At 42.1% G+C, this 67704-nt stretch overlaps 3 protein-coding genes and 1 long non-coding RNA gene across 8 annotated transcripts; 1 reads left to right on the top strand and 3 right to left on the bottom strand.

Annotated features, from left to right (window-relative positions):
* Positions 1 to 9678: 9678 nt before the first annotated feature.
* LOC149322873 (lysozyme C-like) lies at positions 9679 to 13403 on the top strand. Its single transcript, XM_089483974.1, has 4 exons — positions 9679 to 9859; positions 11738 to 11896; positions 12093 to 12171; positions 13091 to 13403. The coding sequence occupies exons 1-4, from the start codon at positions 9712 to 9714 to the stop codon at positions 13152 to 13154; spliced, it is 450 nt and encodes a 149-aa protein (XP_089340100.1). The 5' UTR covers positions 9679 to 9711; the 3' UTR covers positions 13155 to 13403.
* Positions 13404 to 20074: 6671 nt separating this feature from the next.
* Positions 20075 to 27713, bottom strand: LOC149322872 (uncharacterized). The gene is made up of 2 exons (XR_016272212.1): positions 25560 to 27713; positions 20075 to 21722 (listed from the first exon to the last, which is right to left on the bottom strand). It is a non-coding gene; the product is annotated as an uncharacterized LOC149322872 (long non-coding RNA).
* Positions 27714 to 32440: 4727 nt separating this feature from the next.
* On the bottom strand, positions 32441 to 41942 carry LOC149322871 (cold-inducible RNA-binding protein-like). The gene is made up of 7 exons (XM_089483987.1): positions 41835 to 41942; positions 38592 to 38706; positions 38067 to 38173; positions 35714 to 35807; positions 35182 to 35260; positions 33716 to 33779; positions 32441 to 33120 (listed from the first exon to the last, which is right to left on the bottom strand). Exons 2-6 carry the CDS (start codon positions 38692 to 38694, stop codon positions 33716 to 33718), a joined length of 447 nt encoding a protein of 148 aa, XP_089340113.1. The 5' UTR covers positions 38695 to 38706; positions 41835 to 41942; the 3' UTR covers positions 32441 to 33120.
* A 2543-nt stretch (positions 41943 to 44485) lies between these two features.
* LOC149322870 (RNA-binding protein 3-like) lies at positions 44486 to 52308 on the bottom strand. 5 transcript variants are annotated; one of them, XR_016272202.1, is made up of 9 exons: positions 52222 to 52308; positions 50265 to 50383; positions 50068 to 50174; positions 48918 to 49026; positions 48762 to 48837; positions 48535 to 48602; positions 45666 to 45783; positions 45085 to 45176; positions 44486 to 44913 (listed from the first exon to the last, which is right to left on the bottom strand). XR_016272202.1 is itself a non-coding variant. In XM_089483926.1 (7 exons), exons 2-6 carry the CDS (start codon positions 50365 to 50367, stop codon positions 48536 to 48538), a joined length of 462 nt encoding a protein of 153 aa, XP_089340052.1. In that variant the 5' UTR covers positions 50368 to 50383; positions 52222 to 52308; the 3' UTR covers positions 47521 to 48153; position 48535. The 5 variants fall into 5 exon arrangements, 3 of the variants coding, with proteins under 3 accessions (XP_089340052.1, XP_089340066.1, XP_089340076.1); XR_016272206.1 differs by having other exon boundaries at positions 48535 to 48599; XM_089483926.1 differs by lacking the exons at positions 44486 to 44913; positions 45085 to 45176; positions 45666 to 45783 and adding an exon at positions 47521 to 48153.
* Between the last annotated feature and the right edge of the window lie 15396 nt (positions 52309 to 67704).

Genomic DNA, 67704 nt, shown 5'->3' with positions numbered 1-67704 from the left:
CAAAGAAGGGGAGTATGGGAAAGAGAGGAAAAGTGGTGTTTATTAATTGCAACAAATAGGATTTAAACCCACTTGAAATGTGAAATTGAGTGTATTTTGATTAGGCATTTCTAGCACTTGCTGGTCAGTTCCAGGGTGACCAGATGTCATACCTGCAAAGGAGGACAAGGCACCAGAAAATTTAGGCCATTCAAGAAAAATGTAGGACATCACAAAATTAAAGCTAAACAACATTAATATGAATATAAATCCATACTTTTTAGTCATGTTCAAAATGGAGGACATTTTGGAATTCCCCTTGAGCAGAAGACTGAAATGCAAGACATGTTCTGGTCAGTTCTGACAATGAACATCACTAGGCTGGCTCTACAGTTTCTTAATAAAGATTTTCTGAGTTCTGCAAACTGAGGCTTGATTCTCTGAACTTGATATCCTGCTGGACATGACATTCCAAACTCACAACCTAATAGATTCTGCCTGGTTTCCCTGGCAGGTCGGCAGGTCGATACCCAAGACAGAATGAGCTCCCGTCACTAGTCCCAGCTTCTGCCAACCTAGCAGTTTGAAAGCACGTAAAAGAGCAAGTAGATAAACAGGTATCATTTCCATGGGAAGGTAACAGAGTTCCATGCAGTCATGTTGGCCATATGACCCCTGGAATCGTCTTTGACAACACTGGCTTCCTCAGCTTAGTAATGGAGATGAGCACCAACCCCTACAGTTGGACATGACTAGACAATCTCGTCCAGGGAAAATCTTTACCTTTTTAAGGTATCAAACCTAGTACGACATATATAAATTGTTCAAAGGGCCATTTATTATTATTATTATTATTATTATTATTATTATTATTATTAACCTTTATTTATAAAGCACTGTAAATTTACACAGCGCATACTTCCAGGACAAATGCAAAACTGTTTTGAGTCCCAAATTGGGGGGGGGGGAGTGGGGGAGTGGGATATTAACAATAATGTTGATGCTTTTGATGTGGAGTGATTCCTTCTAAACATTGTTTTTTAATTGTCATTGTTTCAATATACTTTTCAAAACTGAAGAGTCAGATCAAGCATCTGCTTCAAAACGCATCTTCTCATCTTACTTTCCCCCAGAATCTCCTATCTCCTTTTCTTGTGATGCATCCAGACATGTCATGTTCAGTGTTCCTCTGAAAAATTCTACTCCAAAGGTGAGGAATAGAGATGGAGGCAGTACATGTTGTAACCATGGCATCTGCCAGCAGGCCACATTGCATTGTGGACCAGGGTGGAGAAAGGATCGGCCATCCATCAATGCTGTCCAAAAGCGATACTCATCTTCTGGGAGGGGGAAACCCTACTTCCTCAGCAGGTTTGCATAAATATGTAAATTGGTGTGTGTGCTTCAAGTTCAGCCCTACCCCCAGGAAAGGGGGCGGAGTGAGGATGATGGTTGGCCCTCCATCACAGTTTTTTCTGTGGAGATTCACAGACAACACACAGCACCCTTCAATCTAAGGTCAACAGTTACTTGCTGAACTATAAAAGAACAAACTATACAACCTTGGCTGGTCTGGTCCAAAAGACCAACAAGTCACCCACATTTGACTTGGGTTTGGTAACATTTCTGTTCCCAGTTTCCTTCTCCATTTCCTTCTTAGGTCCTCTAAGCAAGTTACATGTGCCATGACATGATTTACATACTGATTCACCTAATCCAAGTCAACTTTCCACCTCTTTACCTACAGGCCATCCTCCTTCCAACTCCTTATTTTATAGCAGTTGACTTCTTCCCTACATCACCTTCCATTGCTTATTCTTCTTAACTTCCCTCCCTTTGTTGATTTGACCAAATAATTGCCATTCCAATTTGAATGCCATCTTGAAACATCACTTTTCTATTTCCCCAATTATTCATTTACTCCAAAACCTGATTTCTTGCTTTCTTGCTACTTGTATTGGCTTTACATTTTTGACCCTGCTGTTCAGTCAAAGAGAGTCAGCGTGGCATAGTGGCTTGAGTGCTGGTTTACAACTCTGGAGACCAGGGTTCAATTCTCAGCTCAGCCATGACACCCACTGGGGGGACCTTGGGTAAGCTACACTCTCTCAGCCTCAGGGGAAAGCAATGGCAAACCTCCTCTGAATTAATCTTGCCAAGAAAACCCCATGGTAGGTTTGCCTTAGGTTTGCCATAAGTCGGAAATGACGTGAGGCAGTCCCTGATTCAAGAAGAAAAAGAAGGGTGGGGAGATGATGAGGGAGAAGATTCTTAAAAGTAAACTCAACCACCATTTTCTAAAGTTAAATACTAGTTCTTATTAGCTAGAAACACTGCAGGAGCAGGAAGACCTGAAATGAACTCATTGACACTATGCAACTACTGTATAGTGCTATGCTTTCACTTTAGAGTGTCCATGAATCTTATCCCCTTCTTCTAAAACTTGATGGAATGGCAAGAGTCAAGGGCCCATGTTCACAGCATACACTGATCACAGCTGCACTAATGGGGATGGAGGAGGGAAGAGTGAACAGACAGGCCGGTATCCCTTGGCACATTTGTGTGTCACAAAAGGTCCACAGGTGTGCCTTATCAGTGAGCCACAAATAAATGACTAGAAGTGCTGTGCAGGTGGAAAGCCACTGTGATAGGCTGAGTATTCCTTGTCTAAGAAAACCTTATGGAATTCATGGGGTCACCATAAGTCAAAAGGCGACTTGAAGGCACACACATACAAAACACACATTTTTCCCTGCAGTAGTTTCAGAAGTGTCAGGATGTGCAGAAAAAGAGGATTGCATGTAAATACTGTGGGTTCTTGTTATCCACAGGTTTGCCATCCACAGATTTGAACTTCTGTGGACAACAAGCCCTGTTATTATTAATGAAGGCGTGTGCATACAGCCGCATGGCCATAGAGAACAATGAGACTCAAGGTCTCACATTTTTTCTTATCCATGGAGGGGTAGAAAAAGGATCTCCTGTGGATATAAGGAGACGATTATATTGTCTACAATGAGGAAAATGCATTTGTTGCTGTTGTGTGCTTCCAAATCAACTTGACTTATGGTGACTCTTAGGCAAACTTATCATAGTATTTTCACAGCAAGTTTCTTCAGAGGGGTTTGCCATTGCCATCCACTGAGAGTATGACTTGCCCAGGGGAGCATGAAAAACACAGTCTATTATGTCAAGCTATTCATCTAAATATACAGAGTAATAGATTTTATTAACAATTCTTAGTTGTCCTGTGCCTTCAAGATGTTTCTGACTAATGGCGACCTTAAGGTTATCACAGGATTTTCTTTTGCCTCACTCAGAGACTGAGAGTGTGTGTGACTTGCCCATGTTCACCCAGTGGGTTTCCATGGCTAAGCAGGCATTCAGACCCTGGTCCCCCGCAGTAGGGTCACTAAGGCTGGTGTCACCTGGTGCAGTAACTCATGGTGTCACCCTCCCTCCTCCCATTCCACACCATACATAATCCCTAGTAATATTTTTTGTACTAATGTTACCCATAAATTGTAATTGCCATATATTACTAAATGCAATGATAATAGTTGTGACATAAACAGGAAACAAAATTAAAAGGATACCTTTAAATTACAATATCATATGCACAGAATAAATGTATTTACATATACATCGTTTCGTGAGGTTAAAGTGCAAATTTGAGAAAACGTGTTGTTTTCAAATAAAAATGTAAAACAATTAAATTTTATTTTTTTTAAAATTAAGAATTTTGAAATTTGAATTTACAAACAACAACAACTGGGGCCTCTCCTTTCTCCCCCTACTGTACCTCCCCCCTCTTGTCCAACCTTTTCAGCACTTTTAAAGAGACACAGGTGATTGCCACAACCTGATGCTATCAAAATGCAGATGTTTGAGGAGCAGTGGTGTCACCTGGTGTCGTCTTCACCCCCCGCACCTCCTTAGTGATGCCACTGGTCTCCAGAGTCCTAGTCCAGTGGTGGTGAACCTTTTAGAGGCCGAGTGCCCAAACTGCAACCCAAAACCCACTTATTTATTGCAAAGTGCCGTGTTCCTCTGGCTTTCTAGTAACCAAGTCTGGCAAACTCTGTGCTGGGGCGACAGCACATGTGCCCACGCATGTCATAGGTTCGCCATCATTGTCCTAGTCCAACACTCAAACCAGTACACCATGCTGGCTCTCCTGGCAGATTCTACTTCAAGCTATTGTTGGTACTATTGCAATAGCAAGGTATTACCAGAAGAGGGAGGCAAAGCCTACAGCAGATCCCCAATTGATCAATCTTTCTGACAAAATTGGATCTCCCATTTTGTACAATCAATCAGTTAAGGTATAACACAGGGTTAGGAAGCAGTTCTAACCGTTTGTTGTTGTTGATATAAGTCAGTCTCTTCTGACTTATATCAACTCTGCCACAGGGTTTTCTTGGCAAAGTTTATTCAGAGGAGCTTTGCCATTTCCTTCTTCTGAGTCTGAGAGAGCGTGACTTGTTCAAGGTCACATCATGGTGTTGCAGAGTCCTAGTGCAAGCCACTCTTGTAAAAGCTTCCATCTTAAATATCACCTGCTCACTCCTCCAAGAAATAAATAAAAAAATAAAAAAAATCAGTGGGGTAAAAAATAAGTATTTTCATTCCTTGAAGGCCAAGAAACAATTTGGCCTTGGAATATGGTGCAGGTGACTAGTTTCTTTTTTCTCCTCTTTCACCTCCATAATACCAAACCAGGGTTTGCACTAAACTACATGTGGATTTCTAGCCCCTTCCATGCTTTTTTTCCCCTGTGGGTTTTTGAAATGGTCTGCAGTAGGGGTAGGAGGAATCCCCAAATCCAGAAGTTGCCTTTGTTGTGTTCTTATATGTTGTTAGCTTATGGAAACCCTGCCAATGATCAACCTTCAAGAGTCCCGGTCATCTAAAGCCTGTTCAAGCCTTCCACACTCAGGTCCATGGCGTCCTTGAGTGAGCCAATCCACCCCTAGCATGGTCTCCCTCTTGGCCTACCTTCTGCCTGTATAAGAACAATAACCTCAGCTGCATTTGGTGGAAACTTATGTAGGCAAAACAGCACCATCCACACTTGATGGGGTGGCATTCTCAGGGTTTGGAAACCCCAACGTTTGCAGAATAACAAAAGATTTCAGAAAAATAAAACCCTGAAGAAGTAGTGGTGATTAAGGGGTCCAAGAATCAACCCAATGAGGACTGGTCATGTTTGGTGGTGGACAAGGAATGGTGACTGGTACTTAGGCAGAAAAGGGGGGAAGAAACAGGGGTGGGTGGACAGGGAGAGGGAATGGAGTATGCTGAAAGAGGCCGTGGCTGACTGGGACTCTGAAACAGGAACAGCGCTCCATATGGCACTTGTGTGCCTTGAATAGAAAGGGAAAGGGAAACATCTTTTCCAAGTGATGTCAAAAGGCTAACCATGTCTGGCATGATAGTAAGAGGAAAGAGTAACTCAGAGGGGAAGGAAAGACACCAGTGCTAGTGAAGAAGACCCAAGAGAGGGAGGGAGTGAGGGACTGAGAGGCCATAATAATAATAATAATAATAATAATAATAATAATAATAATAATAATAATTAGTTATATTTCCCTGCCTCAGGGATATTGACCTGATGGTTTCTATAGTTCCATTCAATGCACAGACCAGCTGTAAGCATTAAAGTCATACAATCAGGTCCCTTGTGTTCAGCATTGTCCCTGTTTCCAAAGCAACATCCATTATGGACAGACCATAAAGACTGCCATGTGAGAGATGATGGGATTTGTGGTGCAGCAACATCTGGAGGGCCATGTTTCTTTGCTTCTTCATTTTAACAGTATTGGCTGACATGATGATAGAGCAAGGATTGTGGGAGGAGGCACTCTAATGTCTCCATTACCACTTCAACCAGAGGACACCTCCCTACCTCTCGGTTGTTCTTGTCATTACTGATATTTTTTCTGGTATTCCTTTTCTATTGACACGCATCTCATTTTCTTTGTGCTTTTGCATTTTGTGCCACCCCAGAAGCTACCTGGATTAAGAATGGTTTAGAGATATTTTGAATACCCAAACCAAAAGGGTGATCAATATCGATCGATCGATTGATGCAACTCCAGAAGGTACCCTCATGAACGGCAGTAGATAGACAGATACTTCCAAATTCATTATAAGGTTTGGAAAAGTTACTGTTTGTGCTACATCTCCTATATTGGCCATAGTGTTGTAGTCAAAAACAGCAGATTTTCCAAGCTTAAGCTGGAGTCTCTTCTACTGGCTTGGGATGGAAAGTGTGAGTGCCCCCTTGGCCTATGTTCTGGGCTTCCTAGAAGGATCTGGGTGGCTGCTTGGAGAACAGGGTGTTAGACACAAAGATTCTTTGCCAGATCTGTCAAGGCTGGGCCCTTCTTACATTCTAAAGAACTTTCCTCTTTCTAAAAATTAGTCTATTAGTCTAATTAGTCTATTATTAATTATCATTACCATCACCCTCATTTCCACTCATTGCTACTTCAGAAGATGCATCACTTTCCCCCCTCCTCTATGTTAGGTGTGATTAGTCCATTCAGCCACTTTTGAGGTAGAGATGTAGGAAGTACACCCTCCTGGGAGGAGCTTATGGCTGCATCTAAACATGCTTCCCCACATTTAAATTCCAATGAACTCTACATTGTACCAGATCAACACCTTGACCTCCCTATATAAAAAGCAGGATATAAATGTAATCAACCATCATGTTGGCAATAACAGATGACCACCTGAGCAATATGCTGGCCATAAGTGCGAGGTGTGGTTGCCATGGACCATGTGTGACTTTGCTCTTCTCCAAATGTAGCCTGCAGAAGCCACTCTTGAAGTTATATAGGAGTTCTTCCCCCAGCAATACTAAGCAACAAGCCAACTTCCATTCTGCGACATACTGTCTATGACCTACCTGTATGACCTACTTGCATTTTACTTGAGTCAAGATGTTAATTTGATTCAGACCAACAACTTTACCTTCTTCTACAAACATCCACTCCATATCAGAAACCAACCACTGGTCTGCATGTCTATCTTACTCTTTCTTTACTTTTCTTTTTACTTTACTTTCCTTCCTAACAGTCACCTGATACAAAAAGAGACAACGTACCAAAACTTTCTGAGTTGCCTAACTTCAATTCTGGACCAGATCAGAAGGAAGAAACATTTGGGAGTCAAATACTGGAGCACTGAGACTTGGTGCTTGGGAAATGGGTGTGCCAATGCTTGCCTGAGACACTTCTCACAAGTCTTGATTGGTGCAACAGTACTAGGAAATGCCAGTCCCATGGAGTCCATTTCAAAGGTCCCTATTAGAGAGGGGCGAGCTTGATGTAACTCTGATTCCCAGCAGGTGTAGGAAGGGGTTGCCTAAAGATCCTGGTGGTGCTGCTAAGGCAGGACTATGTCTAGGTTCAGGACTTCACACAGCAGATTGAGAAGGGGCTCTTCTCCAAACAGAGCTGGTCCTCAACTAGGATGTCTTAGCTGGTGTCAATGGATGGGTAGCAGGTGGCTCATGAACTGGGCACAAAATGATATTTTTCTTCAATTAATTTCCTCCCTGTAACTTTGAACATTGTTTTTATGAACAAAAATATTTTTATGCTATCCTATGTAGAAATTTTTCATACCACATAGATTCTGAGACCAGTTTAGCTACCATAGATACATCCTGTGGGGTCCCGAACTTATAGTTTTGATTAGACAGTAGAGCTCACTGGCAGAGAATTCTAAATACTATACGAAACTGCCAATCCCACAGTTTTGTAGGATGGAGCCGTGACAGTGAAAGTGGTATCTAATGGCTATAATTATCTAAACAGAATATGCTTGTTTGCTTGAGGTGAAAATGTTGGAAGTGTACCTGCATAAGTATTATCTAGTATGGATAAGAGAGGGAGAGAGGTGATTCACAATATATGCTGTTTGTGTGTACATTTGGCATTCCATACTCCTATGATTACATTTTTGAAAGAGAGAGAGAGAGAGAGAGAGAGAGAGACATGTACACAGGGACAAATCCAAAGCAAACAACGTCAAAACTTCTGTTAAAGAAGTACTCTCAAGGAAAACATCTATGATACTTCTAAATAGTTCTAACTTGTAAATAGTTTTGAAAGTAGAAAGCTAGGAAGGGTATGAGGCTTCCTAGAATTTAGTGAAGCCATGAACCAAGTGTAGACCACAGCTGCAGGTCAACCTGTTTTTGTGCCTCTTCCATGGTCTTCATGTTCCCAAATATCAAGATGGATGTTTTTATGGCCCCAGAATGACCATTTCCACCACTTCTTCCCCACCTGACCTATGAAAGGCCTATAGAGGTTTTCCTCCCCCTTCAAAATAGAAAACCATACTGGAAAGGCCTATCACAAGGTTTGAAAAAAAAAAAAAAGACCCATACAGGCTTGAGAATGGGAGGAGGAGGACAACTGATAATCTGGGAGGAGGATGGACAGACGCTAGCACTCACTTCTTCCATAACACCAAACTTTTGGGAGAAAACATTAAGTTTCTGGAAGCTGGGCTAGTTCACCTGAAGCAGTCGAGAAAGTTTCTCAGATGAGGCTTTACGGCTTGTGGTAGCAATGTCCCACTTCATTCTCCTTTGCTGTCACAGAAAAGGAGGGCTTGGGGCAAAGGAGCATCTTCTTCTAAGGAAGAAGGAAACCATGTCTTGGAAGGGGCCACCCTCTAGGTGGTCACGGAGCAGAAGGATAATCTCTCCAACCAAGGATCCCTTTCCAGGTGGTTCATGATAGTGTACAATTTGATCATTCGAAACATAGAGAGCTGTTTTTGTGACTGGTGCGTAAATCACGTGAAGTGACCTGAGGGTCTTGTGTGATGACAGTGGATGTCAAAAAATAGATGAACTTCTGAGAAAAAAATATATTATTTTTTGGACTACACCTCCCAGAATCTCACAGCCAACATGGATGTTATCCAAGGAAGTAACATTTCCAGGATCTGGTAGCTAGACAGCATTGGGAAGGACAGCGTAGTGTTTGTGGTTGTGGTGTATATCAACATGGCTGAAATGATGAGGGTAAAAATATTTCTGACCTTTCAAATGGGGACTGGGGAAAACTAGGCAATAGGCATGCAACAGAACTGTTTAGTAATAGGTTAAATAAAAGATGAATAAGGTATGGCTGTTTCATAACTCACCTGTCATGATCTCATTTGACAATTGGCTTGGTTGACCCTAGCAGACTTGCTCACTACTTTTAACAGAATGCGAATGACAAGTTTAATTCATGCCATTGTCTGTTTTCCCATCAGCCACCACCGCATTCTAGAAATCAACTACTTACTTCTTTCCTTCCCAGCATTCAGAGAAGAAGAGACAGTTTTATGGGCCTTTCAGAATTGCTCAACTACAAGTCTGGAATAGGTGACAGAAGAAGAAAACATTTGTGAGGAAATATTGTGGTACTCAATGATGGCATTGGTTTAGCACATGTGCCAATCTCTTATTATTTGCCTCCTGTAATCCTTCTGGATTGTTTTGATCCAATGCCCCAGGCAATGTTTGGAAAGTCACCGGAGGATTTTATTGAGGGCAGCCAAGTAGCCAACATAATTCTGATTCCTGGCAGATGTGGGAGGGGATAGTGTAAGGGCTCTACGCCTTGTGCCCCATGATAAGATAAAACCCAAGGCACCAGGAGCATAAAAACAGGAGCCTGGCAGGAGCTGCTCACCCATCTGACAAGTTTTGCCAAGATGAAGATGTTTCTGTCCTTGAGTATCTGCTTTCTTGCAGCTCTGGCTATGCCCAGTGCAGAAGGCAAGAAAATAGAACGATGCAAACTGGCTCGGGAACTGAAGACGCATGGCTTTAATGGCTTCTTGCGAAGTACAGTGGCTGACTGTGAGTATCCATTTGGGTCTTTGTCCAGACTTAGAACAGTGGTTCCTAAACGTTGGTCTTCCAGGTTTTGAATTTCAACTCCCAGAAGCCCCAGCAAGCATGATTAATAGTCAGGAATTCCGGAGTTGAAGTCCAGAACATCTGGAGGACCAAAGTTTGGGATCCACTGTCTTAGAAGAATTACTTCTTGGACCACTGCTCCTAAGATTTGTACCAGCAAGTAAAAATGTTAGACAATTAAATTATGTCAGATAAGGTGGGAGAAAACAAAAGAGAGGGCAGCATTCACACATAAACTTGTAACTAAAAATCCATACAGTTGGTTACTCTGTGAATAGAATCATAGGTGTCAGAACGTGAATATCACTCCTGGCATTAAGAAGAATCTGAGAGTGTGTGGGCATTTATGTTCTTCTGGTTTGGATGCTGCCAGGGAGACCAAAGTACTGGAATTAGGTTTTATCTGTTTTTGACTTGTGACCAGAAAAAACTAGGATTGCCATTCCATGATTTCCCCAGACCTCAGATATCTTCACCCAAACCTGAGAACTAGGGAAGGCCCTTGTGCTGTCACTAAGCTTTATGCGTGAAGTACAACCAGAGCAGCTCATAGCTTGTCATTGAAGCACACACAGACTGAGAGAGAGAATGTATTTTCCTGTTTGGAAATTAAGAGAGAAACCTTAGCTAAAGGGGCTGTTCCTAAATCAAGGTGTAGTGAGACAACTATTCCTTCCCACTTACTTAGGGAAATGTGATAAGGAACATTTAATCTAGCCTACTTGCTTCTAGCCAGAAGGTGGCTAGAGCAGACCAGAGGGTGAGCTTTTGCACCAAATGACTGGGAGGGAAGAAGGAAACCAAGTACTATCGGCTCTTCTTATACACAGATTTTTCAATACACAGATTCAAGTATATTCAAAAAAGTATAAATTTCAAATATCAAACCTTGATTTTCCATATTTTGTAAGGGACACCATTTTGCTATGTTATTATATTTAATGGGACTTGAGCATCCATGGATTTTGTTATCCACAGGGGATCTTGGAACCAAACCCCAGCGTATGACAAGGGTCCACTGTAATATATACACCCTGCTATAAGAGAGTCTTTGCAAGTTGCAGCAATAAACCAACCAATCCTTGCAAATTATTGCAAACTGCTGCTCTCCTGTATGAGCTGGAGTTTTGCCCATGGTCCTTTCCTCTTGCTTGGATCTGAACCACCCCAAACTGGAGAAGGTTCACTCTAGTCTTCTGCCTGGAGATGAACCATATGGCAGCCCTTTACAAGACAGATTATAGATAGGTCCAAGTGGCTGAGAACTCCATCTTTGATGTAACTGATTTAAGTAGCAGATCAGAGATGTATATAGCAGTTGTCTCCTTAATTATTCTTTTCTTAAACTACACTAAATAAATAAACTGGCTAGTTCTGACTAGATGTGTTATTATTATTATTATTATTATTATTATTATTATTATTAAAAACAATTTTGAGAAAGTGTGATTTGGCTGTTTCACTATAGTAAAAGTGTGAAATCTGTTTGTGAACATTTGAGGCCAATGAAAGAGATGGTGGATTGGTCCAGTGGTGAGAGAAGCCCATCTTTGATGGAAATGACCTAGGCAGCCAATCAGAAATGTATTCACAAACTGCCACATTGACTACTCTAACCATAAACGCCTATAAAGAAATAAAAAATAGTTTTTACTGTGTAAGCTATTGTCATTGAAAAGCTAGAAATGGGTAAATGGAGATAAAATCCAAATTATTGCTTATGGGAGGCAGCTGGAAGGACAGGCACAGTAGGGGTCATTCCTAACTGTGGGAGTTCAGTCCTTGGTAATGTGACTTGGCCTCCTGATCTTTCTGCAGGGGTCTGTCTGGTAGCACATGAGAGCAATTACAACACCTCGGCAATCAAATATAAGGGCCATAGCCGTAACTATGGGCTCTTCCAGATCAACAGCAAAGAATGGTGTGACGACGGAAAGACCAGCGGTGCCCAGAACGCCTGCCACATTAAATGCAGCAGTAAGTGTGTGCAAGCACATGGGAACATATATGTGTGTGGGGGAGAGCATTGTCAGCAGAAACTGCAGACAATGAAGTGGAAGCATGAAGGCACATCCTCTTCTGGTTTCCATCTTGGACCATGCCATCTTTTCAGTGCCCATCCATCCATACCTTTTCTCTCTGACACATTCCAATCTCTTTCCTCTCTCTTAAGAATTTTTGAATGATGACATTGAAGATGACTCCAAATGTGTCAAGAAGATAGCACTGAAGGCCAATGGACTGAGTGCCTGGTAAGTAGAACTAAAGGTCAAATGGAGGGGGGAGGGGGTAGTTTGGCTGCTTGGTTAAGTGGTGTGCAAGAGAAATGGAGAGGGGTGACAGAAAGAGAGTGAAACCCTGGAGCCCACTGTTCTTTTGGTTCTGGCTCAATCATTGTTGGCATCAGTCCTGTCCACTGCCAGTAGGTACTCCACTGTACAATCCCAGTAAAGGTTGGCATCTCTCAACAAAGATACTGTACTACAATTTCCACAGAGCAAAGATTGCAGGTACCAGTTCTCGGCTCCTTTCAGCCACCCACTGCCTAGTCCACTGCTCAAAGACCTCAGACTTTAAAAATATTGACTGAATTTGGGCCTTGATTAGAGACTGACCTAGGAAGGATGGAGGTGGTGTGGACAGAGTGGTCTCTGCTTTGCTAAACAACAGCCCTGCAAATTTAAAAAGAAGAAGAAAAGAAACAAAAAAGAAACAAAAACCTTGTCTCTCTCAAAAGTTTTACCCATTACATCTACAAGCCGACGTTGCACCCTTGACCCTACTCAGCGTAGTACATGAACACATATATTTGTTTCTTTAGTGGTCTATTTTCATTCACACATCCACATATATTCACATTTTAATATTTTATAAGGAAATAGCTCTCCTTCTCCTCCCTCAGGCAGAAGCCTCAAGCACCCTCCTTGCTTTTCTTCTTTCCTCCAGGATAGAAAAGTTTTGGAAAGAGGAGGAGAGGGATCAAGGCTTCCAAGCCTTGCACCCCTCCTCCTTGAGCAACTCTTTTGCCCCCCCCTCAAACCCCACTATTTGAGAACAACTGCTCTAAGGGGAGATGGGAGTGGCAATAGCCTTCCTGGAGCAGCTTGCTTTCATTCCCTTTGCAGCAAACAAGGAATTTCAATTTCCCCTCCCCATCTTCTTTCTTTGCAGGCCTGGCTGGAAGGAACACTGCAAAGGGAAAGATATTTCTAAATATGTCAAGGGCTGCTTCTAGTCCAGAGACTCTGGACACAACACAGAATTGCTGAGGGAAGAGTTTGCAGTTGAAATTTTGGGGGGCTGTGGTGGTTGTATTAACAACATGTATTCAAGTAGGACTCCTTGGTTTTTGTGTACTTACCAAACGTGTAAGATGATCTTATCCAGACATGATCCAAGCATGTAAAATGATCTGATCCCCTCAAAAAATTCATAGTGGGATATGTACAACTGTTGGGGACTAATAAAAAGAATGTATAACAGATCCTGTAGTCTTTTGTTTTATTACAATTGTTTGCTTTCTTTTGTTGTTTGTGATTAAAAAAAAGGTCTGAATTGTAGAGTTCAGGGGAAAGGATATTACTGATCTTGACATAACTTATTTCCTATTCCTACAAATTATCCAAAGCTTTAAGGGGGCAGGAATTAAAATATATTGACCATAATGTTTTACAGGAGTCTCAGAAAATCCCCTGATCTTACTAAACAGAAAAACATGGAACAAAAATCACATGGCTAAACTGAACATCTTCTGGATGAACTCAAAGATATAGCTGTGTTAGTCTATAGAATCAGTATGCAGAGAACTCTTGTAGCACCTTTGAGACTAAGTGAAAGAAAGAAATTGGCAGCGTGAGCTTTCGTAGACTTCAATCTAATCCAAATGCATCTGAGGAAGTAGACTGAAGTCTATGGAAGCTCATGCTGCCAATTTCTTTTTTCCAGTTAATCTTCTGGATGGTAAAGAGGAAAAAGTGCTTAAAACTGTTACCAAGTTCTGTAATGTCCTCAGTTACCAAATATGTAGGGATGTGGTTCTAATTCTCCTCACTCTTCAGAATTGCCTGGATATAGTATGAAGCCAAGATTCAAGAGCAAGAAAAGAAAGAAAGATGAGGTTAGTTCAGATATAGGTGCCTGTGAGAATGGTTGGTAGCAGGGGGATTGCCAGGCCTCAGGGTGGTAGCTAAGGTCTTAGGGAATTACTCTGCTTCTCCAGATGAGGGATTAAATCTCAGGACAAGCCCAATTAGATGATGAGGAAATTAAATCATTGTGTGTGAAGTTACTTTCAGTCCTGATTAATCTCTGTTGTATCATTTATTAAACTGCTTTTAAAATGTCCCAGTTTTTCTCTTCCTCCCACTTTCCTCCTTTGTCCTCAGCTTACCTCCATCTCTGCATAGAATCATAGGCTCTTCCAAAGGACCACAAGGGCCATCTAGTTCAACTCCCTGCTGTGCAGGAATACACAGTTATAGCACTCCTAAAGGAAACCCATCCAACTTCTGCTTAAAAACCTCCAAAGATGAAGAGCTTACCATCCTCTGAGGCAGTCTGTACCACACTGTTGAATAGCACTTACAGTAAAAAAAAGCTTTTCTTAATGCTTGGGTAGAATCTCTTTTCTTGTAATTTGAATCCATTGGTACGTGATCTAGTTTCTTGAGCAGCAGAAAACAAGCTTCCTTTATCTTCTAGGTGGCATCCTTTGAGATATTTAAAGATAGCTATCATGCCGCTTCTCAGTCTTCTCCAAGCTATACGCACTCGGCTTCTAAGTTGTTTCTCATAAGGCTTGGTCTCCAGACCTTTGAGCATCTTGGTCACTCTCCTCTGGACATGTTTCAGTTTGTCTACATCTTTCTTACATTATAGTGCCTAGAACTTGACACAGTACTCCAGATGAGGTATAACCAAATCTGAATAAAGAGGGACTACAATTTCCCTTGATCTAGCCACTATCATCCTGTTGATGCAACCCAGAATACTCCTGGCTTTTTGGGCTACCACATCACACTGTTGACTCGTGATTAGCATGTGGACTTTATCATACTAACCTGCTGCCCCATTACAATTGTGCTAGTTTAAGAATGGAAGCATATTGGTTTGGCATAATTTTTTATCACACTTTCCCCCACTATAATGCTTTGACAATTCATCATAATGATCTGTTTTATGAACTGCCGAATACCACTTTCTGGGAGGAAGGCAAGGAGAAGTGATTGTGGCTGAGAACCTTCTTTAGGAAGGTTTTGGCAGCTGTGATCACAGCTGCCTGAGAAGCTGCAGCGGAGAAATTGTAGCAGAAGGGACCTATCTTACAAAGGCAGTAATGGAATAGCAGTAAGATTGAGAGCCTATTGATAGGTTTTGCCCATCCATGAAAAGGCGCACTACAATAACAGATGAAATGCAAGGCAGAAGCAGGATGGGCATGATGTTGTGTGATAAGTACCTGCCAAATACTGTTTTATCCTGTTAAAATTCCACTTTTACGCCCTTGTGTGATAGCCCCAAGACTCCTATATCTTTTTTCACACGCACTGCTTTCAAGTCATTTATCACCCATCCCATATTTGTGCATTTCATTTTTCCTGCCTAGATGTAATGCCTTACATTTGTAGTCAAGATATACTTCAACCACATCCACTCCCCTGATACACCAAGTTTGTAACTATATTAAAAAAGATAGAGATAAGATTAGTTTGGCATGACTTGTTTTTGAGAAACCCAGGCAGGCTCTTAGAAATCACAACATTCCTTTCCAAGTGCACACAGATTGACAGTTTCCTGGTATCCACATTAAACTGACTTGTCAGTAGTTGCTCTGGGCCTCTTTTTCTCCCTTTTTGCACTCAGTTAACTCATCAGAGGTAGAGGAGAGGAATCTTGCCCTTCCCATGAGGCTTATGCCAAAGTAAACTGCTGCAGCCTGTGTGCTGTTTCCGATGAATAATTTTCCTTTTTGATCATACTCTTATGTTGCTGGGCCACACATTTTCATCTGTGAAACATTGGAGGATATGCTAGTGGCAGCAGCATGGAGTCTGGGTTGAGTATACTTAAGGTTATCCAAGATTATCCTAAGAGCCTTCGGATGGCAATTTGAGAAATGCCCTGGACTTCTTATGTGCTCCAGATTGCAAAATGTGGGAAGTCTGTCAACACCTTTGGGAGAGAAGAATCCATGGCTGGCTGCACTAGCCCAGGCGAGTTCCAGCTTGCCCAGGAATAGCCCTACCATTAAGTAGAACAAGGCAGCAACCTCAGGCAAGAGATTTTTGGCATCATCACAGGGCAACAAATTGTTATTTAATTTTTAAAAATTGTGTTTATACTCTCAGGGAGGGAAAGAGATACTCATGAGACTTTCTGTCTAAGATGCCAAATAACATGCAATTTGCCTTTCTGCCTCAGGCAGCAAAATACACTGTCTTGAAAAACCAAACCCAACTCTTCTGCACTGCTTTAGGAGCACTGTCAGGTTGGGAATTCATAAACACAATGCTTATTTGAAGTGTTGTTATTACAGCAACATCTATTTTTGTTATTACAAATTCTTATTATGAGCTAGAGTCCTGTATGAACATTCACTCAACACATCACTCAGTGACAGCAGGCTTTACATCCAGACAAATCAGACTCTAAAATGGAACCTGCCACTTGAGAGTGAAGGCAGCAGGTAACACTCTTTGACATTGAAAAACTCCCTGCAGATAATCAGTGCAGAAGGAGAAGGGGAGAGGTTTTTTTGTTTTTGCACATGAAGTTATTCAGAGCGGCTTACAATTATTATTTTTAATTAGGCGGTTCCCTGCCCTCAGGTTTACAATCTAAAAAGACACAAAAGGAGAAGGGCATGGTGGTGGAGAAGGGGATCAGGTACAGCAGTTCTTCTCTCTCTCTGAGACTTGGTCAAGATCGCTACATTTTTGACTGTAGGTGGCAGAATTTGTGCAGAGGGGGTTCTTCTGAAGCTGAGAGAATATGACATGCCTAAAGTCACCCAGTAGGTTTCCATGGCCAAGTGGTAATTCAACCCTTCCTTGCACTCTGCACTAGATGTCAATAGTGGGAAAGCAAAACCATACTGGCATTGAATCCACAGATCTGTTCCTTGATCCCAGGAAAACATATTTTTAAATCCAGGCCTTTTGAATGCTCTTCACTGTTTAATCTAAGCCACAAGGTCCAATGCTCATCAATAATTTGTAATGAACAACCTCTGCAATCCTGAGTGCTCACGTCTAAGGGATCATCAGAACAAATCAGTGAGGAGGAACGATTTCCTCTGTTCGCCTTGACGTACATATTAGTTGTGTTCCCAGTTTTTTTCCCCTTGCCTCACTCCACTCTACCTGGGTCATCCCTGGCACTGTGCTTTTTATATGCTAACTCAAATGGAAAAGACTAAGAGGTGATTTGATTTTTATATTTAAGCACCTGGAGGGATCTCATGTAGAAAATGCATCAAACTTCCTTTCTCTGCTCCAGAGATTCGGACATGAACCAATGGGTTCAAATAGAAGAGATATTTGACCTAGAGTATGAAAAACTCCCAGATAGCAAGAGCTGTTTGATGGTGAAATGGATTGCCCTGGAGAGTGTGGGACTGTCCTTCACTGGAGGCATTTAAACAGAAATTGCACACCTCTCAGTACTTTAGCTGTGGATTCCTAAAAGCAAAAAGGCAGCAAGGAGGAGTCTTTTGTGGCTACCACTTTCCAGCTGGGCAAAATGGGCATTTCAGGGTCAAAGTATACCTCCTGAGTTTGTCTGCTAAGTGGCTCACTGGTTGTTGAGGAGAGCAACACAAGAGTAGGTCTTCTACCCTTATGTGCCCTCTAGGAGCTCAAGAGTGAGCTAGCAATGTAATAGGGCACAGAATAGCCTTTACAGGCATTTTGTCCTACCATAGTTGGAAGACAATATTTTTCTGAGAAAGATGAGTCAATTTCCCTTGACCAGGGAGAGGAGATCCAACAACCCAAGCTGCATTAATGGCAATTATTTTGAAAATCCACTTGCCCAACTCCAAATCTGTCCATCAATCCTCAGGTTTTGTGGAGCTGGGGTGAGAAACCTTGTTACTTACCTGAGGAGGAGCAGAGGTTATGGGTTGCCCCTAATGTGGATATTGACTTGGCTCTGACACACAGAACATTCTGTAAGGGAAGATGATTTGCAAACCCCCTTTTATACTGACATTATAAAGTGAACTTCTCACCTCTTGTCTGGATAGACATGCTTCCAGAGACTAGGAAGGGAATCACCCCTTCAGACTTATCTGAGAGACCTAGGCTGCATCTGCTGCCACAGCATAGCCTATCCTGCCTAGACTACCAGAGTGGGAAAAGGGTAATTTGCTAATGGGTCAAGAGCCCTTAACTAGTAGGCCAAGCTACACTTGCATTAGAGTTGACAATCCTGAGTCTTGGACTTCATCTGCACAGGCAAAAACTGTCCTCACCCCAACACTGATGCCACCTCGTTGCACGATGCACAACATCCAGTGAAATACCATGGGTCTTCCCCATTAACCTGACTATGCTAAGTCATGAGAAGTTTCAGTGTTTCCCCAAAACCCTGAGGTTGGGGTGGGATTTTGTTGTGTGCAAACAGTGGGATCAGGCCAGACTGCTGTTCAAATGCCAAGTGTTGCACCAGCCCCTAGCCCTGTGCTGAGCAGCATAGGGAAGGGGATAGCCTGTTCCTAGTTTCAGCAGCTGCTGCTGGACCTACAAGGCCTCTGTTGACAGGCTGCCTAGCATGCTGCAGCTTCTCAAAAATGGCCCCTGCAACCAATGAAGAGAGTGGTCAGAGGAACAACCCAACCACATGTACAGGTGAGACCATGTTGGGCAGCGTATCCCAGAATTTCTGCAAGTACAACAGGGACAGTGGCTGCTGTGGAGACAGGGGATGGGCCAGCTGTGACATCCAGTGTTGGCCCAGCTGGCCTGTATGAACAATGCTATATCACTTAACTAGATGCAGCCTGGTGTGTGCAGAAACCACCATGGCTAGTCCGGGGCCAGTTCTGGAGCATAATGCTCCTGACTGGCTTCATACTATTGGCCAGTGCAGACAAGGCCTGATACAGCCAAAATACCATGACTAATATCCAACTCTTAAATCCAGCTAAGGCTGACCCATTAAACTACCTGCTGGAAAATAAGGGCCTGAACAGACAGGCCAAAATAAAGCTGCTTCGGGCCATTTGGGAGGTACAGTGGACCCTTGTTATACGCTGGGGTTTGGTTCCAAGATCCCCTGTGTATAACAAAATCCGTGTATGCTCCAGTCCCATTAAATATGACAAAGCAAAATGGTGTCCCTTAGAAAAATGGAAAATCAAGGTTTGATATTTGAAATTTATACTTTTTTTTGAACATTTTCAAACCTTGGATGCTTGAATCCATGTATATAAAATCCATGTATAAGAAGAGCTGATTGTATACTGTTTAAATGCTGCATGCATCTTAAGAGGCTGGAAGCCACGCCAAAGCCACACTCCAATCCCAAGGACTGGAGTGCAGCTTTGGTGCAGCTTCTGGCCTCTTAGGATGCATGCAGCATTTAAACAGCATACCTTCAAAGTGACCCAAAGCAGCTTTATTTTGGCCTGTCTGTTTGGGCTCTTTGTCAACATGTATTCAATGCTGTTCAACAGCATTGAAGACCAGTGTCTTCTGGCAGCCTTATCCAGTTGATATTTAAATTGTGAATTTTAAATATAGATCTTTTTAATATGCGTATATGTTATTTCTCATTTTACATTGATGTGTATTTTAACTGATGCCTTTTAACTGAGGTTGTTTATCTGTTCATTGTTGTTGTTCCTTGCCTTGATCCATGGGAAAACGCAGGTAAGAAATTAATAATAATAATAATAATAATAATAATAATAATAATTCAACAGGCCCAATAATTCAACAGGCCCACTCATTTGCCCACTCCGAGGCAATTGACTAGCAGTTGGATTTAGGCTGATGGTACTGATATGCACTGAGAGGCTCAGAAGATTTCATAAAAGAGACTCCGTTGCTGTCAAGTTCTTGTTGCAGACTGTCCAACTGGGAGATCAAAGCCATCCCCAGTCCCAAAATTACTTGAGCAATATATGAGACTTTTCAAAACAAAACATGCACAATGATTTGAGGAAGGTGTTTATTTAAAGACAATTTGTTTCTGGCAAAACATTTTTAAAGCTTGATCTCATGCTTGTATCAGTGGCACCATAATATAAATTATTTTCTATGGGGTTCTGGTTCCTAATGTCCAATATCCAGCATTGCTCCCTCAAAGAGGATCAAAATCAAGCCATCCCACTTCCATTCAGTGCGCCAACCCAACTAGGCAAATTGACTCTTGGAGCTGGGGGAAGGGACAAGAAGGGGAGTTATATTTGGCAATGAATGTTAAGAGCATCCATTCCCATAGAGATCCCTAATGTCTCACTGTATAACATTAGAAGTGATATATTATGATTCCCCAGCCCCAAAAGTAGCTTTTTGCTAAGTCCAAAGCAGTAGCCCCTCCTCAATGGAGATCACACACTGCTCATTCTAAAAAACAAAGAAAGGAAAAGCAATGCTTTGTTCTTCACATCCAGAACAAATGGCTCCTTTGGAGAAGACATGGACAATTACATCTATCTTGCTACCCCGCTCTGATGAAGAAATCTACCAATTTTGTTGTTTTTGTGCCAATTCATGACCAGAGATTTCCCAGGTTCATTATCTTAACCTGATGGGTGTTCTTCAAGATTAATCTGACTTGGGGCAGTAGGAAGATTCAAAGAGAGTGATGGCATCAGCTTTTGAGTTAGCAGCCAACTAGCGAAGAGTTGTGAAGAAGGACACTAAATGTCCTTTCTGTTCCTCTGACAAAGAATCCCCTTATGTACCTTCTTTCCTGAACTACCCTGCACCTTGCTCACAGCGAGTTACAGCAGTTCACAGAAGGCTTCTCAGCATCAAGAGATTTTTAAAATTCATAACCTAGTTTAGAACCTTCATAAATAAAGGTTAATAATAATAATAATAATAATAATAATAATAATAATAATGTGTCAGGAACATGACCACCATAGGGGAAACTAAGGGCCTCTACAGATGGGTGGCTTAACGCCACCCCTTTGAGGCCCGGATGGAGGCTGTGGCAACCAGACGCCACGCCTCCAGAAGGACCAAAAAGAACCCGCTTCCTGGCGGGTTCTTTTTGTGTCCCAGAAGGGGTACCACAGTTTCCGTGGAGCGCCGTTTGGGGCTCGACAAACTGGCAGTTTATGCCGGCCTGAGCGTAGGGCTGAGCGTTCACATGCTCCAACTCCTTCCATCACTCATTGGTTCCAAGATGGACTTCTTGGGGTTGACAATGAGACCCAAGTTGTGGAGTAGTGACCAGGTTCAGTGAATATCTCAATACAGCTTGCTCTGGGAGGACACCAACAATCAATTGTTTAGGTAGAGTTATATCTGTATTCCTTGAGCCCTGAGAAAGAAGACTACTATTGCCATTCATTTGGTAAAAATGTTTAGGGCTGTGGAGAACTGCAAAAGAAACACTGTGTATTGATAGAGGTCTTTGCTGATAGCAAATCTGAGAAACTTGTGATGTTGTTGCCTTATGCTAATGTAGAAGTAAGCATCAATTGGCGGGAACCAGTCCCTCTTGTGAAAGAATGGCAGAATGGAGTGCAGTGAAATAGTTATGAGGTGCTGCCATTTTGAATTTCCTTGGTCTTATACGCCTGTTGACATCACAAGGATCCAAGATAGGATGAAGATCATCAGCCCTGTTTGGGATTGTAAAGTATCACGAAAAGTATCAATTCTGCATCAATCTGGAATTGTTTCCTTGACATCTTTTTATAGTAAAGAGGCAATCTTGTCTATCAGGGACCTTGAGGGAGGAGTAAAACAAAGAAAAACGATATGGGCAGCATACTTGAAAGCTCTATAGCATAACCCAGATGGATAATAGTGAGTACTCATGAGTCAGTTGGTGATGTTGTGCCAGGTGGTGAAATGGCAGTATAGTGCGAGAGCATAAGTTGACTTGACAAGTGAAAAGTTAAATGTGGTGCCATCCAGTAAGAACAGTCAAAGGAAAGATCTGGATGAGCCACAGGATTTCTTTGAAGAAGCAGGCTAGAAATAGTACTGCTTGGAAAAACATGCTGTTGGGATAAAAAAGTCTGAGAGGGCATGTTTGCTGTTCTAGATGGCAACTTGCACCAAGGGAAGAGTGACAAAAGACTTTTCCAAGACCTGTATGGCCATTGTTATTGATGTGGCATGCCAAAGCCATTTCTTCACTGTCAGTCTGGCCTTGAGCAGGTTGTCCAAGTTTTTAGAACCGAATAAGCCTTATCCATCGAATGGCTGGTACAATGTCTGGTGTCCTCAGATAGTCCAGAAGAATGCAGCCATGCACAGCAGTCAAAAGCAACCTCTCCTGACATCACTTTGGCTGTACAATCAATGTACAGCCAAAGACCACATCAATTGTGGTCCCTTCCAACTCTATGATTCTATGAATGAAGTGCCAAGCTGATTGTATCTGTGGTGTCACCAGGGAGTGTGCCTCTTGTTAAAAAGCAAGGTTGCATTCTTTTGAGCATCTAGAAGAAACGAAGACAAACCTCTTGTTCCATAGGAGGTACTGGTACACAGGTATGTAAGCCTGCATTGTTAGGCACACATATCATGAGGGCTGTGGAAGAATAGAAACAGTACCCAAACATATCAAAGTACTTTCTTTCTCAGTTGGCTGGGGTAGAACACAAGTTCTTGCAGCTTTTAGACTGGGATGGAATTAGGTAGAGGATGGGTGAAAATAAAAAAGAAGTTTTTGTCTGCTGAGTCCTATATAAATTCTTGAGACTGCAAGAAGCTGATAGCAAAGAGACTGGCTTAAGCCACAACTGCTTAGTGAGGTTGTGGACAGCAGGCAAAAGAAGGATCATAGCTGATGTAGGGGCCTATGAATCCCCCATAAAAAATTAAAAACAGATTGGAGCTGTGATATCTAACCCCAAGGATTTAGCCATGCACAACACAATGTCCACAGACATTCTGATGTCTTCTGGAGATGATGGAAGAGTGGTATCAACAGTAGCAGAAGGAGAGGAAATGAGCGCAGAAAGTGGTGCTTGGGAGGAGGAATCAGTCAAGTCACCCCTAGAGGAATCAGGAGAAGCCTTTTCTCGAGATACAACGAGAACTGGAGGGACCATAGTGGTGAGTGGAACAGCAGTGGTCTGAGCAGTGATTGGTATGTCTGTGGTAGCAGCAAGTACCATCAAAGAAGGTATAACGCTGGGGATAGGAGCAGGGTAGATTGTGGTAATGACATGACAAATGCTCTCATGGTGTAGATGGATGATATGGAAATTGACAAAGAGGAGAATCAGGTAGCAGATGAGTATGCAGAGATCTTCAGTAACTTTGATACTAAAGATATGGAGAACAATGCCAGTGGGCAAATTCATGATCATGGTAGCTATCTTGGTATGATGGGGAGTAGGTATGGTAAAATCTGGGAGGTTCTCTCCACAGGCATTCTTGTTGGTGCCAATAGATACACAAGACAGAAGTATAGGGGAAATCTTTTCTGTACCAGTAGTCCCTGCAAGAAGGACTTGGAGATGCATAGGGCTGGTCCCTTCAAAAAGGAGATCTGTCATGCCAAGGTGATGGTGGAAGTAATCTATGTCTGGGTGAACCATGACAAGGGGACACAGAAGAATGCAATGCAGGAGGTGAATAAGGAGAGGGAAGAGAGGTCTGATGAACAGGCACTTTCTGTTCCATTAGTGGTTCCACCTCCTGTACCAAAAGAGGCTCAAGATCAGCAACACTTGATACCAACAGAGGCACTAGTGGCATCCCAATGGTCAAGTAATTCCTTGTGCTGATGGTATATATTTTGAAGCAGTTGCTGAAGTTGGTACTATGAGGATGCTTAAGAGTGCCTAGGCCTCTTCTTTTCCTTAAGTCTGCTCTTTTTTTTTAAAGCTGAATGCCCATCTGGTGACATCACTCTTTTAAAAATCAGATTTAGAAAGAGTTGCTCTACACTTCACTTTGTGTGCAAGGAAGGTCAGATGGACAGAATCCTGCTATTAGAATGGCTGTAAATGGCGGGTTCAAAAGTATCGGTATTGAAGAAACAGTTGATACTCAGTGCACCATCAGTACAGTAGACTGAGTTGAAGTCGTTGGTACTGATACTGATATCGGTACTGATCCCATCTTCAATTTCTGATGGGCCTTGGGTTTTCAATGTTGTTGTAGAGGCCATTGTAGAAACCAAAAATGAAGTTTAAGCTGTGAAGCTCAATTTTTCAAAGCCTGAAGTAAAACCTCTATAGATCAAGCACTTCTCAACTAGATGTCCCTCCCTGAGGCAAAACAAACACTCTTAATGCCCATCAGATAGAGAGACCTTCAGCCACATGAAGAACAGAATTTGAAAAGAAAGTAAGTTGAGGCCCCATAAAAATTAGAGAAAAGAGACAGTTCTTTTAAGTGGTAGAATATAAAGAAAAATGGTGGAGAATGAACAAAAGAAGGCAAGAACATGAAGGCAGAGATGGGATGCGGCAGCTAAAAAGGCCAATGCAATTTTAGGCTGCATCAATAAAAGTATAGTGTCTAGATCAGAGAAGTAATAGTGCCACTGCATTCTGCTTTGGTCAGGCCCCACCTGGAATATTGTGTCCAGTTCTGGGCACCACAATTTAAAAAGGATGTTGAGAAACTGGAGCGTGTCCAAAGGAGGGCGACTAAAATGGTGAAAGGTCTGGAAACCATGCCCTATGAGGAACGACTCAGGGAGCTGGGGATGTTTAGCCTGGAGAAAAGAAGGTTAAGAGGTGATATGATAGCCCTGTTTAAATATTTGAAGGGATGTCATATTGATGAGGGAGCAAGCTTGTTTTCTGCTGCTCCAGAGACTAGGACCTGGAGCAATGGATGCAAGCTACAGCAAAAGAGATTCCACCTCAACATTAGGAAGAACTTCCTGACAGTAAGGGCTGTTCGACAGTGGAACACACTCCCTCGGAGTGTAGTGGAGTCTCCTTCCTTGGAGGTCTTTAAGCAGAGGCTAGATGGCCATCTGTCAGGGATGCTTTGATTTGGATTTCCTGCATGGCAGGGGGTTGGACTGGATGGCCTGTGTGGTCCCTTCCAACTCTATGATTCTATGAACAAGAAAGGAAATGAAAAACTACTCAGCTACACAGAACACTCCAAGAGAAGTCACTCTGGTTTAGGATGGAAAGAAACTGAGGAGACAGCAATTTTGGTAGGCTAGGACATGAACGGCAGATGGGAGCAGGGCCTGGTTCCCACCAAGCTACTCAGTTGTGAAAAGCACATTTGTGCCTGCCATAGAGACTGTGAAGAAATAGCTAGTCCTTCTTATTTTCTGGTCAAGGAAGGTGGGGGTAGGCCTGACAGCTGGTATTACACTTCCTAGCTTCCTGGCAAGGGAAACAGATGGGGGGGGGGGGGGAAAGTTTGGCTAAACTTGGAGAACATTATTTTGCTAATAGAATAAAAAGAAAGGCATGAAATCCAACACACAAACAGCAATAATGGGTAAAAGGAAAGATGAGACTTACCAAGGTGTGTGTATTCTTTAATGTGCAGAATATATCCATGGATGGGTTGTGTCTCCCACTTGTTCCAATATGAAGAAATATGCAAATCACTACATTTATCAGAATCACGATGCTGAATTTCACATGGTAGTCATACAGATGACTACTAGAGGCATCAGTGCCAAAAGAAGGAGAGCTGACCATCCCTGCATTTTCCAGACATAGTGGAAATAAAGGTGTGATAAACTAGCAAGATGCAGACAAAGATCCATCTCAGCAGAGCCATCTAGAAGATCCACCAAAATTATGATGCTTAACTGGGGAGGGGGGGGGAGTAATAGATATAAAACCTTGAATGAAGCTGAGGTACATTTTGACAGCAAACAACATTGGATTGTGTCATTTCCTTTCAAGTGATTTACCTGGGGGATGAAAAAAGTAAGTGTTAATTTCAGCAACCAGATCTGTAAAAATGAAGTGTCAGGTTAACATGCAACGCCAACCCTTGTGGAATACATAGGTATTCATATACATATATATACATACACACACATATGCACTCCATCTCCACAGTCAGGTATACTGTTAAGTGGGCAACTCTGTATACCAAAGTGATGGCCATAGAAAAAGCACTGAAGAGCATTTTTTACGATTGGAAAACCTTGGTAGCATCTCAAGAAAGGGGTGGACAGGGTCCTTAGTTCAAGTTCCAAATAACAAACGTAAACTGTAAGCAATTTCAAAAGTTAGCCATCTCAAGAAGATCTTGATGTTGACAGAGGGACAATCAGCATCCAGGCATATGATAGAAAGCTGATCTATTAATGGAAATCCTAGAGCCAAGATGGCATTTGTTTTTTTTAAACTGATTTTATATCTCATCTTTCTTCCAGCATGGGACCCAAAGACTCTTACAATGTAAGTTAAAACAAAGTACATACCTCCTAGAGCCTAGACTCCAACTTCACTGTTGAACTATCTACTCTGGTGCAAAAATCAATCTGGATCTATTCGTATGGTTACTTTCTGGTTGAAGGGGATCTCTAAGAATGGGTGAGGCCCAGATTCTTCAATGCTCCTGATAACAGTATCTAGACTTCCTTGACCTGTTTTGAAGTTGCCACAAGTGTCTGTTTTCTCCACTCAAACTTTGTGAGGCATTGTTGCTATTCAAATTGCAGTTAAAAAGACATACATCAGACTCAGGGCCAAAGATAACTGTATAACCATGCCTTCTGGACCCTGTGGACTGTACCTAGAGATGAAATTATCCATTATGAGTTTACATCAGTTCCTAATAAGGCTGCCAAAAGTTTTACAGAGGAATGGAATGAAACTGGCTCACAGATACTTTTCTGGAATTTGTGGCCTGTAATAGCTTACCGTACTTTTGTGTCTTCAAGTCATTTCCAACTCCAACATGGCCCTCTCATGGTGTCTGCTTGGCAAGATTTGTTCAGAGGAGGTTTGTCTTTGCCTTCCTCTGAGTCTGAGAGAGTGTAACTTGCACACGGTCACCCAGTGGGCTTCCATGATTTTGTGGAGAGTCAAACCCTGATCTCCAGTTGCAGTCCAATACTCAAATCACTATACCACCCTGGCTCTGTCTGTAATAGCTTACCTGTCCAAAATTCATTGTTGTAGATATTAGAATTCACAATGAAAAAACAGAGAGAGACAGAGAGAAGCTGTGCAAGCTCACACATGATCAAGTAGTCACTATATTAACTGTGTAAGATTTGTTCTTGGTAGCAACATAGATCCCTCCCTCTTTTTGTCTATGTATGAAGTCTAACAAATCCTTTAGTATGAATGTTGGATACTGCTTTACTATGTCATCTGTATACCTGTAAGAAAAAAAAATCAATGCAATGGTTAGGTAAAATATATGTAAACATGCAGTCTCTGTAAACACCAGTGACTCAGTAGGGAAGCATGGAAACACCTTGTATTAATATAAATTGCTTCCATAGGTACAACTGAACTATCTGTAGAACTTCTGGAATAGATGGACAGACTATCTACTCCTATGAGATATACAAAGTTTCAGTACTAAAAAAGCCAAGTCTTTTGTTCTTTAGTGGTCTTGAACCTGTGATCCAAGGAATTTCTCCACTTAAGGGTGTTATGAGGATGCTGTTATACTACTGCCCTGGAATACTGTCTGCTTTTAACTTATTATTATTATTATTATGCTTTATTTATAGAGCGCTGTAAATTTACAGTGCTGTACATACAATCAGTTAAAAATAAAATAAAATATGGAGATACTTTAACCTGCATGAGGATCTGAAGTCTCATAGCTTCCACAGTACTAAAGAACTGAATAACAAAAAACTCAAAATGAGGTGCTTTCCCACTGATAATGAAGGCACCAAGGTTCCAATCCCTCTGAAAGCCTCACTTACCTCTGTTGCCTGGGCCACTGGTTTGTTTTCAATCCGAGGGCAGATTAGAACCTGCCCATGATGAACACCCAGTTACCCCAGTGCTATGTGAACCTATCTCTTCGAATTAGCCCACTTCTTTGGTTATGAGACAAAAAACTCTAAGGAGTATTTACTCCTTAGGCAATGGACCCTCAAGGCAACTTCTACCTAGCGGAATATAATAGCTGAAGGAAGGCTCCTATTTTCCCAAAAAAGTGCCCTTTCTTGCCAGGAGAGGGGAAGGGCTTCTTGCGTTTCCAGGACTGCTCACTTCTTGGAAGAGTCTGCTCAGCTTTCCTCTGTAAAGACTGAGTTCTTTTAAATTCTTGACAGGGTCTGGCAGACAGACCTTTAAGCAGAGCTCTTAATATTCCCCTCAAGCCAGGTTCCATCAAGAACATGCTTGTTACACACAGTCTGAAAATTTCTGTGCCTCATCTGGAATCAAGTCACTTCTTCCAGTACATCTTTGCTCCTGTATGCATTAACAGCCTGAGGACATATAGGTGTGTGCATACATAGAGCTGGGTCCACTGAAAAATCAAGGGTGGAACTGGCAGGGGAAAGAGCTGAAGAGCCAATTTCTTCAGCACTCGATCATCTCCCCATATTACCTCCAATTCCAATTTGATCAGCAGGTACTGTTGGATCAGTTCCATCTTTCATCACTTCTGTAGGGACTTTGGCTGTCTTCCAACACTCAGATTGGACCAAGCACCGTCTTTGTGCAAGGCCTACCCTCCTTTTGGTGGCACTTGCAATCAGAAGTTCCATTATGAACTATCCTGAAAACAGGTGAAGGCTAAGAAACTGAGGTGGAGAAGCATCTTTACAGAAGCCACTTAGTGAAGAAAGAGAAAGGGAAAGCTGATAGAAAAGGGACAGAAAAACTTCTCCCTTTCTCCCAAAACAGAAAGAAGTTTTTTAGAACAAGAACTCACAATTGCAACTGAAATAGGAAACCAGCCCTGTGGGAAGTTCACAGGCACAGCTTCACTCCTGTTGGCTACTGTTTTGCTTAAGGAGCCACCAAGCTTGTCCAGCTGTTCAGCCTTATCTGGAGAAGCATCATCATCTGCTGTCTCTTGAGAGCTACATCTTCATTCCAGGTGGACAAGGACAGTTGGACAGTCCCTAGGTGCACCCCTACACCAGCGTAGGGGTTGGAGCTAGGCAGCAGCTGGATGCCTCAGGTTGGTTTTGCACACTTGGTAGTAAAGGCACTGCATAAATACAGTGGTCCCTTGCCTTATGTGGGGATCCGTTCCAGACCCCACTGCATAAGGCAAGTTCTGCCTATGCTCGAGTCCCACTGAGGATAATGGGGCTTGTGCACACAGCGGTGTGAGTGCTGCAGGCATGTGCACCTTCTCAGAAATAAAGAGGGCTTGTTCCTATGTGTGGAATTAAATTAAAAATTGAAGCTGCTACAGGGCTAGCTTTAAATTTTAAATGTCATGTATACATGGTACATGTAGCCATTACAATCTTGCCATTTTGAATGAAAGGGGAACACCCCTTATGCATAGTACAGACAGCAGTAACTACAATAAAAAAAAAGAAGCTAATTTAAACTTGCACAACTTTGCAGTTGGTAGGAGTCAAAACTAAAATAGGCTTAACTTCTTTGGGCTGCAGATAGGTTTTAATTAATTAATTATTAATATGAATTCTGTCTCCATCCTCCTCCGGCTGGCCCTTCTCAGGTCAGGTGGCAGAGCCTTGCAGGATAAAGGTTTGCCTATCTTCCTCTGATGCCTGACACTCTCCTTGGGAGATGACAGAACTGTAGAGCCTTAAAGGACAAGCATACATCTGTCCTCTTCCTTCTCCACACATTCCTCTCCTTGGAAGAAAGCCAAGTTCACCCAACTTTTTCCTCCTCTGCCCAGCTCATCCTTTGGAAGAAGGCTGAGCAGCAGAGAGCCTTGAAGCTTATTCTACATCCTTGTGGGCCATCTGAAATCCTTTGGCAGACCACAAGTGACCTGCAGGCTGCCTGTTGCGCCGCATGTCTGACCATGGAAAAACCTATACACAAATGTGCAAAAAGAGATCAAGATTTTTTGTTTCAGGCAGGGAAAGGCAGTTAGCTACCATAAACACAGCCAAACACAAAATACGGTATTGTTTTTCCTAGCCATATTTAGCCTTCTGCTGCTAGACTACTTGTTTTACAGAATTAAAACCTAAACCCACCCAATTTCATTTTTATTGGATGGTCGAGCCCAACTGTTGATAATGACTGCACAATCATACGCACAAAACAGACGCTCCAGAGAAGTACCCAAAGAGAAAGTCTGCCTACTCCATCCTTGAGGTAAACTCCCTTCCAGGATCCAGAGGTGCCCTTTCCACCTGCCAAATAAAGCCATGTTACAATTCTGGCTCAACATTTAATGGCATGATCATATTTCATCAGTGAAGCCTTCCTGGAGCATCCCTGTTTTGGGGCTTCTTAATGAACTTTGTGAGAAAAGGCTATTTGAAACCTCTGTCCACAAAACATGATCGAAAACAAAATTTGGCAGCACTTTGGTTTTAGAAACAGTGGAAGCAAGCAGATCAATCTGGTGCCTTACTAAACCTATAGATGCCAATGGAGTAACCTCAAAATATGAACCCTGTGTTATTGAACTTTTAAGGCATTTTCTTAATGCCTACAGTGCCATTCAATTTATGGAAAAATCTGGATTCTTGTATATTAGCTACTCTCATTATGCCAAAATGGGAAATACTCAGCAATATCCATCTAAATCAGCAGCCAAATAAGTCCAAGGTAGAATTTAGAATGTTTTAACTATGCAATGGTGCAACCCCTATCCTATGACCTATGTATCACACACAAACACCCTAGTTTTTTCCATTATTTTTTGGAATGATTTTATTGTTTTTACTCTTACCTATAAACAATAGGTAATACACATCATCCCATGCTTTAAACCTGGGTTTATTCCATAGTTACATTCTTACGCCCTTTAAACAGGGTTTGATGCAGTTGCCCACTAAATCAGCATTTTATCTCACAGGTGTTAAGCACCAATAGTTTTAGTTGTTTTCCAGGTTCATTACTAATCTTTAATACTTGTTTTAAATTCTCTTGGTAGCCACCCCTGGAGATCTATGAAAGACAATATATGAAAATCTTAAATAAAATATTAAGATAGTGGGCCATTCCCACCTGTGAAGGTTTGGTTCCGTTCCCCACCCCACACTCCGCAGATGGGAAAAACTTGGGGTACTCAAACCTATATTAATCAATGAGCAGTGATGCACATGTGCCCACATCTATGTGCCTGTGGGCTTGTCACTAATGACTAATATGGGGCAAGGCAATCTGCAGGACTATCAATCCATGGATGGCTAGCCTGGTGGTATATAAATATCCAAACTGAGTTAACTCCCAAAGCACCTACCATCTATGGAGCTTGGTGTATTATGCCCACATGGGAAAAAAACCAGCAGAAGAGGGCCGTCACAAACCAGACGGAACTATTTTGAACATGATCAACTAGTAGAGGCTCAGCCAGCAGCAGACGTTTCCATGGGCAGTACACTTGAAGCCACTTGAGGGAATGTTGGCCCTGCCATGATCTGTTTCTTCCTTTCGTAAATCATGCGAGTCCCCCAATTTTTATTATAGCTCCCTCCCTGAATGCCAGTGAGTAACAGCCAAATTATGGTTAGTGTTAGTCATGGCAATTGACCAGGTTTGCATTGATTCTGCAATGTTAACCCACAATACATAATTCAATTTAGCAAGAAACAGGTAAAGGGCAAAGAGCTCTGCAAAATTCTGAAACTGTGTCCCAACTGGACAACGGCTTCTAAGATTTCAATATGCCATACATTCAAGTGGATTTTCATAGCCTCAAAGCAGAAAGCTTATTCCTACCTTTTTGGAAAGGCTCCTATTTTCAGGAAGCCATGCTCTATACCAAATATAATTTGGAGGCTTTCTTATTCTCACTACACATGTAACTCTACCTATGCATTACCACCTTGACTGTCAATCCACATTTTGGGGGACTTGAGCCTCTTGGAAGCTGTAGGGTTGAGAAGATCAGCAAAAACATCCCACCCACTGGTGCTCTTCTTCCTTTGCAATGTGTAGCTGTAGATGGGTTGCTTTATCAAGGGGTGCACTTAGCTCCCAGACTAATGGCCTAAAAGTTTGGCTGGCATGTTTGTACACACCCAGGAATGCCTCTACAGCAGAGCAGCTTATAGTAGAAAAATCAGTATGAAAATGATTCCCTCTAGGCATACTGTGGAAGTATGAAAGTGTCCAAAGATCAATGCTTCTGATTTTACCCTGACCACACCCTGGTACACCTCATGGGATTCTTCAATGTCATCTTCAAAGATTTCCTTTTGTCAAATACAGACACTGCTGTTTAAATTGTGTTCCAGACATGTGGCCTCAGACTGGCTGCATATATAGTTTATAGTGTTAAAAGGTCACGAACAGAATTAATTTTCAGAAGGGCATTTAATAGGCTTCGTGAAGCCAAAGAACTGAATACAGGAATTCCTTAACCACTTTTAGTACAATATCGAGTTACATGTGAGTCTTCCAGTTTAAAAAAAAATATAAACAAACATTTTTCAAGAACAACTTGCAAGTTCTGCAAGCTTCAGTTCTAGGTACATCATACAGTATAAATTCTGATTTCTGAAGATCAAACAAATGAGACTCCCTTTATAATGAAGGGGGGTTTGCCTTCCACCACACCCCTTCCTCGCTACACCATAGGACTTTTACAAAACTACAAGGTATTAATGCATTTATAAAAACAAGGAGGATCTTCACACCTTGTTCAGATTCTGGGGAATTGTATGTGAAATATAGGTCAGAGCCCCCATCCTAGCTTGTTAAAAGAATGTGAGGGCAGGGGAAGCAATGCAAGTATGTATTCAAAATGCTTAAACACACCTGTAAAAAAAAAAAGGCAAATTAAAATGTTTTCCTCCAGAAAGCTCTAACAGGCCATCCTGTAGCAGAAGCTGGTGGGCTGCTCATGATAAGACTACAAAAAAGGGAAGATACAGGTAGAGAACTAAACAAGATTCAGCGAAGCTCCAAAAATCTTTATAAATACGACCATTGGAAGGACGATCTTGATTCAGGAAGGATTTATGCTCGGTGTAAGCTGAGGACAAGAAGCAGGTACAAGTCGTAAAGCACACTGAAGAACATGTGTACACTCACCTAAACAAGACTCCCTCCACCCAGCCCAAGGGAAGACTGTTTGCAATGGGGAATATGGGACACTGACCAATAACGTAAAAAAGACCAAGAAGTGGTGAGATGGGTCAGGACCAGGCACTGAGTTTCCTGCTTTTCTACTCTTCTTAATACACTGATTTATCAATGAGTGGGTATTTGCAGACTCTTTGGTTTTAGAGGCATGACCCTATTAGGAATGTGGCAGTTTAATTCCCACAAACTTACGGTTCAGAGGAAGTTCCTGTGCGTAAAGGCCGTAGTCAAGATTTTTACAGGCTGGCCCAAGAGAGTCTCTTTAAAGTAAGTTTGTGTGGATGGGTTTAACTGTCCCATTTTGTGTTATTCCAGCAGCAGGCCAGTTCTCCACATTTATGCTAGACCTCTGATGAGGACAGGAGTTCTGCTGGCAAAGTTAGACTAGGTGGTTAGAGGGCTGAATGCTATGCTTCCATAGCTACTGTATGACAGGTGCTGATGAAATTTAAACCCGCTGGGGCCTTTTAAACATATATCCTTACCTAGTTATCATAGTTGTCTCTGTAGGAACTCCCAGAGTAACGGTCTCCATAGCCTCCCTGATTCCTGCAGTAAAAAAAAAAAAATACAGATGAAAACTGATTAAGATCACTACAGGGTTATAGTTAGATTCTATGTATTAGTCCAAAGCTGAAAGCAGATTCTTCTTAAACAAGAAAGAATTGCTCAGCTTACCTCCTATGAACCTCTTTATTGGCTAAAATTAATGCATATAAACTGACACTTCTGATCTGTTTCTACCTATGTCCACTTTGGACATGTCCTTCCATCACAGCACCTAATATCAATAGCTGTAAGAAGGCAAAAATGCTGTTTCCTCCCTAGTTCTAGAAGGTGTTAATTGATGCTGAGTTGACTAGAGAGACTATCAAAGCACCATTTTCTATTAGCTGGAGTAGCCACAATATGCTAAACTCAATGGATTCTATGACTCTCTCTACACACACACACACACACACAGCTACACTTTTGTTACATACTTGCTAGTAATTGCTACTATTTTATGGAGTTTATCCATAATTATCAGTCACTCTATTGTATCTAATGCAAACTACATGTAACTGAAACAATCCCATAAACTTTTGTTTACATCAGTCCCTATCATCCTCAGCCGTCCTTTGAATTATTTTAGATTGCAAGTCTCTTGGAGCAGGGATATGTCAAATCTATTCTTCATCAAGTTCCATGCATCAAGGCACAGTAATTATGTAGTAGATTTATATTGCCAAAGAGTACACATATTCAACTACATATCATTGAACAACACAATCATATTCTAAACTTAAGACAGTGGTTACTAAATTTTGTACTCCTTAAGGGGAGACAGAAGCAAGCTAGAAGAATTTCCAGCATTGCTCTCCACCCTAGAAGGCTGGACCAACCAAAATATATGAAGAATCACAAGTTTACAACAAAACTGTTATTTGATATGCATATGGGTTAAGTAAATCTGTAGGTGAAAGAACTATATTGTGGCCAGATGTCTACCAAGTACTAAGAACACCAGCATTTAAAAAACACCATCCACTTGCTCCCCATTAAGTACAGCTCAAATCCATCAGAAAATTAACACATATGAAACAAGGATTGGTGTATTTTCAAAACTGAAAGGACCACACAAAATTTTACTATTCTGAAGCAGAAAACAAGGCTTAAATCTGTTAATCCCAACTAGAGTATATCTATTGAATCAAAAGAATTCAACTGCATGTTGACTCATTATTCAACTGACTGAGTGGCTCTACTGTAATTGTGACTAACCAACAGTATTCCTGCCAAGATGGTAACAATGATAGTTTTAGATACCACAAATTGCTAGTAGGCCGGAGCTAGACTGCTCTTACTTGTGCACTGGTTAGTTAGTTCTGAAAAAGGGTCTAAATTTATGATATATAACGTTCTCTATGACCCAGCTGTAAGATTTACAGTTTCCATCTGCCAGGCTTACCTGCTGCCATAGTAGTCTCTGGATCCTCCATAGCCACCGCTTCTGTTGTCATAACGGCCACCTCCATATCCTCCACCTCCTGAGACAAAGATGCAAGGATTAACTCTGGCGGGTTATAAATTGCCGCTTTGCGGCGATCTGCCGCCGCCACTGTTTGCTCCGTAAAGGAGCCGCTGCAGCCAAACCACGCGGCTCCGTTACGGAGCAAAAAAGAAGCTCCAAAATGGAGCTTCTTTAAGCGGCGCCTCTATGATGTCGCGAGGCGCCAGGGGCGGACTCGCGACGTCATAGACGCCACGACACGTGCAGATGCACAGTGTTCAATACGTAAATATGGCGGCGGCCGTGTGGAACGGCCACCGCCATATTGTACGTACAGAATACGTACTAGGGTTAGGGGGGTGCGGAAGCACCGCCCCTTCCTAACCCTAGTACGTATTCATTACGTACTAAATGGCGGTCTGTAACCTGCCCCTGTTCCTATGCAGCTAAGCAGTTAGCCTTGGAGGGAAGATACCACAGGAAAGCTCACCTCTAGAGAATCCACGTCCACGCCCTCTGCCTCCAGAAGAGCCACGGGAAGATTTGCCAGCCTGATCAACTCTGATCTGACGGCCATCCACAGACTTGAGGGAAGAACAAGCGAAGTGCGAGTTAGAATTTTTAACCAAGATGATAATAATGGCAGCAGAACAAAAGCAAGAGGGGTCTCTTTTGGACACCAGTCAAAATATGGATAACACATCTGCTTTGATTCTTAAGAGTAGCCAAATTTATGCCTCAATTAAACATCAGTCCTACTGAGTCAAATAAATAGGTTAGGCCCTTTAGACTGAAATACTATTCAAAGAGATAGCTGTGTAGAATCAGTATGCAGAGCAGGGGTAGGCAACCTGCGGCCCGCGGGCCGGATGCGGCCCGGCGAGGCCTTGGGACCGGCCCCAGCCCGGTCCTGCCGCCGATTGCCGCCGGGGCCTTTGGCCTCTCGCGCACAGGGGCAAGGGGGGCAATTGTCTATAGACTCCTCAGAAACATGCATTTATATTAACATTTTTTTAAAAAATCAGCAATTTTTTTTGCATGTCCTCCACTTTTTTAAAAAAAGTGTCCACCATTTGAAAATGCTGTCCTACATTTATCCCGTTTTATTTATTTATTTAATTTTTTAAAAAAATTATTTAATTTTTTATTTTTTGGCTTCGGCCCCCCGGTTGTCTGAGGGACAACAACCCGGCCCCCGGCTCAAAAAGGTTGCCTACCCCTGATGTAGAGAGAACATGTAGCACCTTTCAGATTAAGGTCCAAAGCACACTGTAGAAATAATCCAGGTTGAGACTGCTTTAACCGCCCTGACTCAATGCTAGAGAATCCTGTGTACTGTAGTCTTGTGAAACACCTAGCCTTCTCTATAAAGAGCTCCAGTGCCACAATAAACTACAGTTCCCAAGATTCCCTAGCATTGAGCCAGGGCACATAAAGTGGTCTCAAACTGGATTATTTCTGCAGTGTGTTTTGTCCTTAACTGAAATAAAAAAGTTGGCATCATGAGCTTTTGTAGACTTAGTAGTCTACTAATGCATCTGAGGAAGTAGACTGAAGTCTACGAAAGCTCATGCTGTCAACTTCTTTATTCCAGTTAGTCTCAAAGAGACAATAACTCTCTACATACTGTAATACTATGTAATTAATTGAAAACAAATGCTACTGAACAACGGGATTTACTAGCAAGTAAATATGGCTAGAAATGCCTAGGCTAGAAAAGCATTTGTTTTTGCCTTGGTTTAGAATTGCTTAGTGTGCAGTAAACACCAGTAAGAGGCTAAATCCTCCAACAACATAAAAAATAGCACTGACCTGCCAATTACGTTTTTAAGGAGACACTGAAATTGCATTTCAGTTTCTCACTCTTTAGTTGAAATAGATGTAGTTAAAAAAATAAAAAAAAACTTCCTGCAAAGCCTTGGCAACAATAGCCACAACTTTTTCTTTATGTGTATGAGGCTTAAAGTCACCTATTGACTTGAGGCAACCCAATGAATTTCATAGGATTTTCTTAGTCAAGGAATACTTAGAGGTGGTTTTGCCACTCCTTTCTTCTGAAAGATAGCCTACAGCATTTAGTATTCATTAGTGATTTTCCCATCCAAAGTACTAACCAGAGCTAATTCTGCTTAGCTTTCAATATTAGATGGGATCTGGTGCCTTTAGAATATTTAGGCCCTAGTTTTCTTTAGAGGGAATTAATAGGTTTTATGAAAAGGTGGTTCATACCGGAAACAGATATATTTTGCTTTTTTAATTCCTGCTTCAGAATGAAAAAAAAATTACCAAGAAGTTCTGCTATCAAAGATCATTTTGATAGCGACCTGGGAATCATAAACGAGGATTTAGTTATTCAGATCTAAATCCAAAACCTAGCTCAAACTGAAATGTGTCCATCCTGGTATCAACAGATCAAGACAGTGTACAGATATGTGTATTTGAATCAATATAAAAATAATTAATTTTTATGTTTACACACTCAAGCCAAAATCCTTAATATATCAAAGGCGCTGGTTAGCTTTGTACTGAAATGAAGTCAACACTGATGACAAATATGCCTTCAAATGAAGGACATTCCACAACCAGAGTAGAATGCCAGAGAAGAGAGTAGTCTTAATATTCAGCCTAGTACATATAGGGAGACTACACCTACCATCACTGGATGCTAAGTCAACAATTCAGTGAGATTGCACCACTAGAATTAGCAATTAAATGTAGGTGTCAGGCAGCTTAGTGCTCACTGTGAATTTCAGGTTAAATATATGTGTAAAATGGAAGGATAAATCTAGCAACCCTAAAATATTCCAGGACAGTGCTGAAAGAGATAGATCTTAAGTGCTCACCTCTCCATTCATGGCTCTCATAGCATCCTTTGCATCCTCAGGGCGGCAATAGGTAATAAAGCCAAAGCCCCTGGACCGCTGGGTCTCTCTGTCTTTTACCACAACCACTGGAAATGACAAAAAAGTATCAATTTTATGTCACTCTACACTTTCAAGTCACATACAGAAGAAAGTCATTAGTCATGTTCTCTTAGCTCCCTATTTAGTCAGATTGTTTGGAAGGCCACCATAATCACTCAAATGTAAAAAGATGCAAAATTAACAAGCGGAGGCTTAAGAATCCTGCCGTCTAAAACAGCCTTTCTCAACATGTTGCTCTCCAGATATTTTGGATTAAAGCTTTAATCAGCCACAGCTAATAAGGGGCAATGGTAATGTGAGAGTTAACGGGAGTTGAAGACCAAAACACCTGAAAGGCACTGCTTCACAGAAGGCTGTCTAGATTACTGGGGCAAATGAAGTATCAATACTAATACGCAGACAGCTTCATGTTGCAATGCTGGCATGTCTGACACCTTTCCTCACCTTCTGCAATGTCTCCATAGGGGGAGAACAACTGCTCCAGATTCTGCTCATTGGTGTCAAAACTGAGTCCTCCAATGAAGAGCTTTCCTTCATCTGATGCCATTGTTCAAGTGATCTGCAAATAAAAGAATGTCTTTGTTAAGATCCAAAAGGAACCACAAACTACACATTTACGAACAGAGAAAGGTTAGCAACTCCAACACCTGTTTTCATCTCTTACTAATTATTTATGTTCCACGACACTATCCCAAGGTCTTTTACAACCCCATTTTCCTTCCGTCTTGGCAGATTACATCACTAAATAATCTGGTGCAAAGCATGGCTTGTCATTAAGCAATAATATGTTCAATGCTTTGTGACTACAGATTGCCCCAGATAAGCAGGGCTAAATCTTTCTAAAGGGTTGGGACATGTTCTATCGGTTGCTAGAGCCAAGGGATAGTTTCACTTTGTACTGGGCTCTTTTGTTTAATATCCAGTTGAGAGACTTATAATTATCTGTGCTACTTAAATACCACACGGGGTTAATGTTTACTTTCTCCAGCATGCCCTTAAGCAAACTCATGTGGAATCGGTTGTTGGTTTTATTATTATTATTAATATTATAGCTATTCATTTCTTAGAAAGCTAAAGGCTGCAAAGCACTTTTCTGTTTATGTTCTGTCTCCCTGATCATTTGCATATTTACACTGAAGAAATGCAGAATTCAATGTTCTAATTTTCTAACAAACCCAAAGAAATGTAGTCTCTTATATATCCAGACATAGTAGTCGTTTTAATGGGATCTTGCTTTCAGGTAAACATAAATAGAACTGTATCTGTAATCCTCTACAAACTTACATGGAATTATCAGTGAAATCAGTGATTTATTTGCAATTAAATACGTATGGCTAGGAGTGTATATATACATCTGGGGAGAATGGGGAATACCCATCTGTGACCTCTTGCAGGATTTCAGGGAGATTAAAAAAAGTTGAGTCAAACATCTCCCATTTTTTTAGAGGCTTCACTCTTAAAACTGTAAACTCAGGGCAGCTGCCTTTTTCTTCCAGTATGTTTACACCCATTAACAAATTGAACAGTATGTTTCTAATCTCCTTGTTTGTGAGCCTACAGCATTTTTGCAACCTGTGAATTTTCAAGGATGTGAATGAACTCCTTGCTTTGTGCTGGGCCATACCCTTACAGTGCACACAATGGTGCGTTTTAACGTACATACAGGGATGAGTCTGCATCATATTTATCAACACAACTGTAGGAGCAACTATCTACTAGGGGGGGAAGGTTGCATATGCAGTAGGTATAATCAAGCACAAGTGAATTAACACAACTGCGTGCTTAACTTGATTGGTCAAGGACCTAAATGTTTACAGGGATCACAGTGCAGAGATATGTGACTGCAGGTAAAACAAGACTATCTGAACCTCTTCCACATTTGCAGCTGATAAGGTACCAGGGAGACTTTGGGGCTCAGATCTGCTTAGAGATGGTCCTGGGAAGCCTCCATTTTCTCTGAAGCCTGTTTCAGAAAACTAGAAGGGCTTCTCCCAGGAAGCATATCCAAATATGGCATCATTCACACATCTCAAAAGCGGAAGACTTAACCTACTTTGCTACTGAGGGAATGCTGCCTTTCATATATCTGCAATAGTAGTGCAACACTATGTAGCAATAGTATTACACCTCTGTTATACCTCACATTCTGTGTGCTCTGGTTTCTTATTCAGATTTCCCAGCATACTGTGTCTCTACTGCTCTAATCATAATAGCCAAGTATATAGTGCTCTATCTTACAAAGGAAACTAAAATGACAGTTCCTTGGTTATATATACTTGGAGTATTTCTCCCATCAGTGTGACTTCCAAACAAAACATGCACAGAACTATGTTAATACATTGATTTAAAGACACAGCGAGATGAATGAATGGAAGGACATTGCAGGATTAAGGAGGTGAAGGCGGAATGAAGAAGGTGAAGGAAGGACTAGAAGGGAAAGGCAAGATAAGGAATGTTAGGGGAAGAATGTAAGGTGTGGGGTGTTATAAGGCTTATGATATCGTGTTGTTTAGGAATATGTTTAAAAGCGCATATTGTGAGCTTTGCATCTGGTTGGCCCCATTAAGGAATCACTGTTTTGTAGATTTGGGGTGTTATTGTGGTTTGCCACATGGCCAACAGGGCTACTCTGGGATACGTTTTAGGAATACAGTGGGTTCTTGGTATCTGCTGGGCTTGGGTCCCAAAATCCATGGATGCTCAAGTCCTACTAAATATAATGGCACCATAAAATAAAATGGTGTCCCTTAGAGAAAATGGCAAAATCCAAGATTTGCTTTTTGTATGTGCCTGTGTGGAGATTACAGTCCTGAAATACTGAGAGGTCAATATCTCAGTTTAGGAAGAGGAACCACTTGGAAATGGCTTACAATTCAAGATGTTAACCCAAATAAAGACAATACTGCAAAGGGACAGTTTGGGGGGAGTGAAAGAAAACATACGGAGAAGACACTGATGGATGGGCCCCCCTCGAGGGATAGCGATGCAGGTTAGGTGCAATATTTGAACCGCCAATGAATGTATAACAGGGGTATACACGTTTAATTCAGTGTCACCGGAATTCAGCGGAATGAGGGGCCCCCTTTTCCTTCTCCTCTGACTAGTCTCCCCCCGCCACAAAATGGCCGCCAGCACGTGGTCCTGCCTCCACAGAATGCGGGAAGGCGAGCCCAGCGCCGCTCACGTCCCTAAACGGCAGGCGCGCGCATCAGCCCGAGCATGCGCAGAAGAGGGCGGGACCCTGCCTGCCTGGCGCTCCGAAGGAGGGGGAAGCCCAACCGTCCTTTGTGTCCGCGCGCGCGCAGTGGCTGCACCCACCCCCCTCCCCGAGGGCGCTCTCCTTCTCCGCCGCCGCCGCCTCCTTACTCTCCTAGGAGGCCCTTTTTCCTCCGCAGTAAATACGGAAGTTAAAACAAATAATAAAATGAAAAAAAAGAGGGGAAAGGCGTCTGTGCGCTTTTATTCTGACTTCGACGCATGCGCACAACAGCCCCGCCACCGGCGCCATTTTGTGGCGCCACTCGCTATCTCTTTCCTGCAAACTCCAGAGATCCTTTTCTCCCCCCCCCCCGCCCTTTTCAATGCCTCCCTCCTCTGCTGGGCTTCCAAAGCCTACCTTAAAGGATGCTTTCTATATACATATTGTTTATATACACGTATATATATTTAAACCCCCCACCCACTCACCGCAACGGGGCCTTGGAGCAGGTGATGCGCAAGGAGCCGTTAGGGCTGGAGCAGGAGCGAGTATCGCGATGGCGGCGAGAAAGAGGCAGAGACAAGAGAGGGCCAGAGCGAGGCTGAGAACAGGACACGCCCACAGCGCCGTCCCGGAGCGACGATTGGTTGGAGAGGGCCAGGGGCGGGGCTTAGCCACAATGGTGACCACGCCCATCTCCCCCATTTTAAATAGCGGGGGTCGCCAGAGCCTCTCCATGAAGGCCCTTCGGCCATTTGCCTTTATTGGGCCCTTTCGTCATCCAAATAAAGCTGGGACCCGGGCAGTTCCTACCTGGGAGTAGCCAAACTTAGGCTGCATCCACACTGGAGAAATAACCCCGTTTGGTACCGCATTAACTCTTTGTCTTGCTCAAGGCTATGGAATTCTGGGAGATGGCGTTTGTTCTGGGTCCCACAATGATCTCCAACTCCCAGGACTCCATTGCCTTGAGCCGGGGAAAAAAGTTAAAGCAGTGACAAACCAGGTTATTTCTCCAGTGTGGATCCCGCCTTAAAGAAAATGGCACTGCAAAAATAATCTGGTTTCGCACCAGTTTCATTGCCATGGCTCAGTGCTATGGAATTCTGGGAACCGTAGTTTGCTGGGGGTCCAGGACTCTCTGGAGGGGCTAAATGTCTGAAAACTAGTTCCTAGGGTTGAGCCTTGAGTATCAAAATGGATTAGTACATCAGTGGTATAAGAAATGTACTTGCTATTGCAGTGCAGATGCAATTTATACCCAAGGCTCCATGTTTCCTTTAGACCTGCATGGCCTAACCTGCCTTAATTTCACACCTGGCTTCAGCATCCCTTCTATCCATGAGAGCAGGAAGCAGCCCTCCAGGTCACTCTCAGAAGAATTCCCATCACCCAATATCCCAAAATCTATGGCCCAAATCCCTGTTGCTCACTTTGACTAGACTAGGCCATATGTAAATACCTTTGAAACCAGTGGAATAGACCTCATGCAAGTTTTGTCTTTTGCACAAGCATTTATTGCATCAGAGAAGGAAGACATGCTGTTTGTCCTGTCTTTGCCTCTCCTATTATGTAGCAGAAAGCTTTATTACCCTAAGACAATAGTAAAGAGCTTTGGGAACCAAAGCTCAGTACCAGTAATTATATCCCATGAGAAAAGATGCCACTCAAATGTTTGGGAGGAAAGTAGCAGCACAGAAGTCTAGCTAGAAAATAATAAAGTGCTGCTTTTGCTTTTATTCCTAAACCTACAATACTGACACCCAGTTGTATTCTTGAATTAGCTCTATCAAGTTTTAGGGCTGATTAGTTTTATGGTAGCAGCCTCCTGAATGGGTGAAGAAAAATTCTGTTTATGTTTAGCAAATAGACATATTATGCCAGAGAAGTTTCGTAATTCAGTATGAAAGCATTCTCTCACAAAGAAGCTTTCAAACAGCTTTCATGGCATTTAGGGGAAGTTAGTTCTTGGAAAGGAACTAAAAAGGGAAGGTAAAGTTTTAAAAAGACAGTGTTTGGACATTGGACTGTAGTTGTCTTAAATTTTATGTACTGATCTAGTTTCACACAGCAATGGTTTCCAATCCCATCGTATCAGGCTGCTACATTACTTACTGAAACAGCCCATGGGAAAGGAGAAATGAGTCTTCACTTTACGTTTCAGCCTTTGCAGCAACAGGATTTTAAATCAGAATTGCTTAATACACAAAGGCCAACTTGCTTCGGCCGTCAGTGGCAGATTGAGCAACAAGCGGTTCTTCTTTAGAATTCCTAACTGATGTCACCACTAACATTCTTATGAAAAGGATTAACATGTTAAAATTTAATTTATAAGCATATGAGGTCTGAATTATGAAATGTATGCTCCATACATTTTATAAGGACTTTGAAATACAAGGTATAAAAATGACAAGAACGGGTTAAAAGGCTGCTTCTGTAATGGGCCTTGCATTTCAGCATCCTTTAATCCAGGGGTAGGCAACCCTTTTGAGCCAGGGGCCGGGTTGCTGTCCCTCAGACAACTGGGGGGCCGAAGCCAAAAAATAAATAATTAAATAATTTTTTAAAAATTAAATAAATAAATAAACTGGGACAAATGTAGGACAAAATTTTCAAATGGAGGGCACTTTTTAAATAAAAAATAGAGGACACGCAAAAAAATTTGCTGATTTTTAAAAAAATGTTAAGATAAATGCATGTTTCTGAGGCTTCTATAGACAATTGCCCCACCATGCCCCTCGCGTGAGACGCCAAAGGCCCCAGCGGCAATCGGCAGCAGGACCGGGCTGGGGCCGGTTCCAAGGCCTCGCTGGGCCGCATCCGGCCCGCGGGCCGCAGGTTGCCTACCCGCTTTAATCCAAACTTGGGGCAACTAGCAATGTGAATATTCATTGAACTTCCCATTCACTGTAAGAACAGCAGCTTACTTTGATATCAAATAGCTGATCTAAAATTGTTCTGTTTCACTGCCAGCACTATCTTTAAAGTTTAAGTTTTAAGTGAATTTTACTTTGTTAACTCCTTCAGGAAAGTTATACTATCATCTAAACATTGTGCACTGTTTCCTTCCAAGGTTATGGATATGTTAAGACTCCTTTTGTCAGCATTATCACAAGCAGAAAGACACTGAGCCAGTGACTATTCTATCAAAGCAATTTTATTAAAAATAGAGAACAGCTTTAAAATCAGATGCCATGGCATAGTCTTTCAAAAGCTTGTTCTTAAAGCATCATTACAGTGAAGATTTTTTATACTGCAGGAGTCTTCATGTTGCAGACTTCAGAAAGATGTTTCATCTAAGCACAGTACAAACTTACCCCCGTTAGAACACACACACACAAGGCATCAGACACAAGAATGAGCATCTGCAATTAGGAAAGTTACAACTTGCTGGATGTACACTTCCATTTGAACTTGAATGACAAGAACACAATTACCATCCTGTTGTCCAAGTGTCCTGGTAAGTAATTACATTCCAATAACACTACATGCAGTACGAAATCACAGTTCTTTTGCTTTGCTGCCACGCTGTATCAGCCGACTGATGTCAGTTCCAATGTCATCAACCTGATAGGTAATAAAAAACTGAATAAGCAGTGAACTAAGGCATTGGTTAAGTGCAAAGCAAGCTAACATACAGCTTGTGCCAAAGGCGTTTTACGGTATTTGTGTCCTTAATTCAAGTGTATCTTTGTTCCCACCCTCACTTCAATTGTATTTCTACAGTTTTAAACAAACCTGTCTTGACCGCTGAACTGCTCTCCTCCACCAGAAGCATCATCCTTCTTCCCTTGACATATTCTAGCAGCTTATGTTCCAACAGCTAAGATCTGAAAAAAGCAACTCCTCATCATTATACAGTATTGGCTGCCCCAATACCAGAGAGCTGGATAAAATGCTGTTTTTTTAACAACTACTTTTATCAGTTTACAAATACAGCATTACCCATTATTTTGAATCAGTTCTAAAAGCATTTGCTTCCAACTTATCAAAACCAATAGTATGGGCTGCTTGCGACTTTCATGTAGTAGTGTAGGGTATCACCAGGCATCAAACTGATGCAGGCATGGACACTACTATTTTCAGGGTCTCTACCTCATGCACAAACAAGGTATCTCATAACATTTTAATTGTGCTCTGTGACTGCTAAAGCATAGAACAAATTCAAGTGTCACACACCCCTTTACCCTCTTCCCCCACTGAAGTCTAACATGGATATTGTCTTGCAGGGAGAGCCCCATGCTTCAACAGTGGTGGAATTCAAATCAAAGTCACATGATTTCATACTACTGTTGAAGGGAGAGAAAATCTTGGCTTACTGCATAGCATGGATTCAGGATCCTGAGTAGAGCAGTCCATCTCATATTCCAGTACTCCACAGCTTGATCAAATGGGAAATAGCCTTTCAGGACACAGTAGCCACCACTCTTTTCTTACCTGCCAAAAACAAGTCAGTATCACTTAACACAAGAGCATCCAAATTCTCAACTCCAGCAAATTATGCAGTTCTAAAAGAATACTCCAGGCCTAGGTGATGCTGTTCACCTAGCACTCAGGAGATTTCCCAAGGTAGTATATTATCAGATTCTTATCCCACATTTAGATCCTTGACCAAAACCACCACATATTAAGAATAGGTTGTTTTATGAAGTGGAAACAGAAGCCTCCCACACCCAAACCATGCTGCACTGGGAAAAACCTTTCCAAGTAACAGTCCAAGGTCCACAGTAGTCATGATTACAAGATATTGGACAAAACTGGTATCAGAGGCAACTGGATGAATCTTAGTTTACTTGACTGCCTTTCCCTTTTAGAAAGCAGAATCTCAAGTCCCAGGAGCCAAGGAGGCCCTCCCCCCAGGACTAAAAAAAATAGTAGCAGATTCAGTCCAAGTTCTTCTGGGGTCCCAAGGAGACCCCAGACGTGCCTATTTTTTTAAAAGCAGTAATCAGTGGTTTGCTGTAGCCACAAGTATGGAGCTCTGTGGAAGAGAAGATGCAGACATGAGCAAAAGAGTTACCTCGAAATACAGGACTATTTCCACAAATGAACTAGCCAAGAGCAGCTTTCGTCTCACATGGTTCGCACTGAAGGAGGCACAACACACTTCGGGGTCTCCAAGGACACTGGTTTCCACACGCTAGCAGAGAATTCTCACAGTGTAAGAACAGGACAGAGCTAACTACAGGTAGGCCCATCTAGGTACCAACATCAGTTCAGCCTTAAACCTGAACAAAGCCACAGGCCCCCCAAGCTTCATGAGCTTCCTTCACCACCTCAACAAAGCCAAGTTTTTCCAAACCAAATAGGACACATCCTATTTTTGTACAAGTGAGGAGATTCCTTCCCATATTTTCTTTCTCACCAACAGCAGTACTAAAGTGTATTGCAATTGGATCAAGTGCCACTAACCCTTAGGTGTTATTACAATTAATTGAAGGTTTAAGAATTTTGAAGTTACCAAGTCATTACCATGCAGTAGAGCGCTTTTCTACATTGATGGTGAACATTCCATGTCTTGTTCCCTCCATACTATTGACTCCCAAATCAGAAATGGTGATTTGCTTACTAGAATTAAGACTTCATTACATAATTCACCATTTGATGGGCAAGCTAGAAAACCCAATTACATACAGGTACCACCATACTGATAGTCCACCGAGATTCAAGTCAGGAGACTCTCAGGGCGAATTTTACCACCACTCACTGGCTGCCACCCACTTAGCAGTACAAAATTCATTTTCCCACAAAAACATTGCAATGTTGATACTGACACCTCTTCAAACATTCTGGAAGATCAGAAACATTGGCTTTGGCCGATACAGATTATATTTGATAGCACCCCTTTAAAATCAGAGCCATTTGATAAGAAGTTACTTGGGTACAACCTGACTAGCAAGATGCTTCTATAGATTATGGCTTTAAATCATGCTTAGACAATGCTCCAACAATTTACAGAAGAGCAGATAGATGTTTCCAACTAATTCGCCACATGTTGCCAGGTTCTGTGTCATTTGTTTCGCATCAACATATATTGGTGTATAACAAACTTATTACCAGGGTACTAACCCTGGACTTTACCCAAAATAAGGCCCAACATGCTTTTACTTTATGTGCCCCTGAATTATCAAGTTGTGCAAGTGCAATATCATGTTAAAGGTCAAGAGCAGAGAATTGTTTCAGATGGGATTTTAATGGGCTTCGTAAAGCCAAAAACTCAGTACAGGAACTTCCTTATCCACTTCAAATACAATGTCAATCGATTTATGCATGTTTCTTCCAGTAAAAAAGGACAATATAAACAAACATTTTCAAGAACCTCTCAAAGTTCAAATTTGTGTTCTGGGTTTACTTTACAGTAAAACAGCTTTTACTAGTGACCAATGTGAATCATTTAATGCTTTAGTAATACCAAGGTGGTTCACTTTTGTCACCTTCCCTTGCAATACTAAGAAGCTGAAATTCAGTGCATCGCACTTTTTCAAAAAAGTCTGCTGAGCTTCTGTCACTTTTAAGTTGTCGGACCCCATGTGTCAAGTTAAAAGAAACCTTGGATTGAGAAAGCACGACAAATAAAACTGGGTTTCAAAAATGCTTAAAAACCACTCTTGAAAAAAACCAACTCTTGAGCAAAATCTAAACAGACCATCTTGCAGAGGAAGCTTTCAGGCTGCATGTGACAAAAGCTATATAGGGGAAGATACAAGTAGGTAACTAAACAAGATTCAGCGAAGCTCCAAAAATCTTTATAAATACGGCCATTGGAAGGACGATCTTGATTCAGGAAGGATTTTTACTCGGTGTGAGCTGAGGACAAGAAGCAGGTACAATCATAAAGGCACAAGCATATGGACACATTGCAGTAATTCACTACTCCTAGACTTTTTAGATTAGTGTTGCTAGGATTCTCTGGCCCTCCCCCAGTTAGCACTCTTGACAATTTTGCAATCTGAAGTTAAAATATCTTTAAAGGTCCAACATGCATTTAAGTTACTTATCAGTAATGAGAATGGAGGCCTGCAATGTTTGACTTGAGTAAATGGCAGATTTGTGAAACAACGATCTTTGATATTAACAACTCAGTAAGGAGCTGTAGTTTCTGCCACTAGCCAGTGTAAGTCGGAACACTGAAAATTTAAGGGCATTTTGACAAGTCATTGTTTCAAACCCTTCCCAGGATGCACTTACCTCAGTTGTCATAGTTGTCTCTGTAAGAGCCTCCTGAGGAGTAGCGGTCATTATAGCCTCCCTGACTTCTGAAAGCAAAGTAATTTATCTTTTATTCCTGGGAATAAATCACAGAATCCCACAAAGGCAATGCTGGCTGGGGGATTATGAGACTTGCAGTCCAAAAACTAACTTTCCCAACTTCTGCTCAAACTGAATGAAGAAGCAGAGCACACCATCTTAATTACCTGCCATAATCCCGGGAACCACTGTAACCTCCACTTCGGTTTTCATAGCGTCCACCATAGCTTCTGTCTCCACCACCTGCAGTGAAACAACATATTAATGAAAGCTGAACCAACAGCAATCCAACTCTTTCACCATTAGTCCAATGTAACCATCACCTCGAGAATATCCACGGCCTCGCCCTCTGCCTCCAAAGTATCCACCACCTCTGGATCCACGGGAAGATTTTCCAGCATGGTCAACTCTGATCTGGCGTCCATCTACAGACTGATAATGAACAGGTTATGTTAATTGCACGTAACAGATTTGTTAACAACTCACTTGAATATCTTATCTAATGGAATTATGAACTGCCATATGCATAGAATATTTTTTTTCCAACTGAAGTCCTGTTTCATCCAATATAAAGATATTTCTGTATTGCCTCTCAGTCCCTAAGGGCTCCTGAGGTAATCAAGAAATAAAAGAAATTAAAACAGTACACAGTAACTTAATTCTTAATTAACTGAAATGAGTAAATGTAGTCAAAGAGTTCAGTGGTCTTATCCTGAAGTAAGGTTTGGCTGGCATTCAATGTAGATTAGGTTAAAACAGCATCAGCTTAAATCTGACCAGTAAACTTTAACAATTACTTTTGCAAGCCACTTTAGAAGGTTTTAGGGCCATAAAGTGGGATTTCAAGTATTCTAAGTGAACATTCCCAATCCAATCTTTTTGAAATTACAACCACAAGTCTGCCATCACAATGTGAAATGAACAGAAGCAATTAACTAGTTTTTAAGTGCTCTGCATGTTAATGCAAGATTTTTCTGTTACCCAGCTCTACACAAATCAAGGATGGCAATCTGCCTTCATACCCATACTTTGCATTACTCCTAACCTTTTGGGAGACACTTTGTATTATTTTGAAAAGCTAAGTTTGATCCGCATGCATTTCTGGGAAAAACTGATCAGTCAAGTGCACAAAATGGGAGCCTTGTGCCAGCTTTTCTTTTGTTAGCATGAACATCTCCCTTCAACAATAAATTGGCATGGCTGATGGTACAAGCTCATTTTGTTGTTCAGCATTTTTAAGACATCGAGCCTAGTAGGCACAAAGTGAATCAGGTGACAGTTATGTCTTGCAAATTCCTTATCTCATCGGAATGAGGACAGTTAAATTGATCTCGACTCTAAACAATGTAACTTTTAACAACCAAAATCAAGCCAAATAAGGCAGACTACTGTTTGTCTCGCATCCTTTAAGTAGTCAGGGCAGTTTTAAAAAGTGAGCCACAAACTCAACAGCAGAACTCTCAAAATCCTTACCTCTCCATTCATGGCTCTCATGGCATCTGATGCATGGTCAGGATTGGAAAAGGTGACGAAGCCAAAGCCCCTTGATCTCTGGGTCTCTTTGTCTTTGATCACAACAACTAGAAACACAATGCAAAAACAGATCAATGAATCTCTTCATGATAATGCTAAAGGTAGCTTCCTCCACCTAAATACCCAAACTTGCTTACCTTCAGAAATATGACCAAAGGAGCTGAAATGCTGCTCCAGGCCTTGTTCATCAGTATCAAAATTTAGTCCACCAACGAACAGTTTTCCTTCTTCAGAAGACATGATGGTGATGAGGAGTCTGAAAAACAGAGATGCACAAGGAACAGATCTGGATCAGGACTGGAGATAGAAGTGAGAAAACTTTCCTGTTCAAGCCACTGGCCCAGCTGCAGACTGCCCTAAAATTTCAAGGCAGCAGAATATATTGTGAATAGAGCTCCCGATTTTCCTTACTGACTGTTCCAAGTTGTGCATTTTAGAACTTTGCCCATGAGGTCCAGAGTTTGACTAAGGCTTCATCCCCACTGTAGAAATAATCCAGGTTGACACCACAGCTCAGGGCCATGGAATCCTGGGAAACTATAGTTTTGTGAGCTTTTAAACCTCTTCTGTCATAAAGCTCTGGTGCCAAAGAACTACAGCTCCCATAATTCCCTAGCACTGAACCAAGGCAGTTCAGATGGTGTCAAACTGGATTCTTTCTGCAGTGCGGATGAAGCCTTAGTCCAACTCTGGACCTCATGGGCAAAGTTCTAAAAGGTTGGATTGGGAATGTTCGCTTAGAATACTTCAAATCCCACTTTATGGCCCTAAAATTGATTGCCGCCAACGAAGACCAGGCTGGCCGTGGTTACCCAGAGGGCCTTTTCATCTGCAGCTCCCAGATTATGGAACGGCCTGGCGGAGGAGATCCCACATATAACCAACCTCGAAGGCTTTAACAAAGCAGTCAAAACGGATCTCTTCTGGCAGGCCTTCCCTGAATAACTGACTCAGTCGCCCCCACTGATATGGACCATCTTATTGACTACCCCTTGACTGTCCTGTTTTTGTGTTAGCCATCATTTTAATGATTTTAATCATATTTTATTATAGTCATTGTTATATTTGTACTTACTGAATTTTCATCATCATCATTGCAAATATTATTATTATTAAAACCCTCTAAAATGGTTTTTACTCTATTGTATTGTATGGGTTTTATCGACGTAAACAGCCTTGATCTTGTTCGGAGAGGCAGGGTGGAAATAAATGTCATTATTATTATTATTATTGTGAGTATAAATAAATAAGTATCTTCAAGTACCACTCTATTTCCCATCTGATTGTTGTTGTTATTAGTATTTTAACAACTGATTTTAAATTGTGTTGTTTAATCCTTTTTTTAAAGGGGAGGGTTAGATATAGTATTGTAGACTGTATGTAACATACATCAACTGTCTTTTAATCTTGTCACCTGCTTTGATTGCAGAAAAGCAGGGTATAATTAAGTTTTATTTATTTTATTATCATTAAAATATTATTATTATTGAGCCCCTCTAAAATGGCTTTTATTCTATTGTATTGTATTGTGACACCCCTCCACTTCTTTTCATGAAGCCTAGTAAACAGGGGTTTACTTATTAGCACCTGCAAACAGCCCCCCTTCAATACGGTAGAAGTGGAACCAGTTGCCCTGAGGGCGACAGTGGCGGTGGAAGGGGGCAGAATGGCCGCCGTCTGAAGAGGAGAGGCTGGGCTGCCTCCTCCTCCTCGCCTCGGGCGCCATCTTGTTAACCCCAGCTCCGAAGCGAGGGCCAAAGATGGCGCCGGCTGCGCCACCGCGCTTCGCGCCCAACGGGCCAAGCGCCCCCCTCAACGAGCCAGGCATTTCCTTCCACTCCGCATGCGCACTGCGCGCCCACCGCCCAGAAAGAACTCCCCCCACACACATACATATAAGCTGGGGCTTCTACGCATGCGCAGCACGCCGCCAAGGCCTCTTAAAACAAACAAAAAAAACAAACGTGCGCGCGCTTTTAAAAGAGACCCCTTCGCCGTACTCCTTAGTGAGCCCTGACTTCCCTTTCCTTTATCCCTCCCGCCTCCCTTCTTTATAACCCTCCCACCTCCCCTCTATACTGTTACGGAGCTTACCAAAACAAAAAGGTATTACCAATCCTGGAGCAGCGGGAAATGCGGCCGAGGCACAGCCCGCACCACGCTTATATAGGCGCCCGCCCCCTCCCTCTTGCGCGAGGAGGTCACGTGACGCCCGCCGTTTTTCTCCCCCCTCCCCTCCGGCCCCTGCGCATGCGCTTTTCTGTGTGACTGTTGCCCCAATGGTTGTCTCTGTTTCTGAGGGTGTTCGCCTCTTCCTCCTGTTACATCCGGGGATTTTCCCTTTTTTAGTTTTTTTTGTCTGGCTTTTTCTTCCCTCTCAAAGTCGGTTTTGAAATAAATGGCGTCGCCAAAATGTTTCTGGCGCTGTCCCCTTTGTTGTCACATAAGGAAATAATGTCTTTTTAAAAACCTGGCTTCACCAGAGAGAGAAAGAGGGGGATAAATAAAAAAATGGGGAATGTGGAGAAGACCAAATAATAAATAAATAAATAAACAAACAATTGAGTGGTTTGGTAAAGGCATTTAATTGGCGTTTGTTGATATCCATAAGCCTATTGTGCCTCCAAATCGACCCTAAAGCGAACCAATCACAGGGTTTGTTCAGAGAAGCTTAGCCATTGCCATCCTCTGAAGCTGAGAGAGTGTGACTTGCCCAAGGTCACTCGGTGGGTTTCATGGCCGAGCCAGGATTCGAACCCTGCTCTCCAGCACCATAGTTGAACACCCAAACCACTACTATGCCATGCATACACAATATTTACCAATAATTTACCAATAAACTCACCCTGTGGGTTTCATGGCCGAGCCAGGACTGGAACCCTAGTCTCCAGAGCTACGCCATGCACTGTATGCACACACAATATTTACCACGGATTTTAGGCCTTCTGTGCGCCTCCTGCCTTTCCCCACCTAAAGAGTGTACTTTTGCTCTCATTTTAGAGCAGAAAATCAAAACAAAACAAGCTATTGTAACTGTCGGGCAAGTAGAAGAAACAAAAGGAGAAGTGTGTATCTGGCCTGGAAAAAGGGAAGAAGGTGGTTGAACAGATTGAAAGATCGGTTTTAACTGAGGGGGTGGGGGTGGGGTCTAATTAGTGTTTTAATTTCTTTCATACTTTTTTCTCTCTAATGGTATCATTACTTCAATGCGCTACAACAAAAAGGAGTCTCTGGCCTGTTACAGACAGCCAAAATAAAGCTGCTTCGAGTCACAGTGGAGATATGGTGTTTCAATGATGCATGCGTCCTAAGAGTCCAGAAGTCGCACCAAAGCCACACTCTAGCCCTAAGGACTGGAGCGTGGCTTTGGTGTGGCTTCTGGACTCTTAGGACGCATGCATGATTGAAACACCATACCTCCACTGTGACTCGAAGCAGCTTTATTTTGGCTGTCTGTAACAGGCCTCTGTCACTGTGCTCTCTTAGGCCTACATGCAATATGAGTCTCGCAGCTCGCTGGACACAATGGAAATTACTTCCAAGTAAAATATGCATAGGTTTACTTAGAATTCAAAGATATAATAGCCATGTTGGTCTGCAGAATCAGTACATAGAGAGATCTTGTAGCACCTTTGAGACTAAAGAAAAGAAAGACTAAAGTCTACTTCCTCAGATGCATCTCACTTTACAAAAGCTCCTGCTGCCAATTTCTTTCTTTCCTTTAGTCTCAAATGTGCTACAAGATCTCTCTACATAGTTAATTTCCAATGGCCCTACAAATGAGAGACCTCAGGGCTGTGGCTTCCTTGATACAGTGAATGCACCTGTAAAGCCGTCTTCCTCTTTCCCTGTTGTCTCCCACTTTAATGAGCACTACCATCATTTTTTACAACGAGTCACGTCATCTCATCCTTTTCAAAATACACAGTATAGTGAGACCTTCTAGCACCTTTGAGATTAACTAAAGTTGCTACAAGATCTCTCTACATACTGAACGCAGCTATTATAGTTTTGAATTCTACCAAAATACACACGTCTCTCTGTTTTGTTTTTGTGTTTCCTAGCATAAATTCAAGCGTGATGTGCTCTTGGGCCCATTTGTTTGTATTTTTAACAGTCCGCAGTATCCGTAGAACGTTTCTCCAGCACCACATTTCAAATGAGTGATTTCCCCCCCATATCAGCTTTTTTCACTCTCTAGCCTTCACAACCGTACATAGAAATCAGAAATATTGTAGCATGGACAATCTTGATTTTGATGCTCAGTGATATCTCTTTGTACTTGAAGATTTTATGCAATTCCATTAATCCTTGCAATCTGATAATCTGAGATTCATGACCCATCTGTCTAGGAAGTTGCTGCCATGCCAGCTATTGACATGTTTTTAATTTGTTTTTAATTGTGCCGTTAATTAAATATCGTTTTAATCTTTGCTCTTACTTGGGATTTTAACTCGTTGTAATTCAATATTACTGTAAATTGCCTCGAGTCCCATTTGGGGACAACAAACAGAATATAAATCCAATAAATGAACAAATAAAATGTCTATGTGAAAAATGCACACTGAATTAGTCAAACTCTTAACATATAATGCTCCAGAACATCTCACAGATGACAATGTAGTTGTGATGTACCTAACTAGAGCCAATGTAGTGTAGTGGTTTGAGTGTTTCATCCATGAAACCCACTGGGTGACCTTGGGTAAGTCACACACTCTCACAGCCTCAGAGGACGGCAATGACAAACCTCCTCTGAACAAATCTTGCCAAGAAAACCTTATGATAGGTTTGCCTTAGGTTCACCAAAAGCTGGAAATGACTTAAAAACACACAACAACAACCTATAAAATTTCGTTACATCCACAATCGGTGCTAAAGCACGATCCTATCAGATTTCTTGTTTCAAGCCTTGCTGGTTGGTGGGAAGGGGGTGGAACAGGGACGTAGCCAAGGGGGGGATCTTGGGGTCCGGACCCCCCCTTCCATTAGAAAAATGAATGGTATGTGCTGCTGCGCCGCTGCACCCAAGCCCCATTATAATGGTGGCACTTACTCTGGACCCCCCTTCCTAAAATCCTGGCTACGTCCCTGGGTGGAAACATCATCCCACCACACCCTGATCACCATTAGAATGGACTCCTTTTTCCACACAGCTGATGCTCAATAAAATCGGTTGTGTGTGGGGGTGGGGGGTGGAGGTGTGCGTCTGGGCCAAAAGGCACTAAGCTACACAACTAAAGTCGTGTATACATAACTACATAATGCATGAAGAATTTTGTCCACCATCCTTATTTTAACTTTGCAGATGCATTTGCAAAATGCGTGTCCAAAGGAGGGAGACGAAAATGGTGAAGGATATGGAAACCATGCCCTATGAAGAATGACTTAGGGAGCTGGGGATGTTTAGCCTGGAGAAGAGAAGGTTAAGAGGTGATATGATAGTCCTGTTTAAATATTTGAAGGGATGTCATATTGAGGATGGAGTAAGCTTGTTTTCTGCTGCTCCAGAGAATAGGACATGGAACAATGGAGCCCTGGTGGCGCAGTGGTTAAATGCCTGTACTGCAGCCATTCACTCGAAACCACAAGGTTGCGAGTTCAAGACCATCAAAAGGGCCCAAGCTCGACTCAGGCTTGCATCCTTCCGAGGTTGCTAAAATGAGTACCCAGACTGTTGGGGGCAAATTAGCTTACTTGCTAATTAGCTTACTTGCTGTTCACCGCTATGATCTTTGGAATAGCGGTATATAAATAAAAACAAATTTAAAAAAACTGCAGGAAAAGAGATTGCACCTCACCATAAGGAGGAACCTCCTGAGAGTAAAGGCTGTCCGACAGTGGAACATACTCCTTCCTCTGAGATTTTAGTGGAGTCTCCATCCTTGGAGGTCTTCAAGCAGAGGCTGGATGGCCATCTGTCAATGGGGATTCTTTGATTGAGAGTTCCTGCATGGCAGAATTGGGTTGGACTGGATGGCCCTTGCGGTCTCTTCCAACTCTATGATTCTATGAACCTCTATATGTTTGTAGAATTCAGAAACACTGCTGTGTTACTCTGGAATATCAATTTGCAAAGTGTTCTTGTAACACCTTTGAGACTGAGTGAAAGACGTAGCATAAGCTTTTGTACACTTGAGTCCAAAACACACTGAGGAAATAATCCAGTTTGAGACTGCTTTAACTTCCCTGGCTCTGTAAGGGCAGTTGCACTGGGAATTGTAGTTTATTGTGGCACCAGAGCTCTCTGATAGAGAAGGTTAAATGTGTCACAAAACTACTGTTCCCAGAATTCCCAGTGAGCTAGGTCAGTTAAAGAGATCTCAAACTGGATGATTTTTGCTGTGTGTTTTGAACTTTGGTCTACTTGCTCAGATGCTTGGAGCGAACATGCATCTGAGCTCTCTCCCACAAAGTATATATTAATAAAATCTTTGACTAGGTGGGCAGATGCATCTAGGGGCATATCCATATACAATAATATATGTGTTTATATATAATGTAAAGATGTGTGGCCCCAGGGTAGTTCCACAAGTCTGAATACAGACCCCATTCCTACTACAATTGTCCTCCCCTGATATATGTGTATATTTGTAATGAGGTGCTGCTTTCTTTCCATCATTTTCATCTCCCAGGATAACCAAGGCAATAGATGTCACCACTGAATGTTGTTTGCATTGCTATTGGACCGTAATAAAGCCAGACCTACTGTGATGTTAAGCATTACTGTTGAGTCAGTAAAAATCAGGCAGACCTAAAAACTGTTACCAAAAGTTAACTAACACAGAGCCAACACGGCTGTGTTATCAGTAACCATTTTGTGAATGGTGACTGTTCATAAAGGAATTGTCACTGTCAATACATTCTGTATTTAATTTCCCTTTGCTTTCATCATCCCACTCTTCCCAACATACTGAATACCTGATACGCTGAATAGTAACTCCTTATAACTGACGAAGTGATGAGAGCTTATGCTATAATCAATTTGTTAGTTTTAAAGTGTCACAAATCTCTGTTGGTTTTTAACCCACCTCACTGTCAATGTTGAGTGTAGGATGCTTTACCATAAAGGAACAAAAAATACCCTGGGGCCCTTCACACTATGTAATTATAGCACTGTAATTCTTTTTGATCTGCTATGGCTGCATCCTATGGAATCCTGGGATTTGTAGTTTGCTGAGACTCAGAGGAGCTCCCTAGCTGAGAATTCAAATGCCTCCCACTAAACTGCAAATCCCAGGTTTCTATAGGATGTTGCCATGGCAGATAAAATGGAATCATAGTACTATAACTGTAGTGGGAAAGTAACCTAAAACAGAATTTAAAATGATAGAGAGGGAGCAGAATTGCCATAAGGCACTGAGACATCGGATAAAACTTGAAATGTGTCACTAGCATACAAAAGTCCTTATTTTTATCTGTGATATTTTGGAGAGTATATAAAGCCACTCAAACTGCACAGATCTACACACTTGCAGAAAGGAGCTGGAAGAAAAGCACAAGCTGAAAGATGGTGCAACCTTTCAGATCTGCTTTTCTCCTGAAACACTGGATTGCAATTCCCATCATTCTCAAGTGCTGACTTGGAATGGTAGGTTCTTCAATATGACCAGAGCCAGCTCATCCATATAGGTGAACTAGGCAGCCATCTAGAGTGGCAAAATTTAGGGGTGGCTTGGCAGCTTTTTTGTGTAATTTTTTTGTGTAATTAAACAATATTAAAGTGAAAACTCATTACAGCAAGCAATGTAAAAGCAAGCTACCGTATGACGGTTTCTTTGTACAATGGCCAAAACATAAACGTGCGCACCCTTATCTCCGTGGTACGGTCACATGGTACATCATCCGCCTTCCACATGCGCCTTGAACATAACCGCAGTCAACAGCCCCTCTACTCTCACCCTCACCCGCCTTACCCCTGGTGCCACAACACGGAACACCAGTCACCAGTCGTCTTCAGTTTACTGTTTACAACAAACAAACTAGTCTGTTTTCATGTTTTGCATTTTTGGTAGTGATCATGCAATAGTGTTTCACAAATGAAACAGCTGAAATCAAGGGGTGAAAATAATTATGAGGGATGATGACATGGGGTGCCAAAATATTTCTCGCCTAGGGTGGCCAGATACCTCAAGTCAGCCCTGAATATGACACACTTCAAAGACAGAGCACAAACAGTGGCCTTCCTGGGTCAGATATAAGATATTTATTTATTACATTCAGAGCCTGCTTTTCCACAAACAATGGCCTTTGTGGAGACAAAATATACATGCAGAGACATCTTCCTTGATAGCTAAACCTAAGTATCATCCAGAAGCTGCAGTGTAAGACCACTGTGCGTGATCGGGAATTCAGTGTTGGGATTAACTGCAGGCCAGGAAGAGGAAGGGCTGTATTTATACATATTCCAACAATACTGTATGTATGTATTTTGTTGTATATTTCTTTTTTAAAAAAGTTTTAAAATCTGGTTTTAATGCCAAGACTGACAGAACTTGGCATAAACAAGATGTGTGACCTTATCTGGTAGCCTTTGAGCCAAGCTTCCCTGATCTGGTACCCCCAGATGTATTGGACCACAACTCTTGCTATCCCCAGCAGGGATTTGAACCTTTGTCTGCAGAGTCATCGCTCAACATTCAAACCATTATTCCACACTGGCTCTCTATAAGCTATTTTTTAATTAGCTGTCTTCAACTCCACCAGAAGCAAGTCCTTTGTACATCCAATGGGTCTTGCTAACTAAATACCAAGCTACTCCCAAATACTTTGATTTACAACAAGGATAGTTCATAACAATGCATTGTTTATTGGTAAATCAGTTTCCCCTCCACGTAATGTGGGAATTGTGGATAAACTCAGAGGAAACAGAGGAGTGTAAGGAGGGTGGTAAATGATGACAGAGTCCTGCCAATAAAAAGCACTGAGCTCCACTATACCACTAGATATAAGGCCTAGTAAACCTGGCCAAAATCTTGTGTATGAGCTGAGTGCACATTCAAGAGCATCCCAAGGAAGTGTCAGTAAAGCATAGGTCATCTTTAGCTAAGGCATGGGTGTTCTTCAGCAGATTATTATTATTATTATTTATGGTATTTATACCACGCCCTTCAGCCCTAAAGGCTCTCAGAGCGGCTTACAATTATTATTATTTTTAATGAAATTATTCCCTGCTTACAATCTAAAAAGACACAGCACAAAAAGAGAAGGGAATGGCAGTGAGGAAGGGGATCAGGTCCAGTAGTTCTTCTCTCCCTCTGAGGCCTGAACCAAGGCAGATGAATTGTCACAAGATTGCCAGGGGTTGAGATAGGTTATAGCACTTGGACTGTTCCTCAGGTGGTTTTGCCTCAAAGGTGTTGTTGCCCATGTGTATGTGTGTGATCTTCTGCAGATGTCCTTGCTGCTCAGAACTATTCACTGGAAGAGCCGAACCCATGCACCATCTTCCAGGAAACCTCCATCAACAGAAGAAACAAGACAATGATGTATATCTTTGGTACCTTTATGACTGTCTTTGTCCTAATCTGCATGGATGAACCTTATCCATAGCTTTGCAGACAAAGAGGCCCTCAGTTCCAGTGGGTGTTGGGATCAAGGCTCAGGGAGATCATGGAAGGTGGTGGAGCAACTGTGGGGGAACCAATAGTGCGCATAGGGGTGTACCAGTCTTCATGAGTGCGGGAGGTTTGAGGGTGGTGGGAGACAGGGCATGGAAACTGGGTAGAAGTAGCAAGGGACGGTGGAGGTTGCAGAGCGTAGGTGGAAGGAAAACGGGACAGGTGATGGGGTGACCCAAGGGTGGGTGGGTACTGATACTGTCGGGTTGGAGGTGCAGGCATGGGACAGACAGAGAGAACACCAGGAGTGGCACATTTGGGTACAGCTCGTTCCTGCTTTCTCTGTTTTGCCCGCCGATTCTGGAACCATACCTGTCAAGACAAAAGTAGATAAAATGCACACTGTGAAAATTATGCCCAGCTAAAATATCTTAAGAGATACGTTCACACTACACCATTATAGTGCTATGATTCCACTTGAACTGTCATGTCTGTATCCTATGGAAATTTGGGAATAGCAGTGGAGGGCGTAAGTTAAAAAAAAAAATTCAGCAAGAGAATTTTCCTCTGGTGCCTCTGAGCAAACTACAAAGGCCAGCATTCCATAGGATGGAGCCATGACAATCACAAGTGGAATCATAATATTGTTCTTGTGCAGGTTACACACGCATGCTCATTGGCCATTCCAGGCATTTGGAATAATCAAGGATGTCTTTCATCAGTAGTCAAGAGCTAAGAAGATAAATCAATTCCATGAACAAAAAATTCAGTGATAGGCTTGTACAGTACATCCAGAATGGACAAATCATACTCTAATTGTTGTAAAAAAATAAAATAAAATAAATAAAAATGACAATCATGCAGACAGTGAGCTTGAAGAAACTATTATCCATTGATACACAGGTATGCTGAAGGTAAATAGATGGAATTGTGTAGGGCCTGGAAGTCTAAGCAGATGTTGTAGGTAAGTGTTTGTCATAACTGTAAGCATACACCTTGATTTTGCACACCCATCTGGCTTTCTGATTCATTTTGTAAATATCTGAGAGGGGATGGTAGGGAGGGTCAGGGGCTGGGGGGCTTCTCATTTGGGCTTCCCCACTGCCATGGCTCTGGCAGTGGCATGTATCCGCTGTCCACGACTTTCTTGCTGTGATGGCTCCCTTGGTGAAGAGAGCCAGGGCAGTGGGGAAGCTGGCAGAGGCGTGTGCCCACTGCTCTCACCTTCTTCCCTGCTGCCATGCCCCCCACGGTGGGGAGAGGCAGGGCAGTGCGGAAGAGACATGTGCCCACCTCCTGTGCAGCACACCACCCCGCAGTGGGCAGACAGCCCAACTGGGTATCACCCCTTCTGTGGTGTCACCCAGTGAGCTTCACACCCCTGCACCCCCTAGTGATGCCACCGCAGGTGATGTTAATAAGACTCATAAACAGACACACACACAGAGATCTCTACTAGGAATTAATATTGCCTGGATTTCAAAATATAAAAGGAAATAAGTTGGTTCTAAAGTTGATTTCTTTCTTCTTTTTTAAGCCCTTGTTTCCTCATATTCTAAAGGAACAGTGGGAATCATGTGGCCCTCCAGTTATTGGAGTACAGCTCCCGGCTATTTTTGATTAGGGCTGTTGAGAGTTGTATGTCTGTAGGGCCACATGGTCCCTATTCCATATATAAAAGGATGACAGGGGTGTGTTTTAATTTAGAGATGTAAAATGGTCACACATTTTGAAGCCATGAGTGGAGGAATCCTTTCCCACATTTTTTTCTGCATAAATATTGCAAATATTCAGAAAAATTGTGATGTGGTGAAATGCAATATTGGCACCCTTTCCAGATTGAAAGGAAAGTCATTTCAGGAACATTAAATGTATCATGTATACATTTCTTTAGCATAAAATGGTCATGTTTTAGCGTATCATGTTTTAACATGTCACGTCTATTCAAATAACAGTTTATTGAGAATAACAGATTAACACTTTTTACAAATAGAATTACAAGGTCCTGAAATGTAAATGTTCAGTAATGGTAACCTCTTTGGTTCTGCCAGTTTGTTATAAGCAAGCAAAAATACATACACACACACACACACATAACCATCAAAGGGAGGAAAGTATTTCAGTTTCTCTATTCATTTCCATAAAAAGAATGGAGAAAAGGAAATCAGGTAGCATACATTGCCTTAGTTTTACGGAGGTTTTAGAAATTATTTAGGGGGGAATAAAAATGTGATCACCTTGTTTTAAACATTTTTTATGTATCTTTCAAAAAGAAAAATGCCATAGTCCATTTTTTAAATCCCCTCTTTTTCCTGAATTTTTTCAACCCCCCCCCCCCGCTATGAACCAAAACTTCACATTTCTATTTTAGTGTGTATCCACACTGCAGAATTAAATCAGTTTGATACCACTTTAATTGTCACAACTATATCCTGTGGAATCCTAGGATTTGTAGTTTAATCAGACACCAGAGCTCTCTGGCAGACCAGGTTGAATACCTCATCAAATTACAAATCCCAGGCTAGAATTTTGGCAGTTGAAGTGGTGTCAAACTGTTTTAATCCTGCAGTGTGGACATACCTCTAGTTACTGTTCTTAAAGGCTTGGTGTAGGTCACTTTTCATTACTGTGATGCACCTTTTCATTGACATATCCAATAGCATTGTCCACATGTTTTAATGTATCCAATATACCATGTTCCACATGTTTTTTGAGCTGTATGAGATAGGTACCTGGATGCGAGCCTCATTGAGTTTAGTAGCTCTTGCCAGCTCCTCTCGACAGTAAATGTCAGGGTAGTGGTTTTTTGCAAAGGCTGCCTCCAGTTGGTCTAGCTGATCCTGGCTGAAAGTTGTCCGGTGACGTCGACGGGCAGGAGTGACGGCAGCATGGAGGGAGGAGGGAGCAGTGGGAGAAAGCAATGGGCCCCCAGCCAAGCCAGATACATTGGGGAACTTCTTGTAGAAGGAAACTTCGATATCTGAAAGGAAATAATGGAACCCACTAATATCTCTGTCTTCTGACACACAATGGGCTCTTTTGCATTATCGACTTTTAGGACTTTATTTCACCAGCCTGCTGCCCTGCCATGATTGCACTAGTTTAAGAATGGAAGCTGTTGAGAATTGTATGTTTGCAGGGCCACATCGTCCCTATTCCAGATATAAAAGGATGACTTTTATAGACATTTAGGACTTTATCACACCAGCCTGCTGCCCTGCCACGATTACACTAGTTTAAGAATGCAAGCATTCTTTGGCATCATTTCTTTTCACACTTTCTTCCATGATAATGCTTTGTTGACCCATGGTCATGTGATCTGTTTTCTGCACTGCAAAACAGTGCTTTTGGGAGGAACTGGGGTGGGGGGGAATGACTGCCTCCCAAAGCTGGCTGCTGTGTTCACATTCACAGTGCAGCCCTGAGCTTCAGGAGACAGGGGGGAAAAGCGATCCTGGCTACCAACCAGCTCCTGAATAGCTGGCTTTGGGAAGGTGTTGGCAGCCACGATCGCTGGGGGAGGGGAGTAAAAGGGGGAGAAGAGCAGAATCATACCCCCTCACACCACATGGCTGCCTGAGAAGTGGAACTGCAGCAGAAGGGATCTATCGTACAAAGGCAATATATAGAATAGCAGTGAGATTGAGAGCCTATTGATGGGTTTTGCCTGTCAATGAAAAGGGGCACCAAAGTAATGAATGGAATGCAAGGCAGCAGCAGGACTGACACAACGTCATATGATAAGTACCAGCCAAAGAAACTTTCCACTTTTTAGTCTCATGTGGTAAAGTCCTTAGTGCTATTATTTCACTTTAATCTCCATGCCAACATCCTATGGGATTGTGGGATCAGAGGCAAGTTTAGAATTCTCAGACAAAGAGATCCTCTCTTGTCTTCCTAAACAAGTGGTTATAACTGCGGCTGGACTGCTAGTCATGGCAGTTAAAGTGGAATTATATTGCTCTAATTATGTTGTATTAAAGACCCCCAGTATCTGGCTCCCAGTTACACACCCCACTCCCTGTTAGATGGTCTTTATTAATGTTGTGATGCTATTAAGTTATGCCAAGTACCAGGGCTAGTCCAAGATATACTTGATTATAAATCAAATTTATGTGTAAGTCGAGGGCATGTTTTGGGGCCAATATTATGGATTTCGATATGGCCCATGGATACGTTGATGGTTAATCTTACGGACATATAAGGATGAAGCAAAGGATCTAAAGGATGAAGCTTGTGCTTGAGTGGTTTATATGTCCCAGGAGAGACTGTATGCTGTATCCTTTTCACAGCTTTTTGAACCCCCCCCCCCCCAACATGTGCAATGATTTGAGCATTGGACTATGGGCATTGGGACTTGTTGTTTGGTGGGGAGGTACTTCGAAATCTCCCTGCTAGAGAGAAGCTCTATTGCTTCTTAAGCTGTCTGATGTGATAACCAGCAACTTTCCTCCCCAGTAGGGAAGGGATCTTTACCATATTTATGTTGCGTTGTTGTGTGTATTCAAGTCATTTTGTGACTACAAGGGAATCTATCATGAGCCTTTCTTGTCAAGATTTGTTCAGAGGGGGTTTGCCATGGCTTTCCTCAGCATGGGAGTTCCCCAAAGCCAGTGTGGTGTATTGGTTTGAATGTTGGACTACGACTCTGGAGACAGTTGGGCAATTCAGGTTTCCTAAGACTTTGTCCTTTTATATTTAAATATCAAAAATATCAAAGCTAAGCCTGATGGAGATCAGTTTGCATTTGCAGAGTAGCAGAAAAAACAGTTCCAGTCTGATGCTGCTTATATGAAAACTGACAGATAGCTTTCAATTAATGAAAAGTTTACTAAATGGCCTGAATCTACATATGCATGGGGAGCCTACATCTTAACTAGCTAATGAATAGATCAGGAAAAAGAAGAAATATCTACTCTCACCATCTTTCTGGTATGGGAGGAAGAGATGGCAAACCAACAGAGAGAGAAGAATCTCTTTTATGTGACAGTAGCATCTGAAAAAAGGAAGTGTCCTGAATCACATGGTTTAATGTGTTACAAAAGGTATTTATTGCCATGTAATTCAATGCTAGTAGTGAGCAAATGGGAGGTTGTAAATTAAGGAAGACTGCAGAGTTTGACATGCAGGAAATTACTATGCTATCTAAAATCCCACTTGTTCTAAACAGCAAAGAGGGAGTTAAGAGAGAATGCTAACATTTTCCAACAGAGACCAGGGTACAAATCCCTGCTCAGCCATGGAAACCCACTGAGTGACCATGGGCAAGTCACACTCTCTTAGCCTCAGAGGAATGACTGCATGTATACCATTGGTATAAATACCCAGGAATGGGCAGCTGATCACTCATGGACCAGCACTGATCCATGCACTGGCCACTTTGAGTAGCACTGCTGTAGACCGCATCTAACTGAACTTAGCATTAGAATTCTCCCATGGCAGTTATTGGTCCCTCACCAAACTATAGGATTCCAGGGGAGTTAAAATGAAATAATGGCTATAACAGTATAGTATGAAGATATACCACGAAGCCCCACACTTGCAGAAAAAGCAATGTATCAGTAAACTGACTGATTTATTCAGTTGCATGCTTCAGTATGTTAGAAACTATTCTCCTTCTATACAGAGTTCAAAATGCCTGTTTGTGAGATAAATATACACTGCAGAACTCTGATGAAGAGAGGAAGGGAAGGCTGCAGCCACACTGCAGAATTAACACAGTTTGCCACTGCTTTAACTGCCATGGCTCAGGTCTATGGAATTCTAGGAACTGCAATTTTGTGGGACAGTTAGCCTTCTCTGTCAGGGAGCTCTGGCGCCACAACAAACTACAGTTCACAGGATTCCATACCATTGAGATATGGCAATTAAAGTGGTGTCAACCTGGATTATTTCTGCACTGCATATGCTTCTTCTTTAGAACTAGCTGATGAGGTTGACTCAGAGGCTGCTGGCACACTGCAGAGTTAATGCCGTTTGATTCCATTTTAACTGTTATTGACCCCTCCTATGGAATCCTGGAATTTGTAGTTTGTTGTGCAACAAGGGCTCTCTGACAAAATATCTTACAAAACTACAGATCCCAGAATCCTATTGCATTGAGCCATGGCAGTTAAAGTGGTGTCAAACTGTATTAATTCTGCAGTGTAGATGAGAGCCAGCGTGGTGTAGTGGTTTGAGTATCAAAAACCCATTGGGTGAGCTTGGGCAGGCCACATACTTTCAGCCTCAGAGAAAGGCAAGGACAAAACTCCTCTGAAAAAAATCTTGCCAAGAAAACCCATGATAGGTTCTCCTTAGGGCTGCCGTAAGTCGGAAACAACTTGAAGGCACACAACAAAAAAAACAAGATGCAGCCTCAGACGGTGAAAGCTTATGATACAAACTTAATTTTCTCAGTGAATTTCAAAGGTGCTACAACATCCCTTCGCATACTGATCCAAATTAACATGGCTATTTGAATTCTTCTGTAGAAGCGTTTCCTTCTTCCACATCTTAACACTGTCTGCAGCGGACCACCTTAGGAATTGTGACCCTTTTCTCCCATGCCGATAATGGAGCACCATTATGGTACATTTTTTCTTTCTCTCTCTCTCCCCAATTCCTTCCTACAATCCCTAGGATTAACTGTGGGGAACATGATGCTCTGGCCCCCACTCTCTGGGAGAACCTGAGATCGTGAGAGCGAGGGGAGCACAATGGACTCACCTGAAAAACTAATTAATTTGGGACCCCATTGTAAAAGAACTTGAGCCCCCAGGATCTGAGCCAAATGGCTTTCTCATTAATTTGTGTGCATCCCAGTCTTTGGGGAGAACCTGCCCCTGGGGGAATTATGAGTCCCCCTGGCCTATTTCAATCTTCTCCTGCTCAGCAGTATCCTCTGCTATCTTAAAGGCTCTCATGTGGAAAATGAGTTTCCCTCTGACAAGTCCCCAGCCTTTGTTGAGAAGGTGGCACAGTTGTTTCCCCTTTGAAAAGACCTCATTGCCGCAACTGCCGCCACCCCACCCCACAGAACAAGGTCAGAAGGTAAGCAACAAAGCCAAGAGAACTCCTAATAGCTTGATTTGAGATCCCTGTTTCCCCATAGCTAGGAAATGGTCCATGGAGAAACCAGGGGAGCAGAGACCTCTGGTCCCATAGAGTTTCTTCCTCACTGCCAGAGCCATTTGAGAAAAGGGATCTGGGGATCTTTAAATAGACAAGGCACCATCTACTGGTGGATCCATGGAATCTAGCCTTAAGCTCAACACCAACACTGTCACTAGGTTTACAATGAGTACCACAGTTGACAAGATGAATGCTGATGCGGATAGACAGTAACTGAAGAGAATAGAAGGCATATGTATTGGGTATTCATTGTCTAAGGAAACACTCTGAAATCCATGGGGTTGCCATAAGGTGACCTTATGGTCACTTGAACAGGCATATCACCACTACTACTGCTAATACTGTTACTAGGAGAACTACCAGTATTCCTGGATTGGTTGTCCAATTATTCTGTTCTACCACCGCATCCTATTCTCGTTTCAGATCTAGATTTACAGCCCTGGAATATTCTGTCTTGTGTGTCTACCTGGTTGCTTCTGATAGCTCATTAACCAATGGTTTAAGGGGTGGAAATCAGGAAAAATATAATGTAATATGCATCTTACAAAGTAGACATAGTCAATGAAAGCTTATGATACAACCTCTTTCACATACTTAGCTTCAGAGGTGATACAAGATCACTCTCCATAATGATATCCCACACCATGTCTCTGAATAATATAATATACCTACTGCATCCAATTTAGTAAAGGAACAATACATAAAAGCAAACATCATCATATGCCAGGTTAATCCTGGCTATCAAAATGCAGCCCACAAAAGAAAGTCTTCCAACTGCCTTCTGTAGGCATTCATGGACTTCTAACAAGCAGACTTGGATGACCTTCTCAGAGCTGGGAATGGATCCTCAATGCACTGGCTCCAGGGTTCCCAACCCTGATACCCTTGGTGTGGCAACACATTGGGG

Source organism: Sceloporus occidentalis, unplaced genomic scaffold (genome assembly GCF_023333645.1).
Source record: "Sceloporus occidentalis isolate IW3139 unplaced genomic scaffold, rSceOcc1.0.p SCAF_1, whole genome shotgun sequence".
Lineage (NCBI taxonomy): Eukaryota > Metazoa > Chordata > Lepidosauria > Squamata > Phrynosomatidae > Sceloporus > Sceloporus occidentalis.
Note: the sequence above shows the minus strand (reverse complement) of the source record. Positions and strands in the feature narration are given on the sequence as shown.

Coding starts and splice junctions, on each gene's coding strand:
- LOC149322873 (XM_089483974.1), top strand. CDS start 9,712: ATGAAGATGTTTCTGTCCTTGAGTATCTGCTTTCTTGCAGCTCTGGCT. Junction 9,860..11,737: donor GCGAAGTACAGTGGCTGACT/GTGAGTATCCAT, acceptor ATCTTTCTGCAG/GGGTCTGTCTGGTAGCACAT. Junction 12,172..13,090: donor GCCAATGGACTGAGTGCCTG/GTAAGTAGAACT, acceptor CTTTCTTTGCAG/GCCTGGCTGGAAGGAACACT.
- LOC149322871 (XM_089483987.1), bottom strand. CDS start 38,694: ATGGCATCAGATGAAGGAAAGCTCTTCATTGGAGGACTCAGTTTTGAC. Junction 35,808..38,066: donor TGAGAGCCATGAATGGAGAG/GTGAGCACTTAA, acceptor TCTTCCCTCAAG/TCTGTGGATGGCCGTCAGAT. Junction 33,780..35,181: donor AGAGACTACTATGGCAGCAG/GTAAGCCTGGCA, acceptor TTTTTACTGCAG/GAATCAGGGAGGCTATGGAG.
- LOC149322870 (XM_089483926.1), bottom strand. CDS start 50,367: ATGTCTTCTGAAGAAGGAAAACTGTTCGTTGGTGGACTAAATTTTGAT. Junction 49,027..50,067: donor TGAGAGCCATGAATGGAGAG/GTAAGGATTTTG, acceptor GTTCATTATCAG/TCTGTAGATGGACGCCAGAT. Junction 48,838..48,917: donor AGGCCGTGGATATTCTCGAG/GTGATGGTTACA, acceptor GTTTCACTGCAG/GTGGTGGAGACAGAAGCTAT.